Source organism: Carya illinoinensis, chromosome 9, assembly GCF_018687715.1.
Source record: "Carya illinoinensis cultivar Pawnee chromosome 9, C.illinoinensisPawnee_v1, whole genome shotgun sequence".
Lineage (NCBI taxonomy): Eukaryota > Viridiplantae > Streptophyta > Magnoliopsida > Fagales > Juglandaceae > Carya > Carya illinoinensis.
In genome coordinates this window covers 441,270-513,358 of record NC_056760.1, presented here as the reverse complement: position 1 = coordinate 513,358, position 72,089 = coordinate 441,270, and the positions used below count along the sequence as shown (strand labels likewise).

At 36.5% G+C, this 72,089-nt stretch overlaps 4 protein-coding genes and 2 pseudogenes across 14 annotated transcripts in view; all 6 read right to left on the bottom strand.

Annotated features, from left to right (window-relative positions):
- LOC122275455 (UDP-glycosyltransferase 73C12-like) overlaps positions 1-1,088 on the bottom strand; it is a 1,693-nt gene extending 605 nt beyond the window's left edge. Inside the window, exon 1 of the mRNA XM_043084520.1 lies at positions 1-1,088. This exon is cut by the window's left edge and continues 605 nt beyond it. Coding sequence (XP_042940454.1) covers positions 1-995 — 995 coding nt within the window. The 5' untranslated portion in view covers positions 996-1,088.
- A 1,026-nt stretch (positions 1,089-2,114) lies between these two features.
- Positions 2,115-4,051, bottom strand: LOC122277353 (annotated as a pseudogene).
- Positions 4,052-16,307: 12,256 nt separating this feature from the next.
- Positions 16,308-24,356, bottom strand: LOC122277600 (UDP-glycosyltransferase 73C11-like). 4 transcript variants are annotated; one of them, XR_006229039.1, is made up of 3 exons: positions 22,602-24,356; positions 20,517-20,567; positions 16,308-16,386 (listed from the first exon to the last, which is right to left on the bottom strand). XR_006229039.1 is itself a non-coding variant. In XM_043087666.1 (2 exons), the coding sequence occupies exon 1, from the start codon at positions 24,080-24,082 to the stop codon at positions 22,610-22,612; it is 1,473 nt and encodes a 490-aa protein (XP_042943600.1). In that variant the 5' UTR covers positions 24,083-24,356; the 3' UTR covers positions 16,348-16,386; positions 22,602-22,609. The 4 variants fall into 4 exon arrangements, 3 of the variants coding, with proteins under 3 accessions (XP_042943600.1, XP_042943598.1, XP_042943601.1); XM_043087666.1 differs by lacking the exon at positions 20,517-20,567 and having other exon boundaries at positions 16,348-16,386; XM_043087664.1 differs by lacking the exons at positions 16,308-16,386; positions 20,517-20,567 and adding an exon at positions 21,693-21,896.
- Positions 24,357-25,240: 884 nt separating this feature from the next.
- Positions 25,241-60,987, bottom strand: LOC122277598 (protein SHOOT GRAVITROPISM 6). 8 transcript variants are annotated; one of them, XM_043087658.1, is made up of 51 exons: positions 60,785-60,985; positions 60,606-60,696; positions 60,434-60,488; positions 60,181-60,312; positions 58,514-58,585; positions 57,299-57,389; positions 57,083-57,175; positions 55,962-56,040; positions 55,809-55,872; positions 55,313-55,416; positions 55,082-55,187; positions 54,634-54,723; positions 54,166-54,243; positions 53,857-53,924; positions 53,683-53,782; positions 53,462-53,584; positions 53,019-53,120; positions 52,816-52,881; positions 52,462-52,560; positions 52,291-52,365; positions 51,416-51,475; positions 48,294-48,383; positions 47,770-47,891; positions 47,299-47,428; positions 47,142-47,221; positions 45,761-45,896; positions 45,569-45,650; positions 43,695-43,849; positions 43,513-43,593; positions 43,316-43,416; positions 42,088-42,326; positions 41,901-42,010; positions 41,615-41,743; positions 41,444-41,518; positions 41,219-41,352; positions 41,024-41,096; positions 40,730-40,861; positions 39,690-39,871; positions 39,489-39,611; positions 39,316-39,376; positions 39,114-39,209; positions 32,487-32,587; positions 31,328-31,433; positions 30,421-30,534; positions 30,213-30,290; positions 28,510-28,608; positions 27,885-27,956; positions 27,693-27,778; positions 27,491-27,584; positions 26,061-26,168; positions 25,241-25,985 (listed from the first exon to the last, which is right to left on the bottom strand). In XM_043087658.1, the coding sequence occupies exons 1-51, from the start codon at positions 60,822-60,824 to the stop codon at positions 25,809-25,811; spliced, it is 5,154 nt and encodes a 1,717-aa protein (XP_042943592.1). In that variant the 5' UTR covers positions 60,825-60,985; the 3' UTR covers positions 25,241-25,808. The 8 variants fall into 8 exon arrangements, 7 of the variants coding, with proteins under 7 accessions (XP_042943592.1, XP_042943591.1, XP_042943593.1 ...); XM_043087657.1 differs by having other exon boundaries at positions 57,088-57,183; positions 60,785-60,984; XM_043087659.1 differs by having other exon boundaries at positions 53,019-53,108; positions 57,088-57,183; positions 60,785-60,984.
- Positions 60,988-62,283: 1,296 nt separating this feature from the next.
- On the bottom strand, positions 62,284-68,544 carry LOC122275860 (annotated as a pseudogene).
- Positions 68,545-69,376: 832 nt separating this feature from the next.
- On the bottom strand, positions 69,377-70,552 carry LOC122277400 (thaumatin-like protein 1). The gene is made up of 2 exons (XM_043087371.1): positions 70,459-70,552; positions 69,377-70,107 (listed from the first exon to the last, which is right to left on the bottom strand). The coding sequence occupies exons 1-2, from the start codon at positions 70,511-70,513 to the stop codon at positions 69,434-69,436; spliced, it is 729 nt and encodes a 242-aa protein (XP_042943305.1). The 5' UTR covers positions 70,514-70,552; the 3' UTR covers positions 69,377-69,433.
- Positions 70,553-72,089: the final 1,537 nt, after the last annotated feature.

Below are 72,089 nucleotides of genomic sequence, written 5' to 3'. Positions count from 1 at the left end.
TCTAAAATCCACTTCTCCAATTCTTCCGAGTTTTTTGTTTCCCTTATGACCCAAATGAAGGGCTTGTTTGACTCTTCTAAGCCCAGCCCGAGCTCTACCAACTGCGAAGGTATAAGATTACAGACGCTTCCAAGGCAGGCATAGACAACAGAGCAGGGTTCCTGGGCATCAAGCCACGTCAAGCATTGGTGTTCTTCAATGGCGGAATTGTGACCTCTCTTTGCCTTATCCATGTTGTCTTCGTTGCAAAGCGAAACAGGACCAATGCACCAGACTTTTGCTTCTCTTGCCATCCTAATTCCTTCGACATACGCAGGCTCCATCTCTCGGAAAGTATTGACAATAACCCCGTATGAGGCTAGGTCGGCTGCTAACATTTGCTCGTTAAATTTGATCATCTCTGGATCCGTGGGCACAGATAGTTGAAATTTAGTGAATTCAAAATGATCGGGCAAGCCGGGCAAGACAAAGTACTCGGAGTCCGAGGATATGCCGTCGAGAACCATGCTGTGAAGGTGCGAGTTATGGAGGCACAAGAGAGTGAGGCAGTTTACTGTAGAGAATGGAAGTCTTGGGATATGAAACTTGCGAGCGACATCAGCTGTCCAAGGGAAGCTCATGTCGGAGATTATGCAGCTTGGCTGAGGTGCCAGCTTCTCAAGCAACTTCTCCACCGGCTGTTGTAGCAAGCTAGTTGAAGTCAAGAACTTAGTGGATAGTCCTAGTGAAAGAAGCGTGTCGACAGTGTCACACCCTTCTGGAATTCCTGCTTCTTGGCATGGAAACTGAAGTTGGATAACATGGATTTGGAGCCCAGATTCAATAGCGCGAGAAATGCTCGTTTCCAAACGAGCCACTTTAAGTGTAGCGATGACCATGGTGACAATAACACCACGCTGTGCCAGCATTTTGGCCAAGTCTATCATCGGAATCATGTGGCCTCGGGCTATTAAAGGAAACAAGATAAAGTGAAGTTGGTGGGGTTGAGAAGCCATGGATTCTGGGCTGGAACAAATTATGCCAGATGATGATGACGAGCTTCTATAATAATTACCTGAGTGTTTGTTATATAAGAAGATATTTAAACGCAGTAATGTTTAGTGCCACTTATAGTTATTGTGGTTATGACGCAACAGCTTACATAAGTTTTAATGGGTAAACACATTACATTTATATATATATATATAGAGAGAGAGAGAGAGAGAGAGAGAGAGAGAGAGAGAGAGAGAGAGAGAGAGAATTAATGATAATTCTCTTAAAAGGTTCAATTATTCATGTGTTAATTGGCTGATCAATCTGCATTTAATTATCAGGTGCGTTTAATTATTGGATCCAAGAAGGGATGGGCACTTGCACGCTTCATTACTCCTATTGGTTTCTGGAAAGAGTGTGAGTGTGCATGTTGGGTAAGGAATCAATGTCAGCTTTCCATTAATGCTAATAAAAAGTGTATAATTCAAACAAAATTTAAAAATATATATAGGAATATTGGAGTACTCCTTAATTTATACTAGAAGGAGTAGTTCCATATATTGCCACTAAACTGGCCTAGCCTCTCTTTTTCGAATGGTTTTAATATTTATAATAGTACTGTGACACTACTTCATGTATATGCATTCAGATTGGTAATGCATGCGATAAAATTCAAACAAAATCCACGGACCATTAATGGGGAGCCCCTTATTCTTTTTAGGCATCTACATATATATTAATAATAAAACTACTAGAAGGAATATTATAAGTACGTAATAATAGTGGAGTAAGTAACAGTAATATTTATAACAAGCTGGTCTTACGTTATTATTAATATATTATTAAATAAAAAAAGGGGTCTTACGTTATTGGTTTAACTGCAACTTGAACCTTATACGTACCTAACACAATATAGGAAGTCCAACTCTTCGGGCATTTGATTTGTGACCCTTTCATACAAACGTATTTGTAATTATAATTTGTCATCTTTAGCTAGCGTTTCTTGCAGAGTTGAAAAATAAATAAATAGTACTGATCTACTACGAACTTGTTCCTCGGAACAGTTGTAGATCCATATCATGTAAAGCTCCCTCCTAAGTAGTACTGTAGTTAAAAAAAAAAGTAGTGGTATTTCATGGCTGCATCAGCAAGCAATCCTGACGCTTTAATTAATTTATTTATACAGCCCAAACAACATCATCGAAATACAGGCACTGATCTCTTGATAACACACATGCATGATACAATATGGTTTGCGCTTACCTTTAGGAGATCGATCATACAGCTAACTAGCGCACAGACAAAGTTTCTTTTTATGTGTTGAACTTGGTTTGCTTCTTTGTCAGCTGCATGATATCTTCGACAAGTAGTGCCATGTTGAGGTAAGAAGATCCTCCCTCTTCAATCGCCCTCTTACCAATCTCTCCAACCTTTCCTACTCTTTCCCTTCTCTCCTCTTTCTTTCCCCTCACCCATCACCTTGTCGATGGCCTCCTTGACATTCTCCCTCTTCACCACTACCCCAAACTTCTCTTCTTCCCCCCATTCAATCAGCACGTTGGCTCCCACCCTCACACCAATTAATCTCTAAAACTTGCACAATAAACTTCTCATTATAGAACTGTTTTTCAAACAAAGGCCATGTTATCATTGGGATGCCACCGCAAATCCCTTCCAGCGTGGAATTCCAACCACAGTGTGTTATGAACCCACCTATTGCTGGATGGGATAATATTAGCAGCTGTGGTGCCCAACCCCGGATCAGCAAGCCTCTTCCTTTGACCCTTTCCTCAAACCCCTCCTCTAATAACCATTTTTCCGTCTCTTCCCTTCTGTACTCGCCTCGTATAACCCAAATAAATGGCTTGTTCGACACTTCCAAGCCCAAACCTAGCTCTACCAATTGCGGAGGTGTGAGACGATTAAGGCTTCCAAAACATGCATAAATTACTGTTCTCGGTGGCCATGAATCAAGCCACTTCAAGCACTGGGTTTCATCAATGGAGCCCTTCTTGCCTCTCTCAGCCATATCCAAGGTGTCCTTGTTGCATAGCGAAACAGGGCCAATACACCATATTTTTTCTCCTATTGTCTTCCGGTATTCCTGGACATATGCCGGTTCCAATTCCTCGCAACTGTTAACCAATACTCCATATGCTCCTCCTTCAGCTTCCCTAATCTTTTCTTGAATACTACTCATATGATCTTGCCGGTTCGAGTCGCGATTGAAGGATCGAGGAGGTAGCTGAGCTCTCGTGAATCCAATCTGATCTGGCAATCCGGGTACTGTAAAAAGCTCTGAATTGGAAAGTACTGTCTCGAAGACGTTGGACTTGTGTAAATTGTGAGAGCACACAAGATTGAAGCAATTTGTACTATCGAATAAGATTCTTGGAATGCCAAACTTGAAGGCGGTATCAGCCGTCCATGCAAGATTTCTATCAGATATGATGCAGCTTGGATGGGGCTTTAGCTCTTCGAACATGATGATCTGCTCCAGCTGTTGCTGCAACATGCTCGCCACTGTAACAAAATTCTTCACCGGGTTTGGCGAAGGAAGAGAATCTGTATTCTCGCATCCTTTTGGCAAGCCGGCCTGGCATATGGAAAATCAAGCTGCAGGATGCGGATGGATAGTCCAGATTTAAGGACACGATCAATGGGAGTACTGAATCTAATAGCATTGAGAGGTGTGGTGACTATAGTGACTACTACTTTGCGCTGGGCCAATATCTTGGCTATGTCTATCATAGGAATGAGATGGCCTGGGGACATCAAAGGTATCAATAAAAAATGAAGCTGGCCGGGATAAGACATTAATGTTGAATCCATTCTTGCAATTCATATAATTAATTGATGTTGATCAGCTTCGGGTGCCCGGTCTCTTTCTTGTTTGGGTTGTTTCTCGTATATCGTACTGCCTGTGACGTAAGAGCATACGGAGCCTTACGATACGTATGGTGACAGCTTATACAATTTACGTGATAGTCACATGGATAAGAATAGATGATGTATGAGATTTTATATTACTTTAAAATAAGAAGTTTATATTCTTTTTAAGGTTCTAATGAGACTCCAATTATATCATTGACTAGTCATTTGAGAGTATCGGTTATATGGTTTGTACTTTCTATTGAGGCATTATAAATGGTATCAAAGTCTATCTTAACTAGAAATGTAAAATTTAAACCATGCCACTTATAACAAAAAGACCTAATAAAGACGTCAGGAATTTAAAGATGAGAAATTGTGATATCCTATATAATAAGAATAAGAGTAAATAATATATGTGATCATAGATTATTTTAAAACGAGAAAATCTTACTCTTTTTAAAATTTTAATAAAATTTTAATTATATTATTGATTATTAATTAATCTTTTTAAAATAAAAATTATATAATTTGAACCTTTTATTAGAAGATTACAATTTACAACCATCATTATAATCGACGCCATCTGAACACGTACTGGCTTGTTCACTTTCAGACTCCTTTTTGTTTAGAGAGAGAATTGAATGTTGCATTTGAAGTCAATGAGCCATCGACTTTTTTATTTAGTGACGATTAAAAAAGGATTTATTGAGTACAGAAAATAATTTAACATAGAGGTAGGTGATGCATACGTAGCGTGTACGTACACGAAGTGAATGTATTTTACAGTTTTTTTTTTTTTTTATCCTAAGCAAACATATTATATATATAAAACAATAATGACTATTTACATAAATTATTTTATCTCATTTTATTATAACAATTTTTTTAACCTCACAAATAAACTATAATAAACAATTTAACTTTTTAAAATCTCAAAATAATAATAATATTAAAAAATTATATTTTAATAATATTTTATTCAATTTTTAATTTTCATCTAATCTCATCTATGTAATCAAATGAGATTTCAGAGTAAAAAGTGGGAGACTCCAACATTCATTCCAAACTAGCTTCAAAAAATAAAAAACTAAAAAAGATGATGAATTGGAGCCAATTAGATGGCCCCCATCCATTTCATACGTAAGGGTAGCCACTGTTGCCCAGATGATTAACACAAGAGGGGGGTGAATTAAATTGTATTAAAAAAAATAACAATTATAAATCAAATATATAATATAAAATATAAACCAAATATGAAATAACAATAAATATAAAGAGTAAGGGTAAGAGAGAAGCAAACTCAGCATGTTAACGAGGTTCAGCCCCACTGCCTACGTCCTTGCCTCAAGCTACCCCTTAAGGATTTCCAAATTCACTATTCAACCTCCTTCAGGTAGAGATAGAAACCTATTACACCTTTGAACAACACCGCTACAAAAGATCCGTGTAGAACACCCTCTATACTTGCAATCACCTTACACGTGGTGATTTAACTATTCCCCGTGTAGAATACTTTCTACACGCACAAGGGTTATACACACCCTTTTTCTGATACAAAAGCTGATAGTGGGTAGGTTATCAGAAAACACTCCTCAATGAGTGAAATAAGAACAATACAGCGCAAACTATATCTCTCAAAATGAATAAGGATTAAGGCTCAATGCTTAGAGAAGAGAGAATGAAAGCTTTGAATGAATGTTGTATGCTCTTGGTGTTGTAAATGTGAAGCTCTCAAATGATCTATTTATAGGCATATGAGACTTCATATTCAAATTTAAAAAGATTCACATGTCAAAGACAACATCATTCATTTTTTCAAAAAATTCAAATAAAAGGTTCTTCTTTTTCAATTGTCAAAGACAACATCATTCACTTTTTCAAAAAAAATCAAACCTAATCTTTTACTTTTGGCATATGACAAAATGAGCACACTTTCCTTTTCAAAAAATTCAAACCTAATCTTTTACTTTTTGCATATGACAAAAGGAGCACACTTTCCTTTTCAAAAAATTTAAACCTAATCTTTTACTTTTTGTATAAGTCTAAAATAGTATCAATCACTTTTGAAAATATTCAAATAAAACATGCACATGTGAAAGATGACAATCAATAATCTTTAATATTTTCAAAATTCAACCCTTTAATCAAGGCATGCACATGCAAAAGATGACAATCAATTATCTTTCAAAATTTTCAAATTTAATTTTCAAAAATATTCATGCACATGTGGAAAATGTATTTTAATGCTTTATGATAAAATATTAATTTTGAGCATTAATCCTAATTTCGAATTTTAAGAGATTTACAACATTACTCTATAACTTTAATGTGAACTTGTTTCCTTCTTGCTCATGCTTGGTTCTTTGATGTGCTTGATTCCATTGTGCGAACAACTTGAGCTTGAAACTCCTTTATTCTTTGAATTCATTTGTTATCATCAAAATCCATGTGTAGATTTATAATCACATGAAACTTGAAACCTTGAGTTCAACAATCTCCCCCTTTTTGATGATGACAAATACTTGATAGAACTTAAAACCTGTATTAATATTTAAGCTCCCCCTGAAAATATGCGTTAGTTTTTCAAGCAAAAGTATAAATATAATTCCAAGCATATATAACAAGTTTAGCAATTTAAACAATGTTAATGTTCTAGTCTAAAACTTCTCCCCCTTTTGGCATCATTAAAAGGATCGGCAGCAAATAAATAGACTAAAGAAAACAATGCATTTAATAGTCACTGTAGATAGTTGAAAAAGGAGCCGTCCGTGACCCGACAAATGCTGCAAAGACTCGAGGCCTAACTCTATTAATTTAGTGCGGCTAGATATTTAAATAATCGCCTGATGTTGTTGACAAACGTGATTGAAGGCTCTGAGTTGCTATAAAAAAATGATCATTTTCATCTATCGGATGCCAAAAAAATAATTGCTTCTTGACCTGAGTTCTGTTTTACCACAATGATAGAATGGCTGAGCAATTCTCTTCTACTAATGTTCCAGACTTGAATCAGGAACCCTTGACGCATCAATCATCAATCTTCTCTCCTGAGGCCGTCAATACCATGATAGGAGCAGTGAACCGTTTTTCTAGTAAGGCTGATTCTGAGATTATTGCAGAATCAAGAATGCTCAGTAGTCAATATGCTGCCTCTGTTACGATCTTGTCTCGAAAGTTAATGGTGAGGGTGAGTGAGATTGATCATCTTAACATGCAAATATCTGAGTTACGACAGAAGCTTGCTAATAAGGATAGTGAGAATAAAAGGCTAAAGTAAGAAAACCAAGAGTTGAAGATTGGTATGCTCATGATCTGCAACCACGAATAGAGGAGCTGGAACGAGAAAGGGTTCAGATACAAGGTCAACATCGGTAGATAACAGCAGAGGTTCATCGTTTACTAGAAAAATAGGGACAATCTACTGTTAATCTCGCTGGGTTAGTAAGAAAACTTTTGACAATGTGTGTCCAGCATATCTTGTATTTTTTTTTGACTAAATAAGATTTGAAGAGACAATAGTTTGTCTTATTCTTTATGTTATCTCTATAAAATCAGTCCTGAAGTTCATATAATCTGCATCAAGTTTTCTTCTCATATCTATAACTCATCTGCATTCCTTCAACATTCTCGTTTTAAGCCTTCTATTCTTTTCTCAATGGCTCATTCTTTTAACATTTCTCTAGATCCATCCATGAGGCATTCTGCATCTCAACCTCCTGTCCATTCTGCAGCTGCCATTGGTGCCATGTTGCAGCAAGAAAATAATAATCTGACTAATAAGTCAGATTCTGATGCTATTTATGACTTGGTGAGTCTTGGGACTCGCTACTCTTCCTCTATTGTTGCTTTTTCTCAGCGGCTACAAGCCAAAAATCACGAAGTTGAAAAGCTCAAAGAACAAATTGTTGTACTTCAACGAATTGTTCAAGAGTCTCACACAAGGGAAGGAATCATTCGGCAGAAGAATAAACAGTTGAAATCTTTATTAGATTCTTCATTCCGCTTGCCGGTTCCCATGGATAAGAATGACATGATATTGTATGAAGAGAATGAACGTCTCAAACATGAGGCTAAGAATCTCAAGTTTATGTAAAAGTATTTAAAAAATCTATCTTTATTTTTATTGACTCTGGTTTATCTTTTAAGAGATATTCATAGCATTCATCATACCTATTTCTCTTCTGATCATACATAATCTATCTTCTGGTAAAGGTTTTGTAAAAATATCTGCTAACTGATCGTGTGTGTTTGTGAACTCTAATATTATATCGCCTTTCTGCATATGATCTCGAAGAAAATGATACCTTATTTAAATATGTTTAGTTCTTGAATGTTGTATTGGGTTCTTTGAAAGATTTATAACACTTGTATTATCACATTTGATTGGAATGTGATTATACTTGAGTTTAAAATCTTCAAGTTGTTGCTTCATGTAGAGAAATTGAGCACAACAACTACTCGCAGCAACATATTCTGGCTCAGTAGTAGATAGTGCAACAGAATTTTATTTTTTACTAAACCAGGAAACTAATGCATGACCTAAGAAATGACATGCTCCACTAGTGCTTTTTCGATCTATTTTACAGCCAGCATAATCTGTATCTGTGTAACTGATTAGATCGAAAGATGTGTGCTTAGGGTACCATAACCCTAAGTTAATTGTACCACTAAGATATCTAAGAATGCGCTTAACTGTAATTAAATGTGATTCTTTTGAAGATGATTGAAAGCGTGCACATAAGCACACACTAAACATAATATCTGGTCTACTGGCTGTTAAATATAATAAGCTACCAATCATACCTCGATATATCTTCGAGTCAACTGGCTTACTGGATTCATCTTTATTAAGTTTAGTTGATGGGCTCATTGGTGTTCCAATTTTCTTAGCATTTTTTATCCCAAACTTCTTCAGTAATTCCTTAATATATTTTGATTGATTGATGAATGTCCCACTTTTTGCTTGCTTAATTTGCAATCCGAGAAAGAATGTAAGTTCTCCCATCATGCTCATCTCAAATTCTTCCTGCATAGTTTTAGCAAAAACTTGACACATATTTTCATTAGTAGTACCGAATATTATATCATCAAAATAAATCTGAATCAAAAGAATATCATCATTTTCATATTTAATGAAAAGAGTTGTGTCGATTTTTCCTCTTGAAAAACCTTTTTCAATCAAGAAACCACTAAGTCTTTCGTTTCAAGCTCTAGGAGCTTGTTTAAGTCCATATAGTGCTTTTGTGAGTTTGAAAACATGATTTGGGGAAATATGATTTTCAAAACCTGGAAGTTGCTCAACATATACCTCTTCATTTATAAAACCATTTAAGAAAGCACTTTTAACATCCATTTGAAAAAGTTTGAAATCTTTATAACAAGCATATGCAAGTAGCATTCGAATAGCTTCTAATCTTGTGACAGGTGCATATGTCTCATCATAATCGATTCCTTCTTCTTGATTAAAACCTTGGGCTACAAGTCGAGCCTTATTTCTAGTAATGACTCCGGACTCATCTTTCTTGTTTCTAAAAACCCATTTTGTTCCAATAATAGTATGATTTTTGGGTCTAGGAACAAGTGTCCAAACATCATTTCTTTCAAATTGATTCAACTCTTCTTGCATAGTTAGAATCCAAGATTCATCAAGAAGTGCGTCATCAATATTTTTGGGTTCAATTTGAGATAGAAAAGCAGTATGATTGCAAATATTTCTAAGAGATGATCGAGTACTTACACCTTGTGAAGGTTCTCCCAAAATTTGTTCCACTGGATGATCTTTCACAAATTTCCACTGTTTGGTTGCATCTTGTATTAAATTTTGATGATCTTTTCTGATGGCTCCATGTTGAACTTCCTCTATTGTTTTCTCTTCGTTGAGATTGAGACTTTCCGTATTATTTATACCTCCTGTTTTTTCATCAATAGATTTCTTGGAGAGTGAAGAATTAGATTCATCAAATACTACATGCATAGATTCTTGTACAGTCAAAGTCTTTTTATTGAATACTCTATAAGCTTTACTATTAGTAGAATACCCGAGAAAAATACCTTCATCAGATTTTGCATCAAATTTGCTTAAATTATCCCTGTCATTCAAAATAAAATATTTGCATCCAAATACATGAAAGTAACCAATGTTGAGCTTTTTCTCATTCCAAAACTCATAGGGGGTTTTATCTAACTTAGACCTTAGCATAACTCTCTTTATAACATAACATGCAATACTTACTTCGGCCCAAAAATAACTAGGCAAGTTGTTCTCATTGAGCATTGTTCTTGCCATCTCTTGAAGAGATCTATTTTTCCTCTCTACTACCCCCATTTTGTTGAAGAGTTCGAGGAGCAGAAAAATTATGCACAAAACCGTTTTCATCACAAAATGTTTCAATATTTTTATTAACAAACTCTTTTCCCCTATCATTTCGGATACTTGAAATAGTATAACCCTTTTCATTTTGAATTCTCTTGCATAACTTGGTAAATGCATTATGTGCCTCATCTTTATGAGCAAGAAAGATGACCCAAGTATATCTAGAGAAATCATCAACAATAACAAATGCATAATATTTTCCTCCTAGACTTGCAACTCTATTTGGTCCAAAAAGATCCATGTGTATCAGTTGCAATGGTCTAGTAGTGAAAATATGTTTCTTAGTTTTAAAAGAAGTTTTTGTTTGTTTACCAAATTGACATGCATCACAAATTTTATCTTTAAGAAAATATGTTTTTGGTAAACCTCTCACAAGATCATTTTTTGAAAGTTTGGAAATAAGTTCCATGTTGGCATGACCTAATCTTCTATGCCATAACCAACTAGTTTCATTTTGAGCTGAAAAGCAAATACAATCTTGTGAGGTAATTTCTTCAAAATCAATTGTATAAACATTATTATTTCTAAAAGTAATAAAACAAATATTACAATCATGATTATTCAAAATAATGCACTTATCCATTTTGAAAGTAACTGTAAATCCTTTATCACATAATTGACTTATGCTCAAAAGATTATGTTTTAGACCTTCAACAAGTAGAACATCTTCAATTATGAGAGAAGATTCATTACCAATTTTACCTATTCCCACGATCTTCCCTTTTGAGTTGTCTCCAAATGTCACGTGTCCTTCTTCTTTAGATCTAAGATCAAAAAACTTAGTCTTGTCTCCCGTCATGTGTCTTGAACATTCACTATCTAAAAACCATTTGTTTTTGCTTGTGAAAAACTTCATGCATACCTATAAAAACAATTAAAATGATTTTTCTTGGTACCCAAGTTCTTTGGGTCCTTTATTTATTAGTATTAGAAGAAACAAGATTTATAGGTACCCATATGGCCCTAATAGTCATTGTATGATTTCTTCTAATAGGACAAGTATGATAATTATGACCATTTCTATTACAAAAATTGCAAATAGCATGTGACATATATGAAAAACTTGAATGATTATAATAATATCCTTTTTTGACAAAATTATTTTTATGAAAAAAATTTTGAATATTAGTCTTTGATGTAGAATGATTATCAAAGAAATTTTCATAAGGTTTGTATTTTTGTTTTGGCATATATCTCAAACCTGCCTTGTCAAAAACACATCTTTGACTACCAAGAAGTTTTTCAAAATTTCTTTTTCCATTCGTAAAGTTTTCAACAATATTTTCTAAATCGGTTTTCTTTTTATTCAATTCAAGATTTTCATCTTTCAAAATGATACTTTGTTTTCTTAAAATTTCAATTTCGTTTGTTAACGAAGAATTTTTTTTTTTCAAAGCAGTATACTTGATACCCAATTTCTCAAATTCCTCATATACCTCTTCTAAAACATTTTGCAATTCTTCATATGAAGGATCTTCAATATTATCAAGATTTGTTACCTCAATGTCATCTTTAGCCATAAGACAAAGATTTGCTGATTCTCCATTGCTTGCTTCACTATCTGAACTACTTGAATCACCATCCCATGTAGCTTTCATTGATTTCTTGCCCTTATTTCGATCTTTCTTTAGCAGAGGACAATCTGGTTTGATATGACCAGGTTTATTGCATTTATAACAAATTAAAATGTCATTTTTACCTGAATCTTTCTTGGAAAACTTTTTGAAAGATTTCCTTGGAGGAGTTCTATTTTTCTTCAAGAACCTCTGAATTCTTCTTGTTATCATCGTAACTTCTTCATCTTTATCTTCATTTTCCTCATCTTCATCACTTTCACTTTCATGAGGAACAACTTTAAGTGCTAAGCTTTTCTTTGGCTTTCCTTCTTCTTCTCCTCTTTTCAATGTGTACTCATGGGTGATAAGTGACCCGATGAGTTCATTGACTTCGAGCTTCTTGAGATCTCTAGTTTCAAGAATCGCTGTCACTTTTGATTCCCAGCGTTTTGATAGAGAGTTGAGAATTTTTCTTGCTATCTCCACTTTGGAATAAACTTTGTCAAGAGCTGTCAAGCTGTTTATGATGTTAGTAAAACGAGTGTGCATACTAGAAATAGATTCATCATCATTCATCTTAAACATTTCATATTCATGAGTAAGAATATAAATTTTTGATTCCTTGACTTGCGAAGTTCCTTCATAAGTAACTTCCAAGTTATCCCAAATTTCTTTTGCCGTAGCACAAGTCATTATTCTATTAAACTCATTTCCATTGAGAGCATTAAATAATAAATTCATAGTAGTTAAATTCAAAGTATAAAGTATATCGTCTTCACGATCAAACTTTTCTTCTTCCTTTTTGACCTTTACTCCATCAACCACTTTTATTGGAATATAAGGTCCATTTACAATACATTTCCAGATTTCTCGACCTTGAGCCTGAAAGAATATTCTCATTCTAACTTTCTAAAATGAGTAATTATCTCCACAAAAGAGTGGAGGCCGACTGCTAGATTGACATTCACCAAACGAAACTGAAATGTTAGCTATAAGATCTTAACTTAAAAGATAGTTAGTCTTATAATAGAGCTCTTAGCTCTGATACCAATTGTTGCCCAGATGACTAACACAAGAGGAGGGTGAATTGAGTTGTATTAAAAAAAATAACAATTATAAATCAAATATATAATATAAAATATAAACAAAATATGAAATAACAATAAATATAAAGAGTAAGGGTAAGAGAGAAGCAAACTCAGTATGTTAACGAGGTTCGGCCCCACTGCCTACGTCCTCGCCTCAAGCTACCCCTTGAGGATTCCCAAATTCACTATTCAACCTCCTTCAGGTGGAGATAGAAACCTATTACACCTTTGAACAACACCGCTACAAAGGATCCGTGTAGAACACCCTCTACACTTGCAATCACCTTACACGTGGTGATTTAACTATTCCCCGTGTAGAATATTTTCTACACGCACAAGGGTTATATACACCTTTTTTCTAATACAAAAGCTGATAGTGGGTAGGTTATCAGAAAACACTCCTCAATGAGTGAAATAAGAACAATACAGCGCAAACTATATCTCTCAAAATGAACAAGGATTAAGGCTCAATGCTTAGAGAAGAGAGAATGAAAGCTTTGAATGAATGTTGTATGCTCTTGGTGTTGTAAATGTGAATCTCTCAAATGATCTATTTATAGCCATATGAGACTTTATATTCAAATTTAAAAAGATTCACATTTCAAAGACAACATCATTCATTTTTTCAAAAAATTCAAATAAAATGTTCTTCTTTTTCAATTGTCAAAGACAACATTATTCACTTTTTCAAAAAAAATCAAACCTAATCTTTTACTTTTGGCATATGACAAAATGAGCACACTTTCCTTTTCAAAAAATTCAAACCTAATCTTTTACTTTTTGCATATGACAAAAGGAGCACACTTTTCTTTTCAAAAAATTCAAACCTAATCTTTTACTTTTTGTATAAGTCTAAAAAAGCATCAATCACTTTTGAAAATATTCAAATAAAACATGCACATGTGAAAGATGACAATCAATCATCTTTAATATTTTCAAAATTCAACCCTTTAATCAAGGCATACACATGCAAAAGATGACAATCAATTATCTTTCAAAATTTTCAAATTTAATTTTTAAAAATATTCATACACATGTGGAAAATATATTTTAATACTTTATGATAAAATATTAATTTTGAGCATTAATCCTAATTTCGAATTTTAAGAGATTTACAACATTACTCTATAACTTTAATGTGAACTTGTTTCCTTCTTGCTCATGCTTGATTCTTTGATGTGCTTGATTCCATTGTGTGAACAACTTGAGCTTGAAACTCCTTTATTCTTTGAATTCATTTGTTATCATCAAAATCCATGTGTAGATTTATAATCACATGAAACTTGAAACCTTGAGTTCAACAGCCACCCAAAACGATTTTGATACAGTCCAAAATTCGGACTGTGACACTACAACTAAAAAGTTGTAGTGATTTTTTTATGTCATATTTTGCTAGTTTGGATAGGCTGAAGGGGGCTTCCATTTGCTTTTTTCCATGATATTTAGTTAGGAGAAGCGGGAATATAGGGAAATGGAAAGTAATATATAGTTCAAATGACTGACAAACAACTATAAGTGGCACACACGCCACTATTGGAGAGAGGAGGTTGGGCAGATATGAAAGATTCAAGGCCTATCATTCCACTAGTGTTGTGCGAGGCGACAAAAAGCTCACCATGGCACCGCAACACATGGATTTCATGCTCAATTTTGACCTCGATCGCATGAGCCACACAAGCCCTTTTTTTAACGATCTTCTACTGACAGAAGGATCAACGAATGGGGAGTCTTGTGGAATGTGGTGTAGTGTGTGAAGGTTGTATGTTGCCAAAAAGTAGTAGATCGGCCCTTCTTCGTGCTATATTCAGAAAACGAGAAACATAATCAAGAAACGTTACTGGATGGCTCTGGAAATGAGGATTGAGAAAGGAGTTGAAGTTCCTGTTGGGTTAGTGGAGCCTGGTTTTTATTAGTGTGTCGGCCTAATTTGATGATTCAACCCAATAAGGATGCCTTATGCTTTTTTGCATGGCTCAAGCTGAAGCAAAAGCAACATACAAAAAGTTCACATAACAAGTAGCTTGAGCGAAACTTAGGTAGAAAGTTCGCTCAAATCTCACTCGACAAGTCACCCGAGTGAATATTGGATAGAGAGTTTGCTTGGGGTGAACTCGACAATTTGCTCAAGCGAATAATGTAGAAAAGTGAAATTAGAATTTCCACCATGTAATACTATAAATATGTACTTGATGAACAATTTAGTAGGTTTTAAGTGTTCTTAATAGTGAGATTTCGCCTCAATGTATATTTTGTGATTCGTTAGTATAATAAAATCATCTACAACTCTATGAATCATAAGCATATTATCGAACCACATTAATTTTGTGTCCTGTCCCCCGAGATAAAGATAAGGAGTTGGGTGGATAAGTTTTGGGAGGAGAGAGGAAATATATGGGGAAATAAGATGGCTTTTTGTATTTATCAGAGTTACGTTGTATACTAAATTTCTTACATTTTTATTCTATTTCTATAATTCTTAAATTCGTTCTTATTTTGTAAAATAAAAAATTCAAGAATTAATAAATAATATCACATTATTATAATATGATAGAAGCAAATGTGGATGTAGTATATTGTCTTTAAGAATATTTAGTGTAAATATAAAAATCTTAATGATGTGATATTTTATAATAAGAAGGCAGTATTACACATAATACTTTTTAGAGTATTTAGAAAATTTTCATTCTTGTTAGGGGTCTAGAACTGAATACGGATCTGGATAAATAGTCATAACCAAATCCATATTCGAGTCCTAAAAACCTGACGGTTATCTGCTTAAATAAATCTGAAAGGAATCTGGACGGTAACCAGATGTAAACCTATAACTGGATATCTGGGTTTATCACATGTTGTTGGATATGAACCTGGATATCCACATATGGGTTTAATTAAATACTTTTTAAAAAAAAGGAAGACTTTGAAAAACTTTTAAATATGTATCTCATTACGAAAATATTAAAACTGAAAAAAAGGGATTGCAATTCAAAAGGTTTATGAAAAATATTATAAACACTTTTTAAAAGGTTTTTTTTTTTAAATTCTATTTAACAATTCAAAAGGCTTTTTTTATAGGCTTTTATATTTACTATTATTTAATACAAAATAAATAATTATACATCAGCGCACACACCCAATACATGCATATTGCATACTATATTGTTGTTTACATCACAATGCAAAATATCAATTTATAAAAAATAAAATAAATAATAATACATTACAACTAATTAGATTAAGAGATATGCTTTAATCACAAAGAGATTACATAAAATTAATCTCACAAACTGATGTGGCTTGATATTGTTTGTTAGATTGTAAAGTTATTTTTATTATAAAGTAGATATAACATATCAGATAAAACCACGTCAGTTTGTGAGATTATTTTGTATAATTTCTTTATAAATATAGTAGTACTCTTAAACTAATACAATGCATAATACTACATATTACATATGTACTAATATTGTTTTGACAGCAACTCTTTCTTTAGCTTCTGTCCCCTCCTGCCCACTGCCATCATCTCCTAATAATGCACAACCAAAGAAATCAAGTCAAGTAATTGTTAAGAACTTACTACTCAAAGCTAACATCTATAAGAACAATAAAGCTTATTGATCTGACAATTGTACAAATCTTATATTTTTAAATACCTCATAGTTTTCAATTCAAGATTGGGGGGCTAGATTTACTTACCACTTCCCTTTTATTGAACAGATCACCATATCAATCGATTTTAGAGTTTCCTTTACAAACTCCTTCACAAAATTTAGTTATGTTTAGAACCAAAAGATAAGTAATGAAGAAAAATATAAGTTCACAAGATTTGGTAGGAACATCTTGACATACCATTTTCCTATACTCAATATGTGATGCCCCCAAATTCCATTTGGGATCGGACGGACATTTGAAGTGTCGAAACATACAACACAAGGTTACCTGCTCCCGTTCATGACATATAAGATGCAATGTTCCTAACATGCATCTAACAATATGCAATATTCGCAGCGGATAAATTTTTTTCTTTAGCAATACTATGCACCAAATTGAAAATATCCCAAATGTTTAAAACATACTTCATACATAAAAACTCATTGAACAACTAAGATCACAACATTAGTCCAAAATGGTTATGATCCAAAAAGTACTAGAGGTGTAACTCCATCGTACAAGTAGTAATTTACGTTAACTATTATATTAACATTGATGTCGCACCGTCGCTTAGTCAACTGTGTCTAGTTGATCAGCTCCTGATCCTCCTTCAGGTCCTGTAATAAGATCTACCATTTAGGAGGAATGGTAGTTGGGACTACCACAGTAAGATTTGATTACAAATCTCAGTAAGTTAACAAAAACTTCCACACAGGCTAATGATGCATGGATGACAGTAAAAGCATGAATATATAATCAAATTCATAAGTAATTAAAGTATAACTTGACGTACAACATAGCATAATTGACATAACTTAAATTGAAACGTGAACTGAACTTGACTTGACATGAACTTGATCTGAAACTTGTTTTAATATGAACTTGTATTGAAACTTGACTTAACATGAAAAATACATACTCCACAGTTATTGTGGCCCCATGTACATAGCATAATTGACATAACTTAAATTGAAACGTGAACTGAACTTGACTTGACATGAACTTGATCTGAAACTTGTTTTAATATGAACTTGTACTGAAACTTGACTTAACATGAAAAATACATACTCCACAGTTGTTGTGGCCCCATGTACATAGCATAATTGACATAACTTAAATTGAAACGTGAACTGAACTTGACTTGACATGAACTTGATCTGAAACTTGACTTATCATGAACTTGTTCTGAAACTTGACTTAACATGAAAAATACATACTCCACAGTTGTTGTAGCCCCATGTATTCTACGTGTAAATACATACTCCACAGTTATTGTGGCCCCATGTATTCTACATATCACAATGCAGTTAAATACATACTCCACATTTGTTGTGGCCCCATGTATTCTACGTGTAAATACATACTCCACAGTTATTATGGCCACATATATTCTACACATCACAATGCAGTTAAATACATACTTCACAGTTATTGTGGCCCCATGTATTTTACGGAAACTTATTCTTTAACTGCTTAAATACATACTCCACAGTTGTTGTGGCCCCATGTATTCTACGTGTCACAATTGCTGTGTCTCACGTAGTGTATGCGTCACAATTGCTGTGACCCCATACATAAGTAATCAAGATGAAACGTGACTGGAATACGAAAGGACTGAAGCCCTGACGTAACATAACGTGACTTGAACATAACTTGAAATACATGACCAACTTGAGATGGAAACATTTCGTAACATGGCATAACATATAATAAACAATATATTTAATATGACATACTTGCCACAGTGAATATTACATAACTTGACATACATGTACTAGATGACATACTTAGCATGACGTACTTGTAATGCACATGAATGTAACAGATAAAAACTGATGACAGAATAAATTCTGTATAACAGACAATTACGTAATAACTTGGCATAGCATGACATATATGATAACACACATACATACATTGTAGTTCCTTTACTTAGCACACATACACAGTAGACTGCTAGTAAGTTAAAAGCTAACTTACCTCGATCTCTGCGTTTCTTATAAAACCTTAAGCGCAATCACGAGGAGCTGTAATTAGTGATTCTAAAAATTAGCACTAAATCACTAATAATTTAAAATATGAAAAATACTAACTTAAAGAGTAAAATTTTCATTTTACTCTCTACATGTAGGAAAATGACCGTTTTACCCATAACTTAAGGATTTTGCATGCTAATTTCAAAAGTCACCAAAATTTACATGGCTCATGTAAATTTTATTCTCAACTCAAATATCAATTTAGAAAAATTTAAAACTAATCACAACTATTAAAACTCCATAGGGCCGAAATTCTTATATGTTATTTCCATTGATTTTTGTTTCTAACTTGTTTTGATTAACCTTTTGATTTATGACTTATAAAGATGTGATTTTCAAACCAAACCATCACATGGTTTAAAAAGATGTCCTAAAACATATATAAGCTTCTAATTCAAGATCACATGGTTAAAAATTAACCAAAACATAAATTTAGCCAAGAATATCCACACTTTGGCTTATCTGAATATCTCTTTACATAAAATTTCATACCTTTGAAACTAACATCAAATATCTTCAAAATAATAATATAACATGTATATAAGATACTTAGGATCCTTCAATAAAATTATCAAAGTCATTGGAATAGGTTTAGACCACCAAAGAGTTAAACTTTCTCAAAACAGAAACTGTTTTTCCTCTTCCAGTTTCTAAGTTTCTAAATCTAAGAAAATATTTCATCAAAACCTTTAATCATGCAAAAATACTCAACCAATAATCATATACACATGTTAACAATACTCCATAAAAATTTCGGACCAATATCTATCCATTAGCTTGGTCAAAACTCCAAACTATAATATATTCTCCAGTTTATCTCCCAGAATGACCTTTATATAGTTTACACAATATTTGACTGATCAAATGATCTTCAAATGGGACAAATAAGATATCTACGTAAACTAAACTCAAAAAGGAACAACTTATATGAAGGAGACTTTATGATAAAACACTTACAAAAGCTTCAAAATGGGCGTGGAAAAGAACACCTAAAAGCTGTCCGAGAGAGAGTGTTTGGTATTCTTTCAGTGGAAAGTGTAAATGAATATAATTTCGTGGGGGGAGATGGCTGGAGATAATTATGGATGAGATATGGAAGAGATGAGGCTGGAGTGAGAGTTGAGTGTAGGTATCTCTTACCTAGAGTGAGAGTTAAGTGTAGGACTTTCTTACCCGATAATATCTACAAAAATCATCTCAAGATATTTTTTACCCAATAATATCCACGAAATTAGTTTAAGATATTTTTATCCAATAATATCCACAAAACTAACTTAAGATATTTTTATTCAATAATATCTACAATTTTGAACCAACGTTTCGTCCGAAAATATGAAAAAGTGTTATTGCGCCATAAGACCTTAAATGACCCTCCGAGTCTAACGGTACAAACCATAATACATTTTGACACTTCTAACTATCTCTAATAATCAAAAATACACTTTTGATACCATAGTAAATAATAACACTAACTATGTAGTTAGACTAAAACCTATACGATTAATGGATTCGTGAAAACTTATGGAGTTTTCACGAGATTCCTAAAACTAATAGAATTTTTACAATTGAATTTCTAGCGGGCTGCTACACAATATTTAGCTCATTTGCACATGTTTAAACATATTGACATACCATTTTCCTATACTCAATATTTAGCTCATTTGTACATGTTTAAACATATCAAGTCTTGCTAGTGAAGACCTAACAAATCTTATTATCTTTCTAATATTATTTATAGCATCATATATTTTTTTAAGAGTAATGCTATATACAATCACTTTTGCGTACTTTCTGCGCACTCGACTGATGTGGTTGGCTGCATTAATTTTTTTAATACGCAGCCAATCACATCAATGAAGTGCACAAAAAATATACAAAAGTGTCTGCACATAGAATTTTTGATTTTTTAAACCATCACATACAATAAGGTTTAAAATATGTGCAGCACATTGCACATGTATAAACTCACCCCCCAAAATTGTAAACTCATTTTCTCTTATGCTCCTCCTCACATGATCAACTGCAATATCATTAGAGGAAGCATTATTATCTATAGTGATCGTACAAAGGCAGTCAATCCCCCAATCTATCATGCAGGAATCTAATATCCAAGCAATGAAAGAACCTCTATGATTAGGTATAAGATTTTTCTACCCGCCTAGATTTTGAACCGGACTGAAAAAAAATCTGCCTGGTTCTACACCCCTAATTCTTGTCATATATATGCACTTAATTATATAGACGATGGCCTATATATATATATATAAATATATTCATCGTCATAGTACATATTATAGAAGAAATTTAATCATATATACAATACATATGAGTGGATTTTTTCCACTATAAAAATCTAATAGATATTGAAGAATAAAGATAGGGAAATGCTTCCATATATTTGGTTGAAAGCTGCCCATTGCATAAGATTATACGCATATCAATTTTCAGATTAATGAACTTTTTGCACTTTTCATTCATCAAAAGAAAGGAAAAGATATTCTATGTCTCTTATGATAGACTGCGCGCATTCTCCAATCTGTTGCGTAGTTTCATTGTGAAATTGCCTGTACCGCCAGCTTTGAGTCTCCTTCAATGAGGATTGTCTTCAAATTCCTATTTAATGCATCCTAAATTGCCATTAACGATGCTATGGCTTCTCCAAAGTTTGGATTGATATCGTTTATGAATCTTGTGTAGATAAAGAGAGGCGTGCCAATTAATGTCAGATATGCAAATCGATACTATTGTGCTTTCAAACCAATTTGGTGATGGACAATGAGATAGAGCTGTGGATTACATGGTTTCTTAAAAACCAAATGTTATCCATGACTATGGTGGCAAATAATTGGGAAGAATGAATTAATGTCGTCTTCAAGTATTGCTAATCCGGTTTGAGATAGGTTGGGATCTGGCAAAGTGATAGATATGTGTGTGTGTGTGTTGTATTATATTATATCGACGGGCGATCGAGATTGAATCGTGTATAAATTAACCTACATTGATGCCGACATCGACCGCGGCTCTCAGTTGTACGGGCGATCGAGATCGGATCATGTATTCTGATCGATCAATATATATGTTGGCATATTGCCAGCAATAAATTAACCCTTATATAGCAGCAGGTACTTGATTCTCAAGATAATTCCAACATGATATGGTACTAATGTCGATTCAAAGGATCCTTCAACAAAAACCCTGGTACAATTTGTATAAGTTTATAAGAAAATCTTAAATTAAACAACCAAATCTGAGATTTTTCATAATCGGAGGAGTAATAATAGAAAACGAACCAGATGAAGACAATTAATTTCCTGATCATGATCAGATCGATCAGTGGCTCTTCCTGTTCCTGTGGACGTTGGATTGGCTAATTATATATATATATATATAGATCACTTGTTAATATAATATGTGTCATGTGCTTCGTGTAGAGAAACTGACGTACGTGGGAGCATATCTCTATATATGCATCAGTGTGTATATATATATATGTTATTAAATTTAGCTAGCTAGGTTTGATGCATATATGCAGGCCATGTGACCTTTGTTTGTCTCTATTATTTAATTTGTGGGACTTCGTGTTTTGGTTGCACTAGGAGTTACCTGTTACCTGCAATTTGCAGTCTTCAGAAGATGCCGTCTTAGCTAGCAGGGAGACCGTTTTATTTCTCTTTTGCAAACCGTGCCTCTGATCATCAGTTTGCAATACTGGCCCTCGAATAAAGTTTCTTATGTCATGATATAAAAAAAAACAGAGCACGCACCTAGCCAAGCCATTGATGCATTGATGATAAAATGAGAACTAGTGGAAGGCTGTTCTGTAAATGCATGTTTTTAGTGATTGCTTAATGAATCTTGTTAATTTCATATCATGCAGGCAGCAGGAATAGCTAGCTAGTATAGATAAGTACGCCCACTATTATGTAACACTCAACAACAGTAACACTCAACTGGCAATTATAATCATGTTCAAATTAGCCAAAACAAACTATGTCAATCACCAATAAGCATGGTATCTTTTAAGATGAAGGGAAAATTACTGTCTCTCGTATACCTGATCTGTTAGGTACATTCTCTGCAACCTGTTCGTAGCATGATACCTCGAATTAGCATTGTCATCTCCACCTGAGAAGATCCTCCATCTTCAACAGCTCTCTTTGCCATCTCTCCCATCTCTCTAACTTTTGTCCTCCTCTCTTCTCTTTCCTCTCCTTCATTCATTAGCCTCTCTATAGCCCCCTTAACATCTTCCTTTTTCACCAACACCCCAGTCTTCTCTTCCTCACCCCAGTTTACAGGATCCTCCACACCGACCCTCACACCAATTTTTAGTACCTGCACTACTAGTTTCTCATTCATAAACTGGTCCCCAAATAGTGGCCATGTAAGCATTGGCACCCCAGCACTTATTCCTTCTATGCATGAATTCCAACCGCAGTGCGTTAAAAACCCTCCCACTGAAGGATGGGATAAGATCAATAATTGCGGAGCCCAACCCCAAATCAAAAGACCTCTCCCTTTGATCCTTTCTTCGTATCGGTCTTCCAAAATCCATTTTTCCAATTCTTCTGAGTTTTCCGCTCCCCTTAGGACCCAAATAAATGGTTTGTTAGACTCTTCTAAAGCTAACCCGAGCTCTATCAACTGTGAAGGTATTAGATTGCATAGGCTCCCAAGGCAGGCATAGACAACAGCGCAGGGTTCCTGGGCATCGAGCCACTTCAAGCATTGATACTCTTCAATGGAAGCCTTGTTACCTCTCTCGGCCCTGTCTAGGTAGTCCTTGTTGCAAAGCGAAACAGGGCCAATACACCAGACTTTATCTTCTCTTGCCTTCCTATATTCTTTGGCATATGCTGGTTCCAACTCTTGGAAAGTATTCACGATGACCCCTTGTGAGGCTAAGTCAGCTGCTGCCATTTGCCCACTAAATTCCTTCATTTTGGGGTCTTCGGGAAAAGGCAGTTGGGATTTAGTGAATTCAAAATGATCAGGCAAACCGGGCAAAACAAAGTACTCCGACTGGCTGGATATTTTCGCATGAATGTTGTGAACGCGTAAAACGTGAAAAATCAGGAGACAGAAGCAACTAACTCCAAGAAAAGAAAATCTTGGAATATGAAACTTGCGAGCAATATCAAGTGTCCAAGGCAGGCACATATCAGAGATTATGCAGTTGGGGGGAGGTGCTAGGTCCTCAAACAACTTCTCCACAGGGTGTCGTAGCATGCTAGTTGAAGTGAAGAAGTTTATGGCGAGTCCTAGTGAAGGAAGCTTGTCGAGATTATCACAGCCTTTGGGTATTCCTGCTTCTTCATAAGGAAACTGAAGTTGGATAACTTGGATTCGGAGTCCGGATTCAACTGCGCGAGCAATGCTTGTATGGAAACGGGCTGCGTTATGGGTTGTGGTGACAATGGTGACAATCATGCCTCGCTGTGCGAGCAGTTTGGCAATGTCTATCAGAGGAATCATGTGGCCTTGGGCCATTAAAGGAAACAAGACAAAGTGAAGCTTGTGGGCTGGAGAAGCCATGGCGTATATGGGGGGGTGAGGGTGGACGAAATAGATGGAGTGATATTTTATACAAGACAACTTGCTCTTACTCTCCAGCGCCGCTTTGCCGGTGTCAGCAAGAGCTTACATAAGCATATATGGTTTAGAATTATTCTGGGTTGATCTGTTTCCCAGTTTCAAGTAATTTTAACTATTTGGCCTATCGCTTTAATGCCAAAGTTGTCCGTCTCTTCAACATTAATTACAGACGGTAATGTCATTAGAATTTAGAATATTTAGGATCCTCACAACATCAATATAGAGACAATCTGCCTAGCTAGGCGGAAGCTGATCTCAATCAAATATATAAATAAATTAGTAATGAATAATGATGAACTTACATCAAGATCCAGTCAAGTATAGAGATTTTATCATTCATAATTCTGATTTCACATTGGTATAATAAAATATAGTTTTGGAAATATGATTAAAATGATATATATGCACATTGCTGTCTAGATGAGAATGCTTAAAATCGTGACATGTATGTAACAAGGAAACATTTGGGTGAAGAAACCTCAAAAATTGACATCGGTATTAGTTAAATCTTCTACGTGTCGCCGTTAACAGAAGATAACAAAAATGCCAAATCCATGTAACTTTTGCTTTAAATCGTGTGGGAAGCCATTAAAGAAAACAAAGGTTAGGGATAGCATGGCAGTTTGGCTTTATGGGGTGGTGCCTTTGGGGAGCTTCATTTTGTTAATACAGAAAAATGTGTGTGGGTGTCTTGCCTGGTAACGTCATTTTGGATTATCTGAAGATGATGATGATGTTTGCTGATAGAACTAGAATTATGTGGATACAGATTACTTGCTTCTCAAATTTTTTTTTTAAAAAAAATTAAAATTAAAATTAAAAAAAAAAAAAATGAACCTCTCTTGTGTCTAGTAATAGCCACCCCACACCACCTCTCTCTTTCTTTCTCCTCCCCCCACCCCAAAATGGCAGATTTTGTCCCAGCAATCTCAACCCCATATCTCTTATCATCGTCAATTCCTAGTAGCTGCCAAAAACGGGTCTGCCTTTTCTCTTGTATAAGCTAGCAGCTCGCACAACTGTCTCTCTCGTCTTAAACGGTTCCGCTGTCACTTTTGAATGAAGCTCGTATTCGTCCTTGACCAGCAAAAATGATGCTTTCCAGAGAAAAACAACAGATTTTATTCAAGTAAATGAACCTTACATTTATGTTTTGTTTAGTTCTGTGAACAATTTACAACATATGCAACTCCAGCAGAACACAAACAGATTTGATTCGCAGAAGGTATCGACTGGGGAATGGGAAAGATTACGACAAATAAAAAAAAAAAAAAAAAAGGACCCACGTTGTTCTCATCCCGCATGCAACTTTAATATACAGCGCTAGAGTTACCATCTACACCACAAACCTAAAGACGAACAAGATACAATCCACGCAGCTTTCTCAGCTAAACACAACGAACCTTTCCTCATCTTACAAAACTGGAGCTGCAAGCTCTCAATATATTACTCAAGTGCGCTATAGATAGAGTCCACGCAATTTTACACGTTTATGAACATTGATACAGAGCTCCATGCGTTGTCAATTGGATTCAGTTGCACTCACTTTTCCTTTAATTGTAGCCAACCAGAACCCAGTCTATTCAATCACTTTTGCAACAACAATGGGGGCAGGTCTAAAAGCTCCCATGTCAAAACAATCATTTTCATCCACCTTTGCAAACTGCTACTTCTTAGGAGACTCTGAGTCTGGGCCCCTTCGACTTGAGTCCCGATCAAGCCGTTCTACTCTCCATGAGAGTAAATTGGAAGATTTTAGTAACAAACCCAGGGCCAAAGAGCATGTGGCTCTAACTATTGCATCTGCTGAGCGACTCAATTTCCCTATCAACATCCCAAATACCTGAAAGAAGGCATAGGTTTTTGTAAATATGTTCAATTATAAAAACATCCAACTTGTGCCTACATCCGATTATACCTGTGCATAGTAACGAGATAAAATGTGCTGATCATCTGAAAGAGAGAGCATGCTACTGGAGAAGTAAATAGCATTTGCCTGAATTACTGGCCACGGTGCATCAAAAGCCTGCCTCAGCACAGAATGTAGACAACTCAGATACTCTCACTTTAAAACAAAAAAGTAACATAATCCTTTGATACACCTGAGAATTTTATTTTTCTTGGTTCCAGAACCATGAACTTATATCTCAAAGTTGAATGCATATTTAAGAACCAATAAAAAAGAGATTCTTATTGATTGAGACGGCACAAGAAAAAAAATCACAAACAGAGAGAGAGAGAGAGAGAGAGAGAGACAGCAGCAGCAGCATAAAAATGCAATGGATTTGATCGATTTTTGTTGCTGCAATGGATAGGATGGCTACAAGGCAAGCATATTTCAGTTTCCAATATTGGTTGGTCCAGTAGGTGTCATGAAACCTAACAGACCAGAACACCTTTTCCTCCCTCTCTCTGCAACTGTCTTTCTCCTCTTTGCCACCAGCCGCCATCACTGCTGATTGAAACCCCTCCCTTTCTGCCCCCAGCTCCACTACAGTACACTAGCTACAGAAGCATCACTCTGGGCATTCATTGACTTAGGCACGCTTTTTTTTTGGTTCTTAGATCTGTGTGTCTGTGTGCAAGTCTAACTTTTTACCCTGGGCTAGAATAAGGTATAAGGAGATCTTAAAAATTCTGGTTGATAATCTGACCTCCTGGGCTGATTTCATTCATGCCACTAATCTTTAAAATGCTGATGCTGTTTTTCTTTTCATTTGATTTCAGATCCTACAGCTTTGGTGCCGTCTAGTTAATGAAATTTTGTGCTCTGTTTGGTACAAAGAAAACTGGCCAACCCCCAATCAACACTTGGTGTCAGTATGCTTCAACAGATATCCCATGATCGGTCTGTTCGGTGGGTGGTTTCCAGCAACTGACACCGACCGGTCCAGCCATTGGGAATACGAAGCCCCATGTGAGTCAAAATACTAAAGATACTATATTCTTGGTCACCTCCCCAAAGCATATAAAATATAGCCATAGTGTGGGTGCTAGTGTTACAATGTCCAGAATCACGATGAAAAAGATATCTTCTGAAGCATCTACATTAACAAGAAGCTAGATGTCAATTGAAGATTAGTAAGCTAAGAATGTTGGTGTTTTGCTACAAAGAACTTGGGAAGATTAAAGAAATAAACTCTTCTTCCTTGGTAACAATGCTTGCACAAAAGAGGAAATGAGAACGTCAAGTTGGAGGAACTAAAATGAAGACAGGTCTAGAATTTAAGAAAAGAGCTGCGGTGAACTAAAATAAGACATGGCTCATCTGAATACAATCAATTACCGTATGATCCAAGGCAATATTACTTCCTATTTACTATGAAATTATTTCAGAAAAATGTGAACCTGTATTGTTGCTGGCATGTAAGTATCAACCCTGGAGGGAAGATGTTGAGTAAGTTGCTTTGTGACATCTCTGACAAAGTTCTCATAGTCACTTCTGAAAAAGACACGAAACTATATTGTAAGGTCATACACCATAATAAGCAATAAACAATTCATCTATATTGTTTAAGAACACGGCCAATTAAAGTCTGTTAATGCGTACCGGTGATCAGAATTGAAACAATGTGTGTTAAACACAGCAAGGAATCCTTCCATTTCCATTAATGGACAAATTCGCTTAAGGGTATTCTGTTAATTTGTAGGCAAGGGAGGGAGGGAGAGGACAGTCAGTAATATTCAAGAATCTACGGTAGGCTTCATGTCATAGAAAACAAGAAGGATTGTAAGAAAATACCCGGCATGCCTGTCGAACACTAATGTTATCATCATGAAGATGCAGAACCAATCGGGGGATGGCAGCATGTACCTGAGAATGGTAAAAATGGAAAAATATGCCAAAAATCAAACATATATCCATTGAGCACCATAAATGATTGATCAATAAGAAATAAATAAAAATAAAAATTTGCCATGTTTCTGTCGAACAAGAGATTATCCCAGAGCAAAATGTCGAAAACATGTAGCATGACAGGTAAAGATGAAAGTAATAGAAAGCCTAGTGTAAATATATACTTGTAAATTATGAATCGAAGAATCAAAACAGAAGAAACTTACAAAGCAAAATATGGATCAAGGGTTATATCAGAAGCTGAGACCAAAGACACATCTCACATAGCACTATCAATATCCAAATCTATCAACAACGGCACATAAGATAATTGATGAACGTCTTACCCAACAAAAGGAAAGGAATAAAAAACACATCACTGGGATACAAAACAACAACAACAACAAAAATAATAATATTGACAGTTCCCATGCTAAACAGACAAAATGCAGTGGCAAATCAACAAATCCAAAATTATTATACTAGAAAGACCAGTTCCATTTTGCTGGTAAAACTACACTCAATAAGAGACCTGTTCAAGAAATGCCTCCCGCTGCGCCCCAAATCCATAGGTGCTTAAAGCTCCAAATGCTGCAAAAGCATTGGCTCGCATCTTACTGTTCATGGATATCTGTACCAAATAACTTATAGATTAGCCTATTTTTTAGTTTTCTATAACAATAAGCATGTTCCAAGCAAGAAGCAACCTTATATCAATGAATCACTGGTCTAGATTTACTCTTATGTGCTGAGCTAGAAATCCTCATATCCTGTGCTTCATGATGGTAAAACAATTACAAACTGATTCATTTTTCCTAAAGCCATAAGTGAGAAAGCCATTAAGCTGTATTTCCCAGCAGATTTTTAAAAAGCTTGGAGAAATTTCCACTTTCCTAAAGGAGATTTATGATTGCACTGAAATAGCAAAAGAGTTCCAATGGACTGAAACCAATGGTAAACTCGATTTACATGCCCAATGTTGTACAAATAATAGGCTGACTGCAGCAGGCTCCTGTTGTACAATTTATTAGTTTGCATCTTTGATCTGTTTTATTGTTTATTTTTCAGACTGATTGTACTGTTTATTTTGGGATTTATGTTATTTTTAGTGGGGCCACTAGAACAAATACAATTAGAGTAAGCATTTAATCTCGTCTACTAAAAAATGTTCATGTAAAGGGTAGACTCATAAAAAAGAAAGTCTGAATATTCCACGGGTATTGGCAAGTTATATCTGGTTTCTCCTCTCCTTCCCATAGCTATGTTCTTGCCTCTTCTTCATGCTACTCCTTCTATGCTTCTTTTCTCTCTTCAAAATTTCTTCAAATATTGGGTTATCTGCATCAGTTTTGGTACCAGAAGCAGGTCTTCATCCTGGGACATGTGGGTTATGGGCCCACTTGCTTTCACTGCAAACTGAAAGGGAATTGGGATTGATGCTTTCTTCAGCCCAATTTGCTCATATGCATGAGTCCTTCTAAGGTCTTCCGTGGTTAAAAACCTGGGAAGCTTTTAGACGACCTCCCCATGTCTCCACGTGCTAAGGTTTCTAAGTCAACTGAAGTATTTGAATGATGAGTTCGTGAGTTGGATAGTGAGATTAAAAAACAATTTCATACAAGTAATGCCCAATACAAACTTCAGATCGCATCACAATGCACTTAACATAGGAGATTACGACTATGTTGTAATTAGACCTGAGCGCTGCCCACATGGATCCATTGAAAATCGCAAGCTCATGGTGTTGGGCCATTCAAAGTATCGCAAAGGGTTGAACCCAATGCATATGCCATCAACATTCTTCCTGACCATGGCATTAGCTCCACTTGTAATATAAAGGATCTAGTTGCCTAAACATCAACATTTCCACTCCACCCATTGTGATCATTCACTTACCTATCTCTTACACTCCCTCTACTATTTAAATGACATTTATTGCATAAAATCCCTTTCGATTTTCAGTTCCTGAAAGACCTTCCAATTTCCACTTCCTGAACCCTTCAGGTTTCACTTCAATCATAGTTACTACATAGGAATAAGGACTTTTTTCTTTTTCTTTTCCTGTAAATACAAGGACTTCTTTCCTGCACATAATGTGGGCATGCAACTAGTTTAAACTAACAGAAGAAATATGGCACATTTGTATCTCATTGATTAACCAGCAGATGATAACAGTGAAAGCAAACACGTGTGCAACAATTTTTTCGGGAAATATTCTTGAGTATAGGAACGCACTTGAAGATTGCGGAGCCGTACAGAGAGGTTAAGCAAATTTGGTTCCACTGCTGCATCATTTGGGAATGACTCAAGCATCTACGAAAAGTCAAAAGAGGTGCAACACAAATGAATTAGGATTGCAGTGGACAATAGAACAGTGCATTGCATATATTGTTCAACACACATGAGTACGAACACACAAACAGGCCCAAACAATGGAGCTCACCGTTAGTAAGCATGACACTGCAGTTAATTGCACAGATTCATCTAAATCATCCAGTAAAGCTACTATTACACCCAACACCTGTGTTGTATACTGCAGAATATGAATAGATGGAATCTGCAATACAGAATTTGCATATGTCAATGTCAGGAAGAAAGCGAATCACAAACACAAACATCAATGCACATTCGGTTTTATGGAATGCATCAAGTATTAAATATAGAATATATCTCAATACCAGATCAAAGATGAAAGTTTTCTTTAGAACTTGCAAAACCAGATCAAATACAAAATTTTCTCTAGACATAAAGGAGTTTACATCAATAAAATCATCCACATAGGGAACGGTCGATGGGAGGGTTCAGGGATTTTTTCTTTCATTCATTGTTACTTTGGGCTTCAGCTATTGTATTTAATGGAATTAGTTTTAATGACTTTTATGCTGCTTTTTACAGCGCTTAGCTTGTAACTAGGTTCATCTCTTGTATACTTCATGTGTACCTAGGCCGTGCCTAATTATGTGGATCAATAAATTCTTCTTACTTATCAATAAAAAGTTACCCTCATAGATCCATTTGTCTAAAACAGTAATTTGGCTAAAACAGAGCTTTAAAAGCCTTGTAAGTGTACATGGATGCCCTCATTTCTATGCAACTGCAAGTTGGATGTGAGCACCATAAATACATACAGATCCAGTATTTGGTGAAAAATACTAATTTACTTTCGATGATTGATAAAATCAGAATAGAAGATGATGACGTAGCCAAGTTTGGAATTTTCAATAATTAAAATAATTAAAAATATAACATAAGGAAAATGAAGTATACAAATAGATCAAAGCTATCACCTATAACAGAATTTAAGGTTTCAGTACAATTTTAAAGTTGGCACAAAATATAAAACCTCAAACCTGTACTAGTCCTCTCAAACACAGACGTCTAACGTTTGGAGACTCATCTGATACACGTCGACACAACACCTCCACCATCTCCTCCAATAGGGAACCAAACCCACAGCTGCATTATTCAGAATATTAAATTGGAAAACTTGAAATCATATATATGCCAGGATCATTAGCCACCATACCAAAAAGAAAGGTAAAAAGAGGTAATGAACTAAGATACGCAAGTGATGGATACAATTGAACAAAAGAGGTAATATGGATCACCAAAAATACAGCCAAATAAACTAGACGACTTAACAAATGCTGAGCAGGCTTAAACCATTAGCTTGACCCCACGTAATATGAAAAGAATCCAAAAAGAACATTTTTTTTATAAGTAAAAATATTATATATATCAATAGGAGTAACCAAGTATAATGGATGTATACAAGAAAATACCTAACTCATACTAGAGAGCTCCTAATGACCCAAAAAGCCCATGAGAAACTACTCAAAATACACCAAGCCCGAATTGGAATAGAACACACCTCCCCAACTCCAACCCCTTGTGGGAGTAAGACTAATACTCCACCCGAAACTCCCTCTATGAGAATGTCTTCATAATGCCCTCCGTTTAGTCTTCCCCCAACTTGAGCTACCACCCTTAGCATCATAGTTGATTGCCCAAGAAAGATTATTTAACTCCCTGCTTTTCTTAAAACTTGATAGAATCCAAAAAGAACATAGAAAAGGCAGTCTGGATAAACAAGCAAAATTGGCAAAAATGATGCAAGAGAAATCCCATCACAACAAGAATTGCCCACAAACAGCCATATGCACTTCTTCAAAAATTACATGAGGCATGATTCTACCATTCTATTCACCTCAAGAAGAAGAAGAAGAAATGCAGCTGCAATTGCAAAATGGATAGAATCAACCACAGTAGCAATGACTACATACTGTACACTATTAAATAACTCACAGCAAAATACACCCACTGCAAAAGGGAAAGCACTAATCTGTATGTAAACATTCGATGCATACCTATAGAAACAATCGCAACACATGGAAACAATTAAAATAATAGCATTGACAAAATTCTGTAAAATATTAAATAGTTCACAACAAAACCCACCCACTGAAAAAAGGGCAGCACGAGTGTGTATGTAGACCATTCAATACATACCTATAACGAACAAATTCTGACAATGCGGCAGCTGCAGCTTCCCTTTGGTATCTTTGCCGTCGACTCAGGGATTTACTCAAAATTATACAAATACTTTCAACCTGAGAAATTAACCACAAAATATCAAACATCAGTAACAATTTTGATAACTGCAAACTTAGTAAAATGTAATTTGGTATGAACTACAGCTGAACTTAGGTTGACCTTATTAGAATATGGTTTGGTGGGGTTTTCAAATGTTAAAAGTGTTACGTAGATATGATTTGGGCGTAATTCTTGTAGTTTAGTAATACTTTCCTTTCTAGTTCCTTCATAGATATATTATACATAACTGTCAATTCCCTTGTAAATACTTACCTTGTATAGAAGATTTAGGCGCTGGAAATCTGGCAACAATTGTGTAAATATTCTTATATAATGAAAGCAAACCCTATGGAGAGGGCATTCAGACCAAAATTGACATGGTATCAGAGCCCCTCTTCTGATTCCTTCGTTTCATGGTCTTAATCACTGGGTGCGAATTTCATCGCTGTTCTTGGGAGAATTTTTTTTCGGTTTCAGCAAGTTATTTCTTGCTCTTCGTGGAAGTCGCTGCTTTCTGTGATATCAAACCTTGTGGGTTTGAGTTTTGGTGGCATTTTTTTCAGCGTTGTGAACTCTGTTCTTGGCTGCAGGCTCCTTCTCTTGGTGGTTTTTCGTGGTGGCTGCGCCTCTCTAAGTCTGTCGGCAGTTTCTAGTGGTGACTGAGTGGTGGTCGACCACTTCTGGGGTGGCTGACGACAGTGCTGGGTGCACCTTTTTCTCTGCATGGACTCTCGGCACTCTGGTTGCCGATTCTTTCCTGTGCTGGGCAGGTATCCTTACGGGGGCTTCTTTCTTGTGGGCCTATTGTGGGCTTATTTTAGTGTTACCTGGGCTTCATTGCTGTTGGTCCATCTGTTTATTTTTTCCTTTGCCGTGACTGCCTGAGTTTTTTTTTTTTTTTTGGTTGGATATATTCCTGCTTTCTACTTGACTTTCATCATGTCTATTGAGAATACTATCGTTCGCTTTACTGGAAAGAATTTTCCTAAGTGGGAATTTCAGTTTAAGATGTTTTTGAAAAGGAAAGAATTATCAAAACATATTGATAGCCATGCTCCCGTTTGAACTGATGAAAAGGAATTGGCCCAATGGGAGGTCAAGGATGCTAAGGTTTCTTGGCTGTTGGGGACGATTGAGTCTCATCTTGTGACCAATCTTCATTGTTTTACTACGGCTCAAGCTATGTGGGATTATCTCCACCATATTTACTACCAAGATCACAGTGCTCAGAAGTTCCAATTGGAGTTGGAAATTAGTAATTACAGTCAAGGTAATTTATTGAACAATTTTATTATGGTTTTATTGATCTTTGGAACGAGTATTCTGCTATTGTTCATGCTAAGGTTCCCCCTGTGGCACTCACAACTCTTCAAGCGGTTCATGCGGAGAGTCAACGCGATCAGTTTTTAATAAAACTTCGACCTGAATTTGAGCTTGTTCAAGCCAATTTATTTAACCGTAATCCAATTCCTCCTTTGGATATTTGTTTGGGAGATTTAATACATGAAGAACAATGGTTATCCACTTAGATGGGTATGACTTCTGAGAAGGTCTTTTCTGAGATTGTGAATGTAGCCTATGCCACACAAGGGAGAGAGAGGACCAAGTTGCAGTGTTTCAATTGCAAGGAGTTTGGTCATATTGCTCGCAACTGTCCTAAGAAAGTTTGTAACTACTGCAAGAAAGAGGGCCATATAATTAAAGACTGTCGAGTGCGGCCTCAAAATTGCCAATCCCAAGCTTTTCAGGCTGCTGTTTAGTCCTCTTCTTCTGCTTCACCCACTATACGCTCTGATTCATCTATTCTCACACCAGCAATAGTCCAACAAATGATTGTGCCTGCTTTTACGGCCTTAGGCCTGCAAGGTACGAGTCCTAACTCAACTTCTTGGATTGTTGATTCGGATGCTTCTAATCATATGACTGGTCATACGATGGGTTTCCATGGTGGTCGTACATATAGAGGCACGCAAAATATTCATATTGCTGATGGCAGTACTCTTCCTATTACTGTTGTTGGTAATTTGGACTCTTCATTTCACGATGTTTTTGTCTCTCCTAGATTGTCTACCAATTTGATTTCTGTTGGACAATTGGTAGATAATAATTGTGATGTTAATTTTTCTCATGGTGGTTGTCTTGTGCAGGATCAGGTGTCTGAGATGGTGATCGCGAAGGAGTCTAAAGTGGGACCTTTATTTCCTTTACAGTTTTTTCTTCCTAATGTTGTTTCTCTTGCTTGTACGACTACTGCCAATAATAATAAAGTCTAGCATAAGAAATTGGGTCATTCTAATTCGGTTGTCTTGACTCATCTTATGAAACATGATTTTTTGGGCAATAAAAATTCATTTTCTTCTTCCCCTGTATCTTTTGATTGTGCTACTTGTTGTCTTGGTAAAAGTAAAACTTTACCTTTTCCTACTCATGGTAGTCGTGCTTCTAATTGCTTTGAGATTGTGCATACTAACGTTTGGAGTGTAAATCCTGTTATTTCTCATGGTCAGTATCGTTATTTTGTGACATTTATTGATGATTATAGTCAATTCACTTGGATATATTTTCTTCATTCTAAAGTTGATGTGTTTTCTGTCTTTCAAAAATTTGTTGCACTTGTTGAAACACAATTCAACACTTGTATCAAAACTTTACACTCCGACTCGGGGGGGGGGGGGGGGGGGGGGAGGGGAGTACGTCTCGTTCTTTTCAAAATCTTCTTCAGCAAAAGGGGATTATTTCCCAGAATTCTTGTCCTTATACCCCTCCACAAAATGGAGTCGCTAAGCATAAAAATCGTCATCTCTTAGATGTCTTTCGTACTTTTTTGATTGATTCTTCTATACCTTATAAGTTCTGGGTAGAAGCATTATCTACTGCTGTCTATTTGATCAATCATTTGCCTACTGTCACTCTAGATTATGATTCTCCCTATCTTCGATTATTTGGTATATCTCCTGAGTACCAATCCTTTCATACTTTTGGATATGTTTGCTTTGTTCATCTGCCACCTGTTGAATGTCAAAAGCTTGCTGCCCAGTCTACCTTTATGGGATATAGTCCTACTCAGAAAGGATTTATTTGTTATGATGCTCATGCAAACAAATTCTGGATCTCCCGAAATGTGATTTTCTTTGAAAATCAATATTTCTTTCAGTCTTAGGTTATTTCTGATCCTCCTATTATTCTTCTTCCAGTTTTTGATGCTGTGTTGTCTTCTATTGAGCGATTTAAACCAGGTGTGGTGTATCATCGACGTCCTCCTTCTTCAACGCCCCTTCCAGACACTAATCCATCATCTGATTCTACAGTTCCTATACCTCAGTGCTCCACCCGGGTTACACATCCATCGGATAAGTATGGTTTTCCTCATACCTCGCTTATTGCTACTCTCGACATTGTTTCTGTTCCTCACTCTTATACCCAGGCAGCCACCCAAGCATGTTGGCAGCAAGCCATGCAAGAAGAAATCCCAACTCTTCAAGACAATCACACTTGGGATCTTATGACTTGTCCCTCTAGTGTCAAATCTATTGGTTGTAAATGGGTGTATTCAATCAAGTTTTGCTCTGATGACTCATTGGACAGATATAAGGCCCATCTCATGGCTCTTGGGAACTGGCAAGAGTATGGTATTGATTATAAAGAGACATTTGCACCTATTGCCAAAACGACTACTGTACTATCTTGGCACTTGCTGCATCGCAAGGGTGGTCTCTCTGGCAGATGGATGTGAAGAATGCTTTTCTACATGGGGATTTGAAGGAAGAAATCTATGTCTCCACCTCCCGGCATGTTTGCTACACCTTCCTCAGAGGTTTGTCGGCTACGCCGATCCTTGTATGGACTGAAACAGGCTCTGCGTGCATGGTTTGATAAATTTCGCTCTCCCCTACTTGCTTTTCATTTTACTTAGAGTCAGTTTGATTCCTCTCTTTTTCTTCGCAAGACTTCTACAGGAATTATATTGCTTCTTGTATATGTTGATGACATTGTGATTACTGAATCTGATACTGAGTTAATTAAGCAATTACAACAGCATCTCAATGCCTCTTTTCACATGAAAGATCTTGGTCCCCTGTAGTACTTTCTTGGCCTTGAGGTGCAGATTACTCCGACTGGTACGTTGTTACACCAACACAAACATACACAGGAAGTGATTTCATTGGTTGGTCTCCAATTGGGTAACTCTGTTCTTACTCCCTTGGAGGTCAATCTTAAGCTTCATCAGGAGGAATGTGAGCTTCTATCAGATCCATCCTTGTATCGGCAGCTTGTTAGGAGTTTGAACTAGTTGACAATTACTCGCCCTGATATTTCTTTTGTTGTGCAGCAAGTTAGTCAATTTATGCACACTCCCAGACATCTTCATTTAGCTGTTGTCCACCACATTATCCGCTATCTGAAGGGCACCTCTAATCGAGAGATATTCTTTCCTCGAGTCTTCTTTACAGTTGGTAGGATACAGTGATGCTGATTGGGCTGGTTGTGCGGATACTCGTCGATTTGTTACCGGGTGGTGCATGTTCTTAGGCAATGCACTTATTTCTTGGAAGAGTAAGAAGCAAGACCGCGTTTCCAAGTCCTCTACTGTGATACCCCCATATGATAAGATTGAGGGTAGGTGGTGTATGGGATCTCACATTACTTGGGAATGAGAAGTTTTTGCTCTTTATAAGGTTCCAATGGGGCTCCAATTGTATCATTGACTAGTCCTTTTGGAGTATAGGCCATGTGGTTTGAGCCTTCCATTGGGACGTTACATCTACCGAGTCTGAATATCGTGCTATGTCTTCCGCTTGTTCTGAGATCACGTGGCTTTGTGGGTTATTGGGTGAACTTGGATTTCCTCAGCATCATTCCACGCCTCTCCATGCTAACAGTACCAGTGCTATTCAGATCGCCGCTAATCCTGTTTTTCATGAGCGTACGAAACACATCGAAATTGATTGTCATTCCATCCATGAAGCTTTTGACAAGCATGTGATTAGTCTTCCTCACATTTCCACTTCACTTCAAACGGCTAACATTTTCACTAAAGCTCTTCCTCGGCATCGACATCAATTCTTGATTGACAAATTGATGCTTTTAGATCTTCCAAAATCAATCTGAGGGGGGATGTTACGTAGATATGATTTGGGTGTTATTCTTGTAATTTAGTAATACTTTCCTTTCTAGTTGCTTCATAGATATATTTATTATACATAACTGTCAATTACCTTGTAAATACTTACCTTGTATAGAAGATTTAGGCGCTGGAAATCTGGCAACAATTGTGTAAATATTCTTATATAATGAAAGCAAACCCTAAGGAGAGGGCATTCAGACCAAAATTGACAAAAAGGTCTATGGGCTACACCATAGGAACCCGATCATTTTTAATTGATATACTGTACCCATTGACTTTGGGTTCTACTCCATTTGACTTCAAAAGAGGAGTACCTCTCATAAAGATATATGAAACTCGGTAAAGGAATTTCTTTTTTTTTTCCATCAGTAAGCAAGTTTACTGATACAAATAGGCATAGCCCAAGTATATGGAAGTCAGTAAAGGATTATAAAGGGTTTAATAACAAACTTTGATGACTTATAAACAAAAAAACAAAAAATTACATACCTCCTGTATACATGGGGTACGCCTATTTACTTGATTCGATAAAATTCTATTCTTACTTATCCAAAAAACAAAACTATGGTGACTTTTTTTTTTTTTTTTTTTTATAAGTAACTATGGTGACTTCAATACTAGAACTGCAATAACTTTCATTAGGAAGGTAAATTCAAGCACAAAAATCATAAATCATATATTCTTAGAAATGTGAAGAAGTCGGGATGCTTGGGAAATTAGATTAGATGAGATGAGAATTTTGTGAATAGTAGTAAGATGGTTTGTGAATAGTAGTGAGATAGTTTGAGTTAAGTAATTTTTGGGTTTTGGGAAATGAGAGAGAAAAAGTTGAATAAAAAATATTATAAAGTTAAATATTGTTAGAATATTATTTTTGTTTTAGGATTTGAAAAGGTTGAATTGCTTTTTGTTTTTTGTTTGAAAGTTTGGGAAAGTTGTAATGATTAGTTTGAAAGTGTTTATGTTTGAGTGATGTTTAGGAAGGAAATGAGATGGAATAAAATGAGATGAGATGAGAAGAGAATTATTTCCAAACATCCCCTTAATCTATAGCCTCTTTCTCTCGCAAACCCTTCATTTCATATTTTAGTTCCTAACTCTCTCCATGGCCCCAGAGAAAATTAAAAAAAGAAACAATAAAATGTAAAGGAAAAAGAACGCATAAAGTTATATATCCTATTATTTTGTATTTTCTTATAAAGCTGCTAGTGAGGTGAATGATCAACTACTTTTTTGCTGCCAAGATTTCACATGAACTTAAACCATACGTATGAATTGCTCCTTTGCCTATATACAGTGACCATGTTCCCATGCTTAATTTAGTTCTGTACAGTTTTCCTAATGTCCTACTAAAATAAAATGCACACAAAATATCATGTAGTATCCTTGAAAAGATCATCCAAAGTGAATTCTTTTACCTCTTTCGGTCTCTTAATAGAAATGCAGCTGGCTATGTCTCCAATAAGATTGATCCACCTCTCATTTTCATTTTGCTCTCCATCTCTGGCCAAAATCTATGATGGAAAAAGAATTGATCACTTTTCCTTCCCTTAATGATACAAACCCAAGTACTTGAAGTCTCCATTAATTGTATATTATTATGCACATATGGTGGTTTACCTTTCCCATCTCAAGGTCTCCCACACATTCACAGAATGCCTGGAATGCAGGTAGAAGAGCCCTGCAAAAGTAGAACAGGGGGCCATTAAAAAGAGTGCCGAACTTAAACAACAAAAGGAGTGCATAAAGATAGGTTTACAAGGAACAAGGATCAGTATATGCGAGTTCCTTACCGTAGTGGTCCATGCTGACCGGTCTGAACAAGACCGTGACAGCTGCCCAACTGGAGAATCAGTTCTACAAGAACAGAAGCATACTTTTGTTCGACAGCTTTCTTTCCGACTTTACCACCACCTCTGCCACAACATCAAACATTGCAAAATTTTCCAACTGTATAATAGTGCAGAAACCGAAAAATGGGGCAGTTAATAGACCTGAAAAAAGCCGTGAGAGCAAAAATAGCAGCTTGCAGAATGTCTTCCTCTATCTGACCATCGACAGGATGACTAGAGTTCTCTCCTTTCCTTGAATCACCTTTAAGAATTGGAGTCTGGCTAAGGGAAAATATCACATGCTCCAGGAACAAAGATGAAAGCACTGTATGTTGGGAGAACGCCTATAAAATATTTAAAAATATATGTATAAATAATCTAACCGTTGATAGAATATAAATTATTGAAATGGGTCATATAATTGCGAAGGAAAGAGATGATGATAAAGAAAACCAAACAGGGCATATACAACCACAAACTGTACATGGATGACACGATCACATGTACAAGAGAGCATCCATGAAACATGGGAAACACTATTCAGTACAGGTTGCAACACAATAAAATATAAATTAATCCACATAAGAGAGAGAGAGAGAGTATAATTCTGCTGACCCCACGAGTCATATTTCGAAGGCATGGTGAATTCCCTCTTACCAAATTATTTTGCCAATAAAAGGCTAGCATAAGATTTAAGATCAGAAGTTAGCTGGGGGAACAGCTTTTATTCATTCCTCCTCCATATTTTTTATCATTGAACAGCCTCGATACTGTAATAATAAAAAATCCAAAAACAATCTCAATAACCTTAAGTATGGTCTGATCTGATCCTTCAAAACACAAGTTACAACAAAATCCAATGCCTTATATGAAAAGATAGGAAAATTGATACTAGATATGACACACAGGATACCTCTTTCTGAAGATAAAAACCACTTGGACCAAGAGGGATTAAAGGAGAAACTTGTTTAAGGAGTTCCATTCACTGTTTCAAGACCAAACTCCTCTTTTTCAGGAAGATCAAAATTTATTGTTTTCTAAAAGCACAAATAGGACCAAAGAGGTACTTCCGCTTTAAGATAAGATGACACATTTTTTTTGTGGTGATACACTGATATCACATAAAACATGGTAAAAAACTATTTAAGATAAATAATCACTTACAATAACAATATTCTCGCTGTAAATAAAATAGCACTCACATAAAATGCATCCTGCATTGACCAGCCACCACGAATTCTAGATATATCCTTCGTGACTATATCCCTCCCAGCAGAAGCCAATACTTCATTGAAAACCACTTTTGAACTTGTGTTCTCAGCTAGAGTAGAAATCTTTTGGAAGTGGAGAATTTTAAGGAGAGACAGGAACCACAAAAAGAAAATGAAACTGAATTGTTGATGCAGACAAGCCAGACAGTTGGAAAAACTAGTAAGCAAAAAAGAGCTGCCAACTTTAACATCAAACGTTAATAAATTTAAATGAAAAAAGGATACAGCACCAAGTGTTTCCAGTCGTAAATGTTTGTCAGTTACATGAACTGTAGCAGAGAGCAAAGATTGGGTGGTCCTGTCGACATAGAAAATTATCAGTCACACCAAAAGTACAGCAATCTATCTTTATAAGAAGATATACACAATTTAGTTGGTCTTAAATTTTTCACTGTTATAGCAGTTTATCAGTAGGAGAACCTTGAAACATCACTTTCATTCAGCTCATTCCTCCTCTTTATGACAAATTCAATGACAGCTTGTATAACCCCTTCAGCTGACTGCTTGATCTTATCACATATAGCTACTGCGCAACCATTCAGAGTAGCAAAAAGCTGCAAGAAGCCTCGATAGTAAGAGGAAGCTGTTGCAATGTTTATTCTAAATTTTTAATTGAATTTAAAAAAAAAAAAAACATACACTTACCTCATCCTTTGTCAACAAAATACATACTGAAGAAACGATTCTGTTGAAAACTTCTGATGGATCAATAGATGCATCCTGATTACATACATAAAAACAAACAGAACGTTTTAATTTCAGAACGGAAATGGATAAATAAAGAAAGAGAATGCAAAGAATTGACGATGAACTTACACTCCTCAGGATGGCGATAACATCCTCAAGGGAGGACAAAGCACCATAGGATACTTCTATATCTGCACCAAAATTAGAAGCTGCAGGCCTCGGAAGCGAAAGAGAGATGCTGAAGAGCTGATCAAAGATCTAACCAAACAAGAACTGAGATCTTTCACAAACTTGAAGAGGAAATCGGAAAGGATATTGCATGTGCTATACTCTTTGAACTCTCTATGACAGTTAGTAATGCAGTACAGAGAATAAACTTATTTGACACCATTAAAGCTTCCAGCCAATCACTTACCTCTGCAGAAACTTTTCTAACTTCAGAATTAGTGTCTGCACAACGTGGAAGATACATGACAACCCTATCTCCCAAGCACAATGCTTCACGACTTGGCAAGACAAATGCCGCTGGAAGGTGAACCAAACAATAGTATAAGATAGTGAAAGAAACAAATAATTGAGGAGTCTCTTGGGAAACATTTTACATGGTAAGTTGGAAATATTCCCATGTACAGCACGGTCAACTTGCTTGCTATGTGTGCAACTTCCATGGCAACCCAGAGTACAATATCCACCTATGCAAACCATCCTAAACTTGAGAAGCATCTCAAACACTGCACGGCAACCTCTTCTCCTTTGATATTCAACAGGTGAGGCAACATATTGATCAATTTGTCTCAACATATGCAGTAGCTGCTCTGCCCGACTTCTCCCATCCTCTCCACTAAGTGTCATGATTGTGATGATTAGAAAAGGTACATATAAAGTCTCGAAGGAAAATCTAGTAGCATAGGCATTCAGTCAAAGCTATTTATGAAAAGCAGGGGGTGGAGAGACACACACACACACACACAGAGAAAGAGAGAGAGAGACTTCTTAACATAGATATTCTCACATATTTCCTTCCCAAACATCACTCAAACACAAAACACTTTTCAATCTCAAATCTTCAACTTTTTCATCTAATCATTATAATTTTCCCAAACTCCCAAACAAAATACAAAAAACAATACAACTTTTTTAATTTTTAAAACAAAAAATTATATTAAAAATTTATATTCAAACAAATTTTTAATTTTATAATATTTTTATTTAGATTTTTCTCTCTCCTTTCTCAAAACCCAATAAAACATCTTAACTCAAACCATGTCACTACTATTCACAATCATTTCACTACTATTCACAGATCTTCTAAGTGTCCAAACGAGCCCTTAAGAGTAAATCCACAGAATTAACACTCCATGTTCAAGAAATGCAATCTTCTACGATTGTATATAATTCCAATTATTTTTCAATCTAGTATCGAATATAAAATTGGGACAATGGAAACAAAATATCATCTCCGTTCAAATATTAGACAAAGGTCTTTTTTTATGACGGGAACCACCCCTTATCAAAGCCCTTAGGACTCACCCATGGAAGCTAAACCCCCGGGAAGACTAGCACAGCAACCCACTGCCATGGCCTCCCACTTAAATCGCACTTTGATCCCAAGGGAATCGAACCTGTGATGTGGGGCTCATGCACACAAGTTCACTCTTACCACTTGGGCTACCCATGGGTGGGTAGACATTAGACAAAAGTAACGGCAGAAAATAAAAAATCAACACTTAATGTAAAGAGTTCGACCTGAACTCCTAAAGACAATTAACTCTACCGTTCCAGAAGAATAAGCAATTCAGGAAAAGCATCAACCTGTCAAATATAGACTACCTTGTGAGAAGAATTGCACACAAGAGAGTGATGAGGTTGTCAATAAGGGGATTGACAACATCTACCGGATCATTTGGTAGAGCAAAGAACCCTAGGGTGGCCTGTAGAACTCATCAAAGATTCATGACTGATTAGAAATGTCCAAGGAAAGAATTATCACTGATAATGGATTATACTCATTCAGACATGTTCCTCACCTTCATTACATGGTTTCGTGTTTCAACCGTTAGTTTTGGCTCCACAGAAACCAAGGTAGTGCAGGCACTTAAAGCAAGGGCCTGCAGAATCACCCATAAAGAGGAAAAGTCAGAGCTTCCAACAAAATGCGCACAAGCAATACCTTTAGACCACAACATTATAAGTTGATCCACTAATATACCTGAGTGCGAAGAAGTTCAAGACTGGAATAAAAAAATCCTTCATTGTCATCTCGGGCCTCTCGGCCCATTAAGGTCAATATATAGTCAAGCATTTGGTCCCTTCGTTTTAATGGAAATGATGCACCATTCTCTGCAGCGTTAATGACAGCACGACCTGCATTATCAACATTACAGTAATGCTATCACCTTCACAAGATTTATAATCAGCAAACAGAATATGATCATCTTTTCAATGGTTTAAAATGTGAATATGATATAATATAAATGCAAAGCGACGAGCATTTTGATTAGCAGCTCACATAAAAGGACATTTTTTTAAAAGACAATGTAGTATTGATTGAAAAGCACCCAAAGGCAATCTTTTGATTTTTTTTTTTTTTTTTTTTTTTGGTTCTTGAGAATTCTAGGCCTTCTTCACTTTTAGGGAGGCTTGAATCAGCTCTGAATCCCATGCTTGAACTCTTTCAAATGCCTATGGTCATATGGACACTTTATGAAGGTCAAAATGACAGCATGTAGTCCTCGATATCCAAGATGCGCATTATCTCCATTGTTGAGTGCTACTAAATATTAATCAGAAAATTTCAGCATGAGATAATTATCTTAACACAAAAGTAGCCAAGCCTCTTCAATGAAATCATTTTCCACTGTGTCCCCAAAGATTAACCCCTCTGCTTTATTGCAGTTTTCATCATGATTTTATGTCTAAAGCCGGTATGACCAAACATTACATACATCTTGGTCTCCCTCCCCCACTACATGTGTGTGCAAGCACATGCTCTGATATATGCGCACAACACAGATAAACAACCATGCATGGCAATATATTGGCATATATCTTCCACATGATTATTATGGAACTTGATTGCTGATAATAAATTGGACAACTTTTAGACATTATATTCAATTTCAACCTTTTTTTCTTTGGGCCATTAGTATTTCCAATTTTTTCTTTAAATAGTAATATTATTTTATGATTTCCGTAAACTAATATATAGCTTTAAAACAAGAAAAATGCTAATTGTACTTGAGAAAAACTTACAAAAAAAAATTACATCACGTGCCAGCTATTGATATGTTGAAAATTATCAAATTTGAATTTCAAAATTTAAATTTCAAAAGGAAACTGACAACATGAGTCTTCATAAGTTTTTTATAGGTAAAATTGTAAGTACATGTAGCACTACTCTTAAAACAAATCAATTTATTCCATTTGTCAAGTTTTAAATAGACAATGGCAAAACTTTTTAAACAATATCCTAATTGAACAACCGTATATTGGCATGGGGCTAAACATCGAGTGAACAGCTCACTCAGAGCACCTTGAGCAACAGCACACTTTTATAATAAGTTTCCCACCCTCTCATCCACCACCACATGTCCACTGCCCCAGCCCCGCCCATAGGGAAAAGAGGGTGAGGGGACCGGCTGGGCTAAACCCAGCCCAATATATATATAAAATATTCAGGGAAGTGGGGGGATTAGGGTTGATGTAAACCTCCCCCCCCCCCCCCCCCCCCCCCCCCCCACACAAAAAAAAAAAAGGGACACCGTTTCAGCATTTATGTTGTTGTTTTTTTTTTAAATATTCGTTACCAAAACAACGTCGTCCGCATAGGATAGCACCCCCATGTGGAAACCCCATCCTCCACCCATACGGGAGCCAAGTGCGGGAACGGGGCAACTCCAGTGAGGGTAGCACCCCTACCTCTCATGCAATCTCCAAAGGTTATTTGAAACAAGTCCATCACCACAAGCCAAAAACACAGACAAACAAATCAAAACTCCATGTTTGGAAAGAAGAGAAAGAGATCAAGGTAATTTCAGGGTCCCGCAGATGATAGTAAGACACCAAATTTAACTTAAAACAAACCTAGTAAATCAATGGCAGTTATAACAGCCTGCTTTGCCGTAGGGTGGCGCACATGAAGAAGCCGTGAAAGCATATTAGTCCCCTGCAAGGAGAATAAACTAGTCAGAAATAACAGGTGTCAACTGCATTAATTGATGTTTGTACTCAGATCTCCATGGAAAAGCAATGAGAGAAAAAAGCAAAAAACCATACAACAAGTGCATCTATTCTGGCTTCGATAACTGTAGATGGAGCATATTTTGCGGCATATCCATACATTAATGCCAAAGCAGCATGAATATCATCAGACTCTTCTGTTCTGAAACTTTCGGAGAAAAAAGATAGGAATCTGTAATAGAAGAAGTAATGACTGGTTAAAAAAGGGAAAAAAAAAACTTTGATCAAATTACTTATAAAAAGAAAAAATAATGATAATCTGACCTTAAAGGGAAAGTATCACAAAAAAAAATTACAGCTCAAGTAACAATCAGAAAAGTTGTGACCATATCTTCTTCTTCTTTTTGGGTCTAGATGCTTTTAAAGAATCAATTAAGGCACAATTGAAGCTCTCACCCTGCATTAAAAAGGTATGGACAACTATGCATAATGCAATTTCCATGCCCCAGATTTTAATATTACTTTCCTCTTTACTTATCAAAAAAAAAATTCCATGCCCCAGATCTCGATTAAGAAAAAAAAAAATTGCTTTTAACTGTTGGAATCTACCAAACATGACACTAAAACACAATTCCAAGGTGCCTAAATGCCTTTTCTGCAAATTTTTGTATTAATGAATTTGTCCAGTGGTATTAAGTTTATTTGTTCAATCTTAACAAAATAAGGGAAGAGCTAAAATTTATACTGCATTTCATGCTATCAAGAAAACAAAAACAAAGGAAAAAAATTTCCATGAAATAAAGATTATCTCCGCTCCTTGGGACTAATAATGGCTGTGACAGGGGAGAGCTTGGTAGAGCAAAGAAGATTAGGCTCCTCTCAGAGCGAACAAGAACTACAGAAGACAAAAAAAATTTACCCTTGAAAAATGAAATAAAAAATTAAGTCTTGATCATTAGATGCTTGTCAATTCCTTTGTAAACCTTTCTGCGTGATACTCTGGTAAATGATGTTCTCTCACTGTCATTAAGAAGTTAGATGTTCAAGGTCGATAATTTTTTACAAGTATTAAAATCTTATTATACCTTATAAAAGAAACTAATTAAAAAATGCAGAGGGACGCAACCCTAGTATACAATAAGTGTACAAGAGAAACCCTATACAGAAGAAAAAGAGCATTCCATTGGAGCTGGGCTATTTGTTTCGTGTATAATACACACGTGTGTAAGTATAAAAACCCAAAAAAGAATGGGAGAATACTTTCCATCTTATAAAAATTCCTAGAATGTATTTAGATGTTTTATTTTGTATACTTCCTGTGTACATGGGCTTCGCTTATACATTCCTTTCTAATAAAATTTCTTCTTGCTTATAAAAAAATAATATTAAAATATGAATAAACCTTTTTTGCATAAGTAGAGCAACCTTATTCAATGCACAGAGGGACACAACCCAAATACCAGGAACAGGAATAAACCTTTGAAAGATACTTTGCCCAACATCATCCAGAATGTATTTCAGTTTGTCCAATACAGTATCCAAGTGGGATGCCGCAACCTGTGGTCAAAAGCAATAAGACATTAATACATTGCAAAATGGAAATAGTAGACAACATACACTGAACTCTAAGATACCAGTCCAATGGCTTTTGCCAAACCAAGCCTGTTTGTTGGAATTGCAATGTTAGCATGTTTATACATCCAATCTATCTGATGATGAACATAAGTCCTGTCATTGACCTTTTGGAGAAGCACGCCCAAGCAACTGAAAAGCAAAACGAAAAACAAAAATATTATATGCACCTCCGAAAGTTGAAGCTTTTGTACCCTTTCTGGGGTGGGCAGTGGTCATAAGGGGTTTCATGGAAGTGCCAGCAAATCTAGAACCAAAGATTTATGCTCACTGAAACACCTTACACATCATGCAATCAACAAAAATTCATTACTTCAACGTTCAAAAAAAGAAAGAAAGAAAAAACCATGTCAGTGCTACTGCCAGTGCAAAAGAATGCAATATCATTTTTTTTAATTAGTGAATAAAATATCAAATTCAATGGTGTCTCCTTGAACGAATAGACTAATATAGGATTAAGATGGCATCTATACCGGTGAAGAAGCGCAGAATGTTCATCCTCGGAAGTATAGAGCTCATATTGTTTGCTGAAAGCATTACCAAGAGATATCACCCAATCGGTGTCTTGAGTCACATCTAAGGACTCTGCAAGAAACTATCACCCAAAGAAAAAGACACATATTAAAGACAGATGTTACAATTACAATAAGGTACCTTAGATTCCAAGCAAATATCTACTTCCATTATGGCACTCAGAAACGTGTACACTCAGTCTCTAGCAACATTAGAGTTATATTGTTTCTTCATGCACATCTTAAAAATATACATACTATACAACTTTCAGAAATAATTCAGACAGTTTTGCTGGAATATCTGTCACTTGTTTGGAAAAATTGGTTTCAAGTTCAAATGCCATGAAAATCAAATTGAAAAATATGATATAAATGTTACTTCCAACATCCCCATACAAACTACAGTGGACTTATAAGATGCTAAGCAAGCTATAAAGACGATAGGAGATACAGATATCATCTGAACAATAAAGTCAAAGACTTACATTTATTATCATGTCATCCCAAGTCTCTTGATACGAATGATCCTGCTTTAGGTCTTCCGTGTCACTAACATATGCCTTCATTTTTGGAATCTAGAGCTTAGTAAAGACAAAATTAATTAGATTCTAATGCAAAATCATTTTATCTGATATGACAGATCACGACAAGATACATTAAGAAGCTTAACCACAAAGGATTTCCAATTTGAAGTCAAAACAATTCATATTCCATCTAAATCAATTAAATTATTGTCACAGTGACAAAGATCTTCCTGCTAATTGGGTGTATCCTTTTGTATAATTTTTGTCTAGAGTTCCTCTGTGTTTTTTAATAAAATTGCATTGCTGATAAAAAGGAGAGAAAGAAAGGGGGGGGGGGGGGGGGGGAGTCCTCATAACCCCATAAAAAAATCACCCGTTGTGCGATCACCCCACCTGATTTGCAATTATCCCACAAACTATCAATTTCAGCAATCACCCCCAAACTACCAAAAAATTGCAATGTTCCCTCCGTAAAATAGGTGATAGAGCTACGGAGAGAGAAAACCCAAGGGCACCCAACCAGCCGCCACCCTTCACCCACCCTAGACTGGCGAGTGACACCTCACCACCGTCATAGACAAGGTTGACGGGCCTAGTGACTTCACTGAGGGCCGCCCGGCGTAGGTCCTCCCTCCGATGACCTAGATTTTCACAAGATTCTCTTCTTCTTCTTTTTCTCAAGGAGACATCGACCGTCAAACATGTGCCTCCGCCACCGAAACCGTCACAGATGAGACCAACAGGCTCCGGCAACTCCTTTGACAGCCCTCCGACTTTAGTCCTCCTCTGTCGACCGGAATTTTGATTTGCATTTTGTCGTAGCAGATCTGGTGTACTGATATGCATTTTATTTTCGTATAAAATCTTTTTCCTTGATATGACGAAGCGATAGATGATCTTGTGATTCGAGATCAGACAATGACGACGTGTGACGTTGATTCGTCTCAGATGGAAGGTGAGAGGTGGTTGAAAGTATCAAAAACTTTCGTTTTTATGAAAGAGGGAAGAAATAATTTTTGAATCTCTGAACGTAGTAAAAGAATGGCTAAGTTCATGTGTCTAGGTGGGATGGCAACTTCGTGGGTGGCTAAGGAGATACAGGATTGTTTAGAACTCAACTGTCACGAAGGATTCTTCAGGAAGCTAAGGATAGGTAATGGAATTCTAATAATTCAACATCATATTAACACAAGGGACAGCTTTTTGCAACTCTCAGAATTCCGGGATGAAAGGAGGAAAGGTTTGTTGGTGATACTGAAATGCGCAAATGGTATTGGATGGAAAGATTTTATGCAGTCCATTCGAAGCATTATTGGGTCCAAAGCCACTATTCTAAAGCATGCAAGCAGAGGGGAGTTTGTTGATGGAAAGACAGCGGGAAGGCCTTCCTCGGTCAAAGGTGTCTCGTACGTTTCAGTGTTGAGGTCAATGGCGTTAGTCTAGCCGAGATTAGCTCCGCGGCAGAAGGAAAGAGTAAGGCACTTGTAGGAGACAAAGGCTGTCAGGTGACATTGGGAGATGTGGAAGGGGTCTTGTGGGCTGTCAAAACTCAATTGACAAGAGTTATGGAGTATGTGTAAGATCTCATGATTAAAGTGGACAAGGGGTTGGACATAGTCGTGGGTTTCGGTGGTGGGTCGAAAACGGACGAGGGGGGGCGGGGGGTAGATCATATGGGTTTGAAGAGCATTCCGATGCCGTCATAGATAGGGTCATTAGACACTGGCATCACTGTTCACGTAGGTGTCACTCAAGACATCAGTAGCTTGTCGTCTAGCTGCCATCAGTCACCAGTTTCAGATGGGATTGGTACTTTTTTACAGGGCTCACTTTCAATTGAAGAAGAGGGTCCGGTCTTGAGTACTATGGAAGAAACAAGCGAGTCTCTTTTAGAAGATGAAAATGGGATAACATAAGGTAATGCTTCCCCTACATGTTCTATGCCTTCTGAGGGAGCAGTAAGGTCTAACAAAGAGGCACTGAAAGGATCACCGGGGGTTGGAGCACATACAAGCAATGTCCTCGTCGATGGAGGGGAGGAACCTTTAATGGTGACAAAAACAATAGACAATAACCATATAGCTGTTGAGGAGGTTCAGGATTTGAATGCGGGATATAGTGGGGAGGACATTATGGGTTTGTCGTTGGTGCCTTGTGAGGACGAATGTCTAGAGTCGAGAGTGCAGTTGGATACTATGTCTGGGGATAATGTTGTTCCCTTGGTTTCTCTTCTTTTGATAAACAATATGGCGAGTTCACCATCAGATTGGGTTCTGCATATGGCTAACAAGATTCAACATATCGTGGGGCTTTCACATGGAGAATGTGAAGATCAATTTAAAGCACTACCCACTGCGATTGAGGCGAGCCACGCGCTTGAAACCAAATCAAGTTTTAAGAAAAACAATGAGTTAAAGCGTCTTTCTTGGGCAATCAACTATGACGCTAAGGGTGATAGCTCAAGTCAAGGGAAGACTAAAGGGAGGGCATTGTGAAGACGTTCTCGTAGAGGGAGTTTCGGGCTTGGTGTATTTTGGGTAGTTTTTCACAGGCTTTTTGGGTCATTAGGAGCTCTCTAGTATGGGCTAGGTGTTTTCTTGTATACGTCCAGTGTACTTGGTTACTCCTATTGATATATATATAATATTTTTACTTATCAAAAAAAAAAAAAAGGTGACAAATACCATTCTTGAAAATTTTTCAAAATTTAAAAAAAAAAAAACAAAAGAAGCTGCCAGCACTTTTTGTTTTTAATTTTTTTAATTCAATTGGGTCATCTTTTCTTTAATTGTTACGGGTAATTTTGAATTTTCAAAAGAAAATGGGTACATCGCAATTATCTGGTACATTTGGGGGGATGATTGCCATAATTGATAGTTTAAAGGGTGATTGCAAATTAGGCAGTAGTTTGAGGAGATTATAAATTATTTCCCAAAAAATTAAATAAAAGGCTTGAAACTTGGGTTGAAAAAAAAAAAAAAAAAAATCCAAGTGTAAGTTAGTGTTGTGCAAGGCTTAAAACTTAAGGGAAAACAAAACGTCCACATATAAATCAGTGCAGTGTTGTGCAGATAGCGATATACCTCATCTTGCCAAAACAAGATGATATCCTTTGGGAAGAGAGGTGCTAGATGGCAAAGTACCTGCAAGCCAATGAAAACACTCAAAATAGATATTTCACAGATCAATAATGTTTCTCCAAAACAAAACAAAAACAAAACAAAAACAAAAACAAAAACAAAAAACAAAAAACAAGTTATTTTAAAGGAGCATGACTGAGAAAATATTGGTGAAAAGTAAGCATGATGCAGGGACAGGCAGCAAGCCGAAGGAATGATAGCCAGCCTCTGCAGGATGTGACAACCAGAAGCCCAAGTGGCAGTGGGCACAAAAAGGCTCTGCAGGGCCATGCTGATGCATTGATTGTAAGCCCTGCGCTACTGGGGCAGCAAATTCAAGGGTGGTTTAGTCCTTATAGCCTCAGTTGTAGACATTTGACTAAGAGTCCAAGTGAGAATTTGGATAAAGGGCCTTTGTCTCCCCTTGTACCGAACAGTCTGAATGCAAAGGTTGGAAGGTGCTTCTCTCATACAACCATATTGAGCTGTGTACCATGTTTACTACTGGGTGAAAACGTGTGGGTTTGGCTAAAACTACACAAAGGCTGTCTAGTAGCATCATGAGAACAGAGAGTGCTGGTAGAAAACCTACCCACAACATAGTTACATGATCCACAAACACAGGCACACTTCAACAAAATAAAACAGAGCCAAATATTCTCCTTTACATTAGATACAAAAACCTCCACTTAGTATTTCACCCATCCTTTCAAGTTTTTCAAAAGAGATGATTCCTATCAATTGTTATGGTATATAAGTACTACCAGAGAACACCACATTGCAAATTTCTTGTTGAAACATAGAAAGTGTCTACATAATCTGCACTAAGAGAAGCCTACCGTCAAAATCTGAGTTGCCAGCTGCTCCCTCGCTAAAGGATCATGTAATAGCACCACCAAGCGAGCAAAAAGCTCCTAGACACATACACCACTCATATTGTTGGCACTATGTCGTATTGTGGAGAAGCGAAGTAGAATTAAATAATTTAGTGACACCAGCAAAGATTCTACCTCGGGACTTGGTATGTCAGAACGAGCTTTACATTCACTGAGAATAGTATCGCTGTAAGAGGGTTTATGCCTGCACAATTCTGAAATACATCTGCAAACCTGTAAAATCAGCTGTGTAAGAATTCATAAAAAGAAAAAAATATGTCAATATAAAACTTAGAGCCACCTCTCATACTAATTGCATCATCAATTTGGAATCCAAAGTTTATACTCCCAACAAGAAAAGGCAGCATCACATTTAAGGAAAAAAACACGAACACCAAGGCAAACAAAAAAGAAATGGGCAACCCTGAAAACATAAATGAATTTCCCTGCATGGAAGGAATATGAAATGAATTATTGAGAAAATCTTACGGTGGCAGCTGCACCAGTATAATCTCGTGGAATAATCATCTTCAACAGAAACGGCCAAAGAATATGCTGTACATTCATATATTATAAAAAGAAAGATGTCATACTCGGTTTAGCAATATCAGTCATGAAAAAACCAAAAACCCCCACCAAAGGTGAACTCAACTAAGATTTCCGCATATGTAGAGTTAGCAATAATGACATACCTCCATCTCAGGAATGGTAATAGTCAACAAAAGAAGTCCTTTTTCACAGATTGCTCTCAATTCCGTCAGAAAAACTGCCCCAATTTTCACCTGAAAAGAAGACTGAGCTACTGGTAAACAGCTATAGTGGGCAAAGATGACTATAACTTCAAGAACCATCTATTTTCACTGGAAGAATTTAGAGCGCCATAAGAAAAAACCTGGAAACAATGTGCATTCACTAGTGTTGGATTTACCAATATCATCAAAATTTCATCCATTTTCTTTTGAGCATATGACACCATCATTTGGGCCATCCGAAATTGTAAATATGAACTTCTCTTCTAATAATCATACCACTCCAAAAATTAAAATTGAAGTTTTCTTATCTATAGAAGTCAAACGTAAACCTCACTCTCTTGTACTGGAAAGGAACCTATGTGCCACTAGGCCCAAACACTTACCCTTGAGCTCTCAAGCTGGTTTCTATCTTGATCTGGTAGAGCACAATGCCGTACAAGATATTCAATGAACTCCTCCCCAGATGGACCAACCAAATAACAGTGTGAAGCCATAACCACAATCAACTAAAACCCAGAAAACATAATTTAATCAGAAACAGGGATTTTTTTAAAAAGTTTAAGAAAAGAAGAAACTCTAGGTCTATCAGCTCATAACAACCTACCTCTGAGAGTGCCTTTCGTACACCTAAATTTTTCTCATCAAGTAAGAACTTAACCACATCAACCAGTAAAGGCCTTTTACTGTGCCATGCTTCAGACAACCTGCACATAGAAGTTGTAAGAAAGACAGCTCCTGCAAGAGAATCAGTAACCACAAATATAGAAAGAAAAGAAACCTGGGCAATAGATGCTTTAAAACGCTAAGCACGCCAAAAGTCAAAGGTTCATCCTTCAACCTGCATTTCTGGAAGCAGATATATCCGGAAATAAAAATAAGCGCACTATATTAAAGCTCTAAATAAGTCTTGAACCCCTACAGAATGAAGAAACTATTTTAAATGTTTTATGACTGTACTTAATTTAAAAAGAAAGAGTAAACAACAAGTCACAAATACATATATAATCTTAAGAACAGATCCTCAGGGTATACTAAATTAAAGGACTTTCGTTAAGGCATAAAACAATCTGAACTGGAAGGGACTCACATTCAGAAGGAACATAAACAAATCCTCAGGGTATACTAAGCCAACTGTCAGAAAGCAGCGCTGAACCTCGTTATATGTCTGTCAGAAAGCAAAAGTTTTCTTAAATATAGAAAACTAGATGTCCAGTGCGGGATTAGAAAATTTATCATCATCAAACACAAGACATGGCAGACAGCATGGTAAACACAACTTAAAAACATCTTAAGACAAGACAAGTCAACATTACTTGGAAACACGGAATGTCGGAAACAAGATTTTCAGCTAATGAACATGAGCCAAATAATAACTTGCTCCCAATCCTACTAAGAAGCAAAGCCAAATTACAGACTACAAGCAATTTCAAGAATAGAACTCATAATTTTTTTTTTTTTCTTATCAACAAGTTGACCACTAGGCTACACCCTAATGGATGGAAAGATGAGTTATCATATCCAAATAAGTTGCACAAAACTGAGTTGGTAATTACACCTTAAGTGCAACTGAGAAATCTGAATGCTCTTTGCTTTCACTATTCATGCAAACCACTGGGAGAAGTGTTGATAGAATTATTGTGAGCTCCTGCAAGCCATCACAAAAGTAAACCAGCACCAAATGAATTATATTTGCCCGATAGTTTCAAATATAGGATATCAAAAATTTCTGTACTATAAAAGAAATTGTAACAGCTTATAATAAAAGCTTATGAAGACACAAAAAAAATAAACCAAGTATATGCAAATACAGCATCTTCTTAATTCTCACAAATCCACGAAAGTAAATTCTGCATCCTCCCAGTCCTATGAAACCTCCTATATATACTTCTGCAATCAAAGGTTTTGCTCTTCCCACATTGGTCAAGTTGACAAAGTTTCAATGGATAAGACAAACATCTGTCATGTATATAACCAGGAAATAAAAAGAAGGAAGAGCACATTACCTCAAAATCAAGCAAGGGAGGACCACTTTCTGACAGCAAAGAGCCATATAAGAGATTGTGGAGACTACAAGTAGCTAGAAAGGCAACATCTTGATCCTTTTTATATCTGAGAAACAGAAAATTGCAGTGCAATGATGCAATTGCAGTTGACTCTCATGTATATGAATGAGATGGATGATGATGTATGTAAGTCCATGTTCCTGATAATCTAGTGTACAACACTATTCTTACAGTTCCAAAATTGTAGGGACAAGTCTTGGTAAAGCTGCCTTTAATTGTGCCCGGGTGATAAGGCCAACCATCTGACCTAATGCTTCCACAGAAGATAGGCGAACCTGCTCCAAACAAAAATTAAATCGAACAGCATAATCAAACCATGTCAATAAATTACCACAAATATAAACAAACAAATGCAAGACATGTAGAAGACGTATAACCAACCAACCAGACAGAAAAGTCAAATATTTTACGAATAGTAGTATAATAGAGATATAGTTGTTCACCAACATAGAAAATTTCACCTTGAAAAACATGTTTTTTTCCTAGTGAAAACTAAATTGTTCATTAAAATATTCTTTCAACATCTCACTGCAAAATAGTAAGTTAACTGAATATAAATGGAAAAATAACTGATGCCAAGATAGAGTTGTATCTACAAAATTAAGGTTCAAAGTAAAGAGCTTGCAGGCAAAAAAGAACAATATCCATCTATAAACATATTACAAACCTTTAGATCCCTTGAAGCTGCCCAGACTTTCAATAAAAGCTCAAAAGCAGAATGCAGAAAGGACCTGCACTAAAAGACAGTTCAGACAAAGCATGCTGAAAATATACCAAGGAAATAGGGAAACAAACTAGTAGAAATACAAATTGATCTCACATGACATCACCATCAAGAAGTGAATGCAAAGGAAAGTCCACACTATATTGCCACACAGCCTGACACCAACAATTGAATGCTGGAACAGAAGAACATATATTACATCTTTGCAGGCTAACAGTGTAGGGAAAAAATAGCAAATGTCTAAAGCAAAATCAGCTCCCGAAAAAAGGTGCATAATATTTTACTCACAAGTTTGTAAAACAACTTAGATGTGTGTGTGTGTATTCAAATAAAATTCTTAGCAAACAAACTTCCAAAGAACTCATAATGTCAGAAACAGAGAGCAGCCTTGTAGTGAGTGAAAAAATGATGGCCACTCATCCAATATGTTCATTTGTAATTTCTGTATGAGCACACTTGCTTTTGTAAGGGTGAGAAAAAGTTGATTGCATAGACTTACTTAAGCTCAAAAACTCAACCTAGAAATATATTTGCAGAAAGAGCAGATATCAAATTATCCATGGTGAACCGGTCAGGTTAACTATGAGATTAGAAGTTTTTCTACTTTTAATGTTAACTAATAGCCTTGGAAATGATGATGTTTAAATTCAAGTTAGGGAGTACTGAACACAGGTTATGATCCAACCTCAGATATATTTAATAAGTAGACCTCAATTGGAACCACATCTACAAAACTAAGCCAATGATCATATTATTGTTTCCTTAGGCAGCATAAATCTTCTTCAAAATTGACAGACAATTGGAATCAAAGCCATAAGAAGAGGTCCTTATAAAAGTATCGTTGAACTTTTATTTTGTTCACTAACAACAATGAAAGCTATTATTCCATTACTTTTCCTTTTGTATTTCTACAAAATTGAATAACCCTTTTCTATAATGCAAAGAACCAAGCCTGTACTGGACATTATGCACGTGATATGCTAATTTGGCCATTTCCAAAACATCTATCAATCATGCAGTCTGCCCAGTATATGCCTCGCAAACCAGTCACTCCAACCCTGACTAAAGAAAGCCAAAAAACACAGATCCGGGATTCAGAAACAGCTCACAACAATGCATATCAACAAATATCGCATTTTTGCATATCAACAAATATCGCATTTTCTAGACTTTGCATCATATATCAAATGTCCCAATGATGAGTGAGAGAAATTCACCACACCATTTGCAAAAATTGGTCGGTAGGGGTCTCGAACATTTCCAATAATTGGCAAAACTCGTGAAAGCACACCTTTCAATCGTGGAGTGAACTGCAATGCTTCAATAGAATTAAAGAGTATAATAACAGTTTAGTTTAATCATAAAAGTACAATAAACAAGAAGCATCCATATTTGGTCTAAAGCACAACGAACAAAGAAGTTTGATAAATAACCATCAGCGGAAGCAAAGTCTGCGAGTATTTGAACCATAGCTGGTAGAGCTGGATTTGGCCCCGACAAATGAAGAAATATTTCCTCCATCATCTGCCAAACCATGAAAATCAGTAGTCACATCATTGATCAAGAATATTGTGGAAAGCCTGGGGGAAGAGAGACAAGAGGGCTAAATGAGGACCCATTTGATGCTATAGCAGAAATATCTGATAAAGAGTGTTGAGAAAAGCCAAAGTCACAGCAAGGTTGGTCACAAAGTGCAAAAGTTATATGGATCAATATGACTTCAAAAGTGGGTCACCCCAAAAAAATAAGAAAAAGAAACAATTAATCATATATAGTATTCCAGAGTGATCTGATAAGATGGGGGAAGTAAATAGATCAAGTAAACAACTTAGCACCATATCAACTATCTGTGGGTGCTAGAAATGTGCAGATCCAAACCATTCTACCGGTCACACTACCAGAATTGATAGACTGCTGATTGACAGAAGCCTACACTTTGATGCTGTTTCTATTTAAAAATGTTCCAGAAAATTCTTATTGCATGATTTGATTAACTAAAGAAATTCAAGAAAAGATCCTTCACAATATTCCAAGTTGCTAGCTCTTCAATATGCTAAAAGAAAATGCTGGTCTTGAAAGAAAGAAATGGAGGATTTGTTCGCAGTTACAATGAAGACAATAAATATATTCACAGTTGCAAGTGCCATTGAAGATTCATTGTACTCTGGCAATAAATATGGCTTTCAAGATACACCCACTTAAACAACCAAACACTTCAGCATTTTGGATGAATCTTGTAGCCTTTTGGAATCTATTGCAATGCTTCATAGAACACGTGTCACCAAAACTGACACACTCAAATATAGTATTAAACAAATTGAAGAGTAATACTCCTGACATTACCAGCCAATTTGTCCCCTTTCTTAATGTCTAATCAGCTTCGTTTTCTAATAATAAAAATTCCATAACACATCCATCTTGTACAAGAAATTTCCAATTCAGCAAACTTTCCTTTTGGTAATATACAACAGGAATGATAGTCCATAAGACCTCGTATGCAGAATTTTCAATTCAAGAGAGTTTCTATCTATAATATATATGGGAAAAGTTAATATTAGTTTTGAGAAATATATTAAAAAAGAGTACACTTCACATTGCCTATGTGCTGTCAAAACTGTTCAGAATAAGCAACCAAACAAGAAACTCACCAAGTCAGGCAAATGTGAGCCTATTGAAACAAGTAGGCTTGCTGCAGCTCTTTGCCAATCAGCATTTAGCTCCTACATCAAAGAGAAACATAAAAGTTATACAAAGGAAAAGTCAATTGAGTGTGAAAAGGCCACTTGTAATTTTTTTTATAAGAAAATTTATTAATCCTCATAATTAATTAGGCATAGCACGTTCTATAGGGGAACTCGGAGTTTTTTCTTAGTACTCTAAGCTTTTGGGTGAAGAATCTTGTAAGGAATGGGAATGATTGTACTGTTCTGTCTTAGTTATTTTCTGTTTAAGCTAGTAAGTAGGTGTTCTCATTTGTATACATCCTGTGTACTTGGGCTAAGCCTATTTACTTGGAATAAATTTCTCTTATTAATTATGAAAAAAATTAATTAGACATAGTCCAAGTACACAAGGAGTATACAAAAGAAAGACACCTAATTAGAAGCTAGGAGCTGGAAAAAACTGCAAAAAAGTCATTAAAACTAGTCCCATCCAATACAAAAAAGGCCACTTGTAAATGTGAGCAGCAAGCAACAGGATCTCCAAGGCAGGGGCTTTGCAAGTCAAAAATGAGAATTTCAAAGGATGCTGGTTATCAAGGCCCAATTATTTCACATGTCACAAGATATCCATACAATGGCACATATTTATAAAGCCTAAGAATCTCTTGGAACCAGACGTGAGAAAGACAACTTAGGTCTTAGAAGACTTATTTAATAATGACCCTTTGACTGACTCTTTACTAACATGACTAGATTTTCCCATCAGCATGTTAAATACAAACAATTCTTATGTCTGGAGAAATGTTAAATTGTCTCCACTTATCAAAGTAATATTCAACCCAAAACAGCTACTCTCTTTTTCAATATCAGGCAAGTCCCACATTGAGTGGCTGAATCGAGAATGTGTTGCACAGGTGCAAGCCTCACATGATATCTTTGGAAGGTAAAAGTGGACTTTATTAATGATTCTAAAGAGTTCCAATTATCACTTTGACTAGACCTTTTGGGGTTTCACATGGATATGATTAACGCTTTCCATGGATCATGAAAAAAAACACCAGAGGCAATACATTGCTTAGCATCAACAAAACAGATTTCAAGGCATGGTAATTATAATCAATAAACTCCTTAGGGTTTAACAACTTAACCCAAGTTTGGAACCAAACCTTTGTATTGAAGTTGGCATGGGCAGATGGACATTTAGGCCATGTTTGGACACTTGGATGAGACGAGATCTCATCTCAAAATATTTTATAATTTCCTTCACAAACATCACTCAAACACAAAATATTTTTCGATTTCAAATTTTCAACTTTTTCATCTAATCGTCACCTAATCACTATAACTTTCCCAAACTTTTAAACAAAACACAAAAAAACAAGACAAGATTTTCAAATTTTAAACAAAAATATATTAAAAAATTATATTCAATTTTTTCACTCTCCCTTCTCAAAATCCAATAAAACATATTAACTCAAATCATTTCACTATTATTCACATAATTCTCATCACATCTCATTACCCGAGCATGCTCTTATCAATTATTCCAACGAGGTAGTGGCTTTTAAGCTGCCAGGCCTGGTCAGACAACTGATGCAACAATCAACAAATAAGCCAAGTAGAAAATGAAGACTTTCACACAATCAAAATACCTTGGACGAGATCATCTCGGCCGTGGCAATCTTCGCCAGCTTCGCCATGAAAGAAGGATCCACGTCTTTCTTATCCAAGGCGCGCACTCCGAATGCCATCACTTGAAAAACCCCAGCCATGTTTCCGAAACGCTGTTGAACATTGATAAAACCTCTAATCATACCGCCCCGCAAATTTAACGCAGAGAAAGGAAAAAAGAGTGAAGCAAGCCCTAATTTCTACGCTGGGATCCAAAGCAATAGAATTCAGTACCCGGCGTCCTCCTCGCGATACAGCGCAGCAACAGTCAAGGACTAGAAGCGGGTTCCTACAATTGCAAAAGCAGTTTAGGTCCAATTAACAAGATAACTCTACTGAATATATATTCATATAGATAGATAGATAGATAGATAGAGGGAGAGAGAGATAGAGAGAGGGGGGGTACAGTGCCGCGATGTCCTTGAGAGAAGCGGACGATGACTCTCTGACCATAGGAGACTCGTCTGCTAGCAACGATACGAGAACCTGAACGGCGTCTGAGAGACCCAAGAAAAACCAACAGAATGGGAGATCAGACACTGGGGAAGAAGAATAAGAAGAAAAGCACGTGCACAAGTGACGTACCTGGTGCAGGGATTGAGTTTCCAACGCTGGACGACGCCATGGAAAAAAATTCAACGCAAGTGGCGAAGGAAAGAGGAGAGAAAGGTGAATGAATGAATTGGAGCAACAACTAGCACAAGAAGAAGAAGAAGAAGAAGGGACCGACAGGCGACAGAATTGTTTGTCCGAGAGGGCAGAGACAGCGCGGTGGTGATGAGGGCCCCCCCAAACGAAACTTCATACGGGTACTTTCTAACGAACAAAAATCGTTTTTCTTTTTTTAAATTAATAAAAAAATATTATAAAAATAATTTAAAAATAACTTTTTTTTAAATTAATAAAAAAATAACTTTTTTTATGAATATAAATCTCATATTAATTCTTTTTTTTTAAAACGACTGCATATCAACTGTATTTACCGACTATAAAAATTATTTTTCTTTTTTAATTGCAAAACAAAATAATATTACACATGTACTGAGGCCAGGGACATTATATATAATAATAATTATCCGTATTTGATGATTTCTATTTTCTACAGAAAATAAATCATGTTATGATGATAAAACTAGAAGACAAACAGGCCGAGTTACAAATGTTAAAGTGAGATTTGACCCATCTCACTTCCTGTCGCTTTGATTTTGGCAAGTTTTGATTTGGATTCACCACATTGATATGATGTTTGAAGTTTGAATACAATGGCCAAGAACAAAGAAAATTATGGGTAATGTCCAAATTATGAAAAATAAGCAGAAAAAACCAACCATATGTCAACCTATCCGTACCCACCCAACTTTGAAGTTCAAACAACAAGAAAAACTCAAAACAGAGTTGTATCCAGCCCTGCATCGCATAACCCCGGATATATATAAATTTATAATTCTTTTACAATCGTATTATAATTCTGTTTTAAATTAAATATAGTTATATAAAATTAAAATTATGAACTTGTCAATATTATCCGATAATTATGAACAGAACAGGGGAGAGAGCATTTGATCCCTCGCCAAGAATATCTTGTCTCGAATTTTCTGATTCACCATACAAATTAAAGATTGAACGTCTCAATGCAAGCTTTTTCCAGGCTTTTGGCATAGTTCATGGGGTTCCCTTCCCTGGCATCTTTGCCAGAGAAAAAAGTTAACGCTAACAGAAGCAATGCCTTGTTATTTAAAGAAATTGGGATCTCAACCATCACTATCGTAATAAATAAATCTTTTTAAGTATTAGATGTCTAGCAAGTCGGAAGAGAGATAAAATATTAGAAATTATACATTGATTGCTAGAGAGGTTAGCGTATACAAAAGGGAGAGCCGAGGTACCGCATTATCCCTTTGCGGAATACTCGACCATTCAGATCTCGCACGCATATATTGGTTAAAAATTAATTAGATAGATAGCTAACAACATATAGTCTCACGTACAGACTCGGAAACATTTTCGTTAGGATACCTCAATAACTTTGTTATTTGTTTTTGAAATTGCCAAAAATCTCCAACAACAACATTGACATGGTAAATTTACGAGGGACAAAAGGTAATATTGTAACCCGTTGCAGAAGAGCATTTATAAATTGGAGGTTGATTATCACCGAGATAGGTGTGAGCTAGTTTGCATAATTGCTTGAACCTTTGCGAGTGCTCATTAGGCTGGCAAGCCTGTGGACCAGTAAGATTTCCCGTGCAACAATATTTTGGATCTTTTAACCCATCACACGCACTGTAACACCCAACATACAAACCATCCTTGTGGTGGCCACTAGGTTACCCAGGCACAGGTTACTCACATCTTCTACACAATCTACAATTGGGCACGACCCGGATCCATCAATTAGAGACCCCCCAGCCGGTTGGATTCGGATAGGCAAGTTGTGGCCGTGGTTCAAGCTCACCTCATAGGAGACCACCGATTGTTTAATATCAAAGTTGAGTAGGGTACTGACGGGGTAATTAGGTGGTGGGTTTTGGCAACATATTGTGCCAGATCCAGAGTCTCTCCAATTTCGCATGAAAAATAATATACGAGGAGTGTTGGTGGTGCACTTGGTCCTAGCCCAAATGCTACCAGTCCATTAATCGGGCATAAAGAATGTAGCGGTAAAGCCACTTTTATGGACTTTTATGGGTCAAAAATGGTGGCTAGTTGAGCTTGCATTCACATTTGCTTCCGCCATCTTCCAGTTGCTTCCGCCATCTTCCACTTGCTTCCGCTATCTTCCACCGCCACCTTTATGGGTCAAAAATGGTGGCTAGTTGACAACCTACATCAAGCTTGCATTCACATTTACTTCCACCATCTTCCAGTTGCTTCCGCCATCTTCCACCTCCTTTAACTCCTATAAATACACGTTTTTGCTTTTAGAAACCTATCCCATTTTGAAAGAAAAATTTAGAGAAAGAGAGAGAGTTTTAGAGAGAAAAATAGTGAGGTTTCTCCTATATATTGTCTCTCCTTTTATAAGAAAGAGTGAGTTTTCTCCTTTTATAAGAGAGAGTATTGTCAATTGTGCTCTCCTTATTCAAGAGAGAAATTCTTGTAATCCTTTTGCTATAAGTGAAATTCTTCTACAATTGGAGTTCCTTATTCTTTCTCATTTCTACTTTCTCATTTCTACTTCAGTTGTAATTGTATGCCCCGTACCTCAACCTCCTAATAGTGGTATCAGAGCATCAGGTTTATAGCCGATTTTCGTGCTATAGTTAGATCCAGTTTGTGGAAAGGAGGCATCTTCAATAATGGCGACGAAGTACGAAATAGAGAAGTTCAATGGGAGTAATTTCTCATTGTGGAAAATGAGAATAAAAGCAATTTTGAGGAAAGATAATTGCTTGACGGCAATTGGAGATAGACCCGATGAGATCACTGATGACGGCAAGTGGAACGAGATGGATGGCAATGCTATTGCTAATCTGCACCTAGCACTAGCTGATGGAGTATTGTCAAGTGTGGCGGAGAAAAAGACAGCAAAAGAGATATGGGATACTCTGACAAAATTGTACGAGGCCAAATCACTACACAACAAAATTTTCTTGAGAAGAAAACTCTACACCTTTCGGATGATGGAGTCAACTATGGTGACAGACCACATCAACACCCTTAACACTTTATTTTCACAGCTCACAGCAATGGGGCATAACATAGAGACGGGTGAACGTGCTGAAATTCTACTTCAAAGTCTACCTGATTCGTATGATCAACTCATCATCAACTTAACCAACAACATTGAAGTTCTAGTCTTCGATGATATTGCAGCTGCAGTTCTTGAAGAAGAAAGTCGGCGCAAAAGCAAAGAAGATAGACCAGGAGGTTCACAGCAAGCCGAAGCTTTGGTAATGACGAGAGGAAGATCAACGGAACGTGGCCCCAGTGGGAGTCAAAATCAGAGTAGATCAAAATCTAAAAGTAAGAAGAATGTCAAGTGTCATCACTGTGGCAAGAAAGGGCACTACAAAAGGGAGTGTTGGCATCTCAAGAAGAACGAAGAAGCCAAAGGAAAAGGCCCTGAGTTGTCAAAAGCTCAGGGTTGTGTAGCAAGCACCTCAGATGATGGTGAAATTTTATACAGTGAGGCAACAACAGTTACTGAAGGTAGAAGAAGATTTGCTGATGTCTGGCTTATTGACTTAGGAGCAACATGGCATATGACTCCCCGGAGAGAATGGTTCCATCAATATGAACCTATCTTAGGAGGATCTGTGTTCATGGGAGACGATCATGCCTTGGAGATTACTGGTATTGGTACCATCAAATTGAAGATGTGTGACGGTACAGTTCGCACCATTCAGGAGGTACGACATGTGAAAGGCCTGAAGAAAAATCTATTGTCTTTAGGACAATTAGATAATAGTGGGTGTAAAACCCATATTCAAGATGGGATCATGAAAATAGTTAAAGGCGCGCTTGTAATGATGAAAGCGGAAAAGATAGCTGCAAATTTGTACATGCTTAAAGGAGAAACACAACAAGAAGGAGAAGCATCCACTGCATTGGCAAGTTCGGCAGAAGAATTAACAATGATGTGGCACCATAAGCTTGGCCACATGTCGGAACGAGGTTTGAAGATTCTTGCTGAACAAAAGCTTCTTCCAGGGCTCAAAAAGGTTTCATTACCCTTTTGTGAGCATTGTGTTACTAGTAAGCAGCACAGATTGAAATTCAGTAGTTCCTCTGCTAGAAGTAAAGCTATCTTAGAACTAATCCATTCTGATGTTTGGCAAGCACCAGTTTTGTCCCTAGGAGGAGCAAAATACTTTGTGTCATTTATTGACGATTACTCCAGGAGATGTTGGGTGTATCCAATAAAAACTAAAGCAGATGTATTTCCAGTTTTCAAAATATTCAAAGCGCGGGTTGAGCTTGAATCTGAAAAGAAGATCAAGTGTTTAAGGACAGACAATGGAGGAGAATATACTGGTAGTGAATTTGATAGCTTCTGTCAACAAGAAGGTATCAAAAGGCAGCTCACGGTGGCATACACTCCACAACAAAATGGAGTAGCAGAGCGGATGAACAGAACCTTGTTAGAACGAACAAGAGCGATGTTGAGAACTGCGGGAATGGCCAAGTCATTTTGGGCAGAAGCAGTCAAGACTGCCTGTTATGTGATCAATCGGTCACCATCAACCGCAATTGATCTGAAAACGCCGATGGAGATGTGGACTGATAAGCCAGCTAATTATTCTCACTTACATACATTTGGAAGTTCTGTTTATGTTATGTACAACGCCCAAGAAACATCAAAGCTAGATCCAAAATCTAGAAAATGTATTTTCTTAGGGTATGCTGATGGAGTCAAGGGGTATCGCCTGTGGGATCCCACTGCCCGCAAGGTGCTAATCAGCAGGGATATTGTATTTGTAGAAGATAAGGTACAAGAAAAAGAAAATGATAGCGCTTCAAAAGAGAAACTAGAGACTACGACAGTTCAAGTTGAAGAAAGACAAGAATTAGAAGTTCCAGATTCTTCTGAAGCAATATCAGAGCACGAAGAACAAGAACAAGCTGAGTGTGCAATTCCACAAGTTCGACGGTCAACTCGGGAGAGAAGAAAACCAGCTTGGCACTCAGAGTACATCATGGAGGGAAATGTCGCATACTGTCTACTAACAGAAGATGGAGAACCGTCAAATTTCCATGAGGCTACAAATAGTCAAGAAGCTTCTCTGTGGATTGGTGCAATGCAAGAAGAAATTGAAGCTCTCCATAAAAACAAAACATGGGATCTTGTACCACTACCACAAGGAAGGAAGGTCATCGGAAACAAATGGGTTTACAAGATCAAACGAAATGGCAATGATCAAGTGGAGCGGTATCGTGCTAGATTGGTGGTGAAAGGATTCGCTCAGAAAGAAGGCATAGACTTCAACGAAATATTCTCTCCTGTTGTTCGACTCTCAACGGTTCGAGCAGTCCTTGCGATGCGTGCTACATTTGACTTGTACTTAGAACAACTGGACGTGAAAACTGCATTTCTTCATGGAGAAATTGAAGAAGAAATTTACATGCTCCAACCAGAAGGTTTTGAAGAAAAAGAAAAAGAGAACTTGGTTTGCAGGTTGAACAAATCTCTATACGGTCTCAAACAGGCGCCGAGATGTTGGTATAAGAGATTTGATTCCTTTATCATGAGCCTTGGATACAACAGACATAGTTCAGATCCTTGTGTTTACTACAAGAGATTTGGTGATGGTAATTTCATTATTCTGTTGTTGTATGTTGACGACATGTTGGTAGCAGGCCCCAACAAAGATCGTATTACAGACTTAAAGGCACAGTTGGCTAGGGAGTTTGAAATGAAGGACTTGGGACCAGCAAACAAGATTCTAGGGATGCAAATTTACCGAGACAGAAATAATAGGAAGATATGGCTTTCTCAGAAAAATTATTTGAAGAAAATCTTGCGACGCTTCAACATGCAAGATTGTAAGCCAATTTCTACCCCTCTTCCTATTAATTTCAAGTTATCCTCAAGTATTAGTCCTAGCAATGAAGCAGAGAGGATGGAAATGTCTCGAGTACCGTATGCATCAGCAGTGGGTAGCTTAATGTTCGCTATGGTTTGTACAAGACCAGACATTGCACAGTCAGTGGGAGTGGTTAGTCGATACATGGCGAATCCTGGTAAAGAGCATTGGAGTGCTGTAAAGAGGATCCTGAGATATGTCAAGGGTACCTCAAATGTCACATTATATTATGAAGGATCAGACTTTACTGTCAGAGGCTATGTTGATTCAGATTATGCAGGTGATCTTGACAAGAGCAAGTTCACCTCAGGTTATGTGTTTACTCTTGCTGGAGGAGCTGTAAGCTGGGTTTCAAAATTGCAGTCTATCGTGGCTACTTCTACAACGGAGGCAGAATATGTCGCAGCTACACAAGCTAGCAAAGAGGCAATATGGTTGCAAATGCTACTGGAAGAGCTCGGACACGTACAAGAGAAGGTTGATTTATTTTGTGATAGTCAGAGCGCTTTGCATTTGGCAAAGAATCCAGCATTTCATTCAAGGACAAAGCACATACGAGTTCAGTATCACTTCGTTCGTGAGAAGGTGGAAGAAGGAAGTGTGGATATACAAAAAATCCATACAAAAGACAACCTAGCAGATATATTAACAAAGCCAATTAATAATGACAAGTTTATCTGGTGTCGATCCTCCTTAGGCCTAGCAGATATGTAAGCGGCATGGAGATGGAAAATGTAGAAAAGATAGAAGGATTACAAAAGTGACTTTAAGTGGGAGATATGTAGCGGTAAAGCCACTTTTATGGGTCAAAAATGGTGGCTAGTTGAGCTTGCATTCACATTTGCTTCCGCCATCTTCCAGTTGCTTTCGCCATCTTCCACCGCCACCTTTATGGGTCAAAAATGGTGGCTAGTTGACAACCTACATCAAGCTTGCGTTCACATTTACTTCCACCATCTTCCAGTTGCTTCCGCCATCTTCCAGTTGCTTCCGTCATCTTCTACCTCCTTTAACTCCTATAAATACATATTTTTGCTTTTAGAAACCTATCCCATTTTGAAAGAAAAATTTAGAGAAAGAGAGAGAGTTTTAGAGAGAAAAATAGTGAGGTTTCTCCTATATATTGTCTCTCCTTTTATAAGAAAGAGTGAGTTTTCTCCTTTTATAAGAGAGGGTATTGTCAATTGTGCTCTCCTTATTCAAGAGAGAAATTCTTGTAATCCTTTTGCTATAAGTGAAATTCTTCTACAATTGGAGTTCCTTATTCTTTCTCATTTCTACTTTCTCATTTCTACTTCAGTTGTAATTGTATGCCCCGTACCACAACCTCCTAACAAAGAATATCTCTAAAGTTCCCGGACCACGCTCGGGATCAGCATCACCGATTGATGGGCTGGCTGCTGCAAGCCATTCCGGATAAGTGCAACGGTTCTCGTAGTTTAAGATTTGGTCCGTGTGTGCACTACCTGAGCAATATATATACACACCTGGCTGTCAGATCAATCACAATATATGACTAGATCGGCACTTTGATTGCATTAAACTACAAATCCCAGGCATTACAACGATAATAATGTTACATAGCATTATGCAAATAAAATTAATTTAAACTAATTAAGACAGATTAACATGATATATTTAATTTTAAACTACGGAAACGTAACAAGACAATGAAAAATCACACATGCGCGCGCACATACATATACAATACTAGTTTTAGCCAGATCAGATCAATGCTGAAGGACGGATTAGTCAATAACCTGCAATGAGCAATAGGAGGCCGATTATAAGGTTGATATTGAGAGCTTTGATAGCCATTGATTATTATTATTTAAAATAGATCTATAATTATTATAATATTACTCTTCTAGAGCAATATTTTTATAACTAGAGAAAATTTTTTAAAAATAATATTACTCTTCTAATTATTGTATAACTAATATTATAAAATTACCGGCCAGTATTTAAAATAGAATTGTAAAAAGAATAAAAAATAAAAAGTTGTCTTTTGGATTATCAGTCATGTATAATTTTTTCAACTTTAGTACCGAAAAAATGATGTTGTAGATGAATGTACGTACCTGCTTTCTTTCATTAGTACCACAACTATAGATATAATATTGTTTTAATTATTAAAATACTGAAAATGAATCCCAGTACGTACATATGATATATATTGGGATGAAGATTCTGAAATCCAAATAATTAATATAAAATCCATCTTCATTATAATAAAACTAAATGGTTTCATTCTAGCTCGAATAAATTAAGATAATATCATCCAGCTTCGTGCATGCATATATGCCTTGGTGAGGTCATGAATTACATACTCATCGACCTTACTAGCTAATTCATGTATTCGCACATGAACCATGTACAATTCTAGTTATAGATCATGCAAGCAAGTACGTACTAAAAGGAAAATTAAACTGTACAACTATCATGAGCAACATCAAATATTAATTATTCCTATCATTATAAATGATCAGACATTATTCGGCTAGCAAAAAGTATAATCATATTAATAATAATCCATTAAATAATGTTTTGTAATTGGCCGCCAAAATAAATCAAGCTTGCATGCACGGCCTAATTATTTATCCATATATATATATATAGCTTTATTAATGCCTCATCATGTGTCTATGAATTGATGGAAGGAATTATTATTATTATTGGAACAGCTTCAATTGATCCAACTTGTACGTCAAGGACAGAATGTAATGAGATAATTAGCTCCACCGGTGCATGTAAATGTGCTAGTCTTGTCATCGTAGGCGTAGCTATAAGCCTGGGGACACTGATCCTTGAAAATCTCAGAATATGTCGTCGGTGGACATCTCTCTGGTGTCCCATACTCTCCGCTGCAACAGTACTGCGGCTGATTGAAAACCTCACACGCGCTCTTGCAGGCGATAACCTCCCCGTTAAATCCTTTAACTGACAGTTCCGGCGGGCAAACCTGGTTCACATCTTTGGGGCAGCTCGTGCTTTGGCACCCAACCGAGCCGCCTTGCGGTGTTATTGATACGGGCAAATTGAACCCATCCACGAGGCTAACATCGTAGAAATCTTGCCCGCCATTGTCTGCTAGAGTAAACTCTACGAGCGAGGCTGGCGGGATTCCACCCGCACCGTTGCATGTGATCTGGCCAGAGCCGCAGTCGGCTGTGCCACAAGTGAACTTGCCGTTGGTATTGGAGCAGTGGGATCGAGCCCACATGCGGCCTGACCACTTGGGTTGAACATCAAGGGTTAACGAAGCTCCGGAGTCTAGCTGGAACCCGGTTGATGATAACTGAGGCCCGCCACCAGTCAATGTTCCTGGCCATATCGTGTAGGGGCAGTTGTTTTTTATTGTGAATGCAACCGAGCGAGCCCCTACACGCGCGCATGCATAATTAAGTTATCAGTATCATATATATATATATATATATATATTATATTCCTCGTACAGTGCTATTGCTACTCCATATAATACATGTATATTTACGTTAATTAAGTACCATATATAACACGTACAATGAAAAATCATAATTAGTACTGGAGGTAAAAATCACCTAGCAAATTAAGGAAGAAATTAAAGAAAGATCACGAAGGCCATTTCAGAAAACTGAAGGACGTGCATAAATGCTGGTTCATTAATATAATGCTTCAGAACCAGATCTAGAAATATTGATCGAAAACCAAAAAGGAGATCGAGAAAGCGGGAATAATATCAGAGGTTCTTACTCGAGAATAAGAGGAAAGAAAAGGTAAGACCGAAGAGTACTGCTTTGTTTCCCATTGCTCGGATGATGATTTTTGTGTGCGATGAGCTAGAGTGATGGTCAGTATGGCCGCATGCAGGCGCGCAGGAACGTACTATATATACTAGCTAGTATATATAATATATATTTATAGTTTTCGATATTCCAATTTACAGTGGATATAATATTAATGTAGAATTTAATTCAAGATCATTGGCGGATTGACTGATTTGAGTGTAAGTATATAACTATGGGATACGCACACGATATGCCTATTAATTAAAGTAATTTTTATATTTTCTCGTCCTTCTGAACAGAGATCAATCCAAGAATGTAAAATCTTATGATGTCACTGAGTGCGTCATAGTATATATAAAACATTATTATATATTAAATAAATTATATATATAGTACTGACATATTAAGTTTAGAAATCCTTTTAAAATGTTAACTTTATTTGTTTTTGGCTATAAATAAAATAATTAGTGATATATGATCAGGAGTGATCAGAGCACGCCATCAGACATCATCACGACGATTCGCGATTTGAGCTGATCATGAAATTAATATTAGACATATTAATATTGATGCATATATGGTTATAGTAATTAATTAAGATTCAAAATAATGACCCTGCATGCCAATTGCAATTAGAAATTTAGAATCATATATGCCTGTAACGCGCCTCTATACCTAGACTTAGATGCAAGTACTGAAGTACGCATGCATTATTAATGCCAGTATATAGATAGTCGGCCTTCAAGAGCTTGTGAAATAGCAGCTAGCAGCAATTCACTTTATTTGATTTCTTGTTTCCTTTCATTTTTCAATAGTTTACCCCTTCTAATTTTCACGATTCATGGCCTACGCAATCTGTCATTTGATGGCTCCTGTGGGGTCAGGATAGTTAATTAGGATATATTAACCTATAATATAAGTCTAGTTGGCCAAATATATCTCAACACGTGTAGATTAATCATTTAACCCTATTAGAAATTGAACTTAACATATTCCTTTTCATGCTGATCATTCACTTTCTTTAAATCTTCACGAGAAAATATTGGATTACAAAAACAACTGGGAATCGTTTACAGTAGAAAATTCATCCCACACAGCTTTCAATCTAGTGTAATAGGAACTTATAAAAGATTGGTCTTGAGTCAAGAAAGTAAGAACTTTCTTTAGTTGAAACAAGCTAGGACCATTACCTTCTTGAGTAAATCGAGCGTTCAAGTTCTCCAAACCTAGTCATCAATGATGGTATTAATGACACTAACAACAGTTTTTTTGGTAAGTGAATTAAGAATCCATGAAAGGACAGTGTGGTTGCAATGAAACCACATACCATGCAATGGTTCAGATTGATCTATTGTTTAAGTGAAAGTTCCATCCACAAAACTTGTTTTAGATTGCGTTTGAATGCTAAGGTAATATTAGATTATCTGAATTGATACGTGTTATAAAACAGCTTTTGTTTATAAAAGCTTTAGGTTATTGTGGTAGTAAACAAAACCAGTTACGAATATAAAACCTTTCGGTCTGTTTAAAAACAGTGTGATTTGAATCCAAAAATAAACTCAGATGCAAGAATCACAATAACCTCAGATTGACATC

Bases quoted from the DNA above. Each gene is read 5' to 3' on its own strand.
- LOC122277600 (XM_043087666.1), bottom strand. From the start codon at position 24,082: ATGGCTTCTCCAGCCCACAAGCTTCACTTTGTCTTGTTTCCTTTAATG.
- LOC122277598 (XM_043087657.1), bottom strand. From the start codon at position 60,824: ATGGCGTCGTCCAGCGTTGGAAACTCAATCCCTGCACCAG. The intron at 45,651-45,760 runs GTATGGTTTTTT...TTCTCCTTGCAG, and splicing joins CCAGAATAGATGCACTTGTT to GGGACTAATATGCTTTCACG. The intron at 41,353-41,443 runs GTAAGTGTATGT...GGCTTCTTGCAG, and splicing joins TTTTGTTGACAAAGGATGAG to CTTTTTGCTACTCTGAATGG.
- LOC122277400 (XM_043087371.1), bottom strand. From the start codon at position 70,513: ATGGGAAACAAAGCAGTACTCTTCGGTCTTACCTTTTCTTTCCTCTTA. The intron at 70,108-70,458 runs GTAAGAACCTCT...GCGCGCGTGTAG, and splicing joins TTCTTTCCTCTTATTCTCGA to GGGCTCGCTCGGTTGCATTC.